The sequence below is a fragment of the Oncorhynchus gorbuscha genome, linkage group LG09 (assembly GCF_021184085.1).
Source record: "Oncorhynchus gorbuscha isolate QuinsamMale2020 ecotype Even-year linkage group LG09, OgorEven_v1.0, whole genome shotgun sequence".
Taxonomy (NCBI): domain Eukaryota; kingdom Metazoa; phylum Chordata; class Actinopteri; order Salmoniformes; family Salmonidae; genus Oncorhynchus; species Oncorhynchus gorbuscha.
This window is the reverse complement of record NC_060181.1, coordinates 10,384,477-10,456,565: the sequence shown is the minus strand read 5'-3', so window position 1 is coordinate 10,456,565 and position 72,089 is coordinate 10,384,477. Positions and strand designations below refer to the sequence as shown.

Below are 72,089 nucleotides of genomic sequence, written 5' to 3'. Positions count from 1 at the left end.
CTTTATTGATACCAGTTATCATACTGAAATGAGAGGGGCCAGGATTGTGAGCAATCAAACATTTGTTTCAAACTATGAACAATACCTAACACATTTAATCAAACCCAGCAATCTGATTTACCGGATAAGTAAAACACAATAACATAATTCTTCCTCTGCTGTCTAAGTTTTAATTCCTGCTCTCAGAACCATATTTACAGTCATGAAACAAAACAAAATTGTGGAATTCAGGTCAACTTAGTTTGTATAGGAGGAAGGAGGTTGCTTTGACTCCTCCACAAAATCCAGAAGGTAGTTGTGATTGAACAGCACCTGGAAAGTAGAGAGGAGGAGCAGTAGTGTTCAACAGGACACTGGCAGCCATAGACAGAGATGTCAGGGTAGTGGGTTCGATTCCCGGGACCACCCATACGTAGAATGTATGCACACATGACTGTAAGTCGCTTTGGATAAAAGCGTCCGCTAAATGGCATATATTATTATTATATTATGTCTGGCTCTGTTTCATTCTCCACACTCCATTGAAAAGGCCTTTCAGTCCAGGATTGGGCTTAATCTGTGACCGAAACCAAGGCAATAAACCTACCCCAGTGGTGTAGCACAGTTTCACGGGGCCCTGCAAGGTCCAAGCAAGGCACCCCCCCCCCACTTTAAAACATGTTCTTCTTCCATGGGCCCCCCTCACTTTAAAACATGTTCTTCTTCCATGCCCCCCACTTTAAAACATGTTCTTCTTCCATGGCCCCCTCTCAACTTTAAAACATTTTCTTCTTCCATGGGGCCCCCCACTTTAAAACATGTTCTTCTTCCATGGGCCCCCCCCACTTTAAAACATGTTCTTCTTCCATGCCCCCCGCCCCCTCCACTTTAAAACATGTTCTTCTTCCATGTGCCCCCCACCGCCCCCTCCACTTTAAAACATGTTCTTCTTCCATGGGCCCCCCACTTTAAAACATGTTCTTCTTCCATGGCCCCCCACTTTAAAACATGTTCTTCTTCCATGCCCCCCCACTTTAAACATGTTCTTCTTCCATGGGGCAGAGAGAAAAATGTGCCATATTATAGCTAATATTATCATAGCCACGGGAAGTACCACCTGACAGGTGTAGCATATCAAGAAGCTGATTAAAAAGCATGATCATTACACAGGTGAACCTTGTGCTGGGGACAATAAAAGGCGACTCTTAAAATGTACAGTTCTGTCACACAACCCAATGCTACAGATGTCTCTAGTTTTAAGGGAGCGTGAGCAACTGGCATTCTGACTGCAGGAATGTCCACCAGAACTGTTGTCTGAGACCAGCCACTCGGACAGCTGTTGAAACTGTGGGTTTTCACAACCGGAGATTTTCGGCACAAACTTTCAGAAATGTCTCAGGGAAGCTCATCTGCATGTCCTTGTCGTCCTCAACAGGGTCTTGACCTGATTGCAGTTGGGCATCATAACCAACTTCAGTGGGCAAATGCTCATCTTTGATGGCTGCTAGCTAGCAGGCTGTAGAAGTGTGCTCTTCACAGATTAATACCAGTTTCATGTGTACCGGGCAGATGGTAGACAGCGTGTATGGCGTCGTGTGGGCGAGCGGTTTGCTGATGTCAACGTTGTGAACAGAGTGCCCCATGGTGGTGGTGGGATTATGGTATGGGCAGACATAACACAACGAACACAATTGCATTTAAATATGGCAATTTGAATGCACAGAGATACCGTGACGAGATCCCGAGGCCTATTGTCGTACCATTCATCCACCACCATCACCTCATGTTTCAGCATGATAATGCACTGCCCCATGTCCCAAAGATCTGTACACAAATTCCTGGAATCTGAAAATGTCCCAGGTCTTCCATAGCCTGCATACTAACCAGACATGTCACCCATTGAGCATGTTTGGGATGCTCTGGATCGACGTGTACGACAGCGTGTCCCAGTTCTCACCAATATCAAGCAAATTCGCACACCCATTGAAGAGGAGTGGGAGAACATTCCACATCAGACCACAATCAACAGCCTGATCAACTCTATGTGAAGAAGATGTGTCACGCTGCATGAGGAAAATGGTGGTCACACCAGATACTGAATGGTTTTCTGATCCACGCCCCTACATTTTTAAGGTATCTGTGACCAACAGATGCACATCTGTATCCGTACTCCCAGTCAGGGCCTAATGAATGTATTTAAAAAATGACTGATTTCCTTTATATGAACTGTAACTCAGTAAAATCTTTGAAATTGTTGCATGTTGCTTTTATATTTTTGAGATCAGTGTATAATAATGTTAAGTGTACATTAAAAAATAAGTCTGGGAGAGAAAGCAACCGAAATAAAAGTTGCGTGTGCTTACAATTTCAGCATCTTAGCTGTATGACATTGGATCTCTCCCAGTCTTTTTTTCACATATAGGCCATTTAAAAGTCTTCCCACCGACACTCAGGCCTTCATAGCCCATCGTCTGGGGCGCAGTCCAAAATAAATGTCTAAATCAAAGCAATATCCATGTTGTTCTTGTTCAGTTGTCAGTTTGTTACTAAAACAAATAGATCATGGCTACCCAATGAATGTGTCATGTTTTGTCATATATTGTCATGTCTTGTCCTTGTGCTTCCCCTTCTGTTCGTTTCCCCCTGCTGGTCTTATTAGGTTCTTTCCCTCTTTCTATCCCTCTCTCTCCCCCTCCCTCTCTCCCTCTCTCGCTCTCTCTCTCTATCGTTCCGTTCCTGCTCCCAGCTGTTCCTCATTCTCCTAACTACCTCATTTACTCTTTCACACCTGTCCCCTATTTTGCCCTCTGATTAGAGTCCCTATTTCTCCCTCTGTTTTCCGCTTCTGTCCTTGTCGGATCATTGTTTGATGTTTGCTGTTCTGTGTGCTTGTTCCTGTCGTGTTTCTGCCTTCTTCAGATGCTGCGTGTGAGCAGGTGTCTATGTCAGCTACGGCCTGTGCCTTCCCGAAGCGACCTGCAGTCTGTGGTCGCGTCTCCAGTCGTTCCTCTGACGAGAGGATTTCAGTTTTCCTGTTTTGTATTTACCGGAGATAATATCCAGGATTATCGTTTTTGTTAACAACTGGAATAAAGACTCTGTTTCTGTTAAGTCGCTTTTGGGTCCTCATTCACCAGCATAACAGAATGGGTTGTCACTTAGGCTACATAGCCATTAGTTATTAACTATTGGTGGAAGATAATGGTTAGAACATTGAGTCAGTAACTTAATGGTTGCTGGATCAAATCCCTGAGCTGACAAGGTAAAAATCTGTTGTTCTGCCCCTGAACAAGGCAGTTAACCCACTGTTCCCCTGAAAAAGGTAGTTAACCCACTGTTCCCCTGAACAAGGCAGTTAACCCACTGTCCCCCTGAACAAGGCAGTTAACCCACTGTTCCCCTGAACAAGGCAGTTAACCCACTGTTCCCCTGAACAAGGCAGTTAACCCACTGTTCCCCTGAACAAGGCAGTTAACCCACTGTTCCCCTGAACAAGGCAGTTAACCCCCTGTTCCCCAGTAGGCTGAATTTGTAAATAAGAATTTGTTCTTAAATGACTTGCCTAGATAAATAAAGTTTTTTTTTTTAAATTTAAACATTTTTTACATTTTACTACAGTGGACTATCTAAGGGTCACACAGAGTGTTTATTTTTTAAATTGTTATTTTATTGAATATCCGAAACATACAATATACTTGCAGTGAAGCCGCTCAACAACTACATCACACCAGTCATCTAACAACTACATCACACCAGTCATCCAACAACTACACCACACCAGTCATTCAACAACTACATCACACCAGTCATCCAACAACTACACCACACCAGTCATCTAACAACTACACCACACCAGTCATCCAACAACTACACCACACCAGTCATCTAACAACTACACCACACCAGTCATCTAACAACTACACCACACCAGTCATCTAACAACTACACCATACCAGTCATCCAACAACTACACCACACCAGTCATCTAACAACTACATCACACCAGTCATCTAACAACTACATCACACCAGTCATCTAACAACTACACCACACCAGTCATTCAACAACTACACCATACCAGTCATCCAACAACTACACCACACCAGTCATCTAACAACTACACCACACCAGTCATCCAACAACTACACCATACCAGTCATCCAACAACTACATCACACCAGTCATCCACCAACTACACCATACCAGTCATCTAACAACTACACCACACCAGTCATCCAACAACTACACCATACCAGTCATCCAACAACTACACCACACCAGTCATCCGACAGACTCCCATCCAACAACTACATCACATCAGTCATCCGACAGACTCCCGTTCAACAACTACACCACACCAGTCATCCGACAGACTCATATTCAGAGCGACACACAGAAGCATCCAGGGTCAATGCCCTGCTCAAGGGCACGTTGACAGATCTCCCACCTGGCCAAAAAGTGAACTCGAACCCTCCAAGATCCCCCAACAGTTCCCCAATAACTGTCCCTCAACCATTTGAGACACCTCCAACAGCCCCCCCCAAGAAGAAAAAAATAAATGAAAAAGTCAGAAGTTTATATACACCTTAGCCAAATACATTCAAACTCAGTTTTTCACAATTCCTGACATTTAATCCTAGTAAATATTCCCTGTTTTAGGTGAGTTAGGATCACCACTATATTTTAAGAATGTGAAATGTCAGAATAATAGTAGAGAGAATGATTTATTTCAGCTTTTATTTCTTTCATCACATTCCCAGTGGGACAGAAGTTGTGTGTGATTGTGATTGACCTTTAGCCATGTCTTCAAGCATTTTGTGAAAGTGTGATATGTGGTGCAGTTATGTGTGTCTGATGGCAGTGTATTCCAGACATGGGAAGCTCTCACAGAGAAAACGGATTTACTAAAGATGCTTTTCCTTAAGGAAACTATACAGTCACCTCTCATGGCAGACCTTGTTGATCTGCTGCCATATGTTTGGGTTTTCTGTTTAACAAATATACTGATTGGAGGGGGAGCCAGGCCATTTAGGATCTTGAATACAAGACATGCGTCGGTGTATTGCACAAGATTTTCCCAGCTCAGGAGCTCATGCTTTCTGAGGATGTAACAGTGATGATGGCTATTGGGCTTCCTATCAAGCACTTTGAGAGCCTGTTATGTAGACAGACTGAATAGGTCTTAATGTTGTACAGCAAGCTTGGGCCCAACTAGTCAAACAGTATGTTAAGTGGGGGAGAATCATTTGAAGTACAGTTTTGCTACCTTTGTAGTCAAACAATCTCGTATAAATCAGAAATTAGCTAGGTTGAATTTGGTTATTTGAATGACCTTTTTCACATGCTTTTAAAAGAGAGGTTGGAATCAAGTATGATGCCAAGGTACTTAAAATCAGATACCACCTGGAGCTTCTCCCTGACACATAGACATCTGGCTCAGTAGCATCTGTTGCTCTCTTTGTGAAGAACATGCAAATGGACCAGTGTTTTTCCAGCACGAGTGTTACAGTTGATTTGCTGATAGAATTTAGATAGCCGTGTTCTCAAATTTGCTTTGTTAAAATCCCCAGCTAAAATAAATGCAGCATCAGGATACATGGTTTCCAGTTTGCATAAAGTCCAGTGAAGTTCCTTGAGGGCCGTCGTGGTATCAGCTTGAGGGGGATATACACGGCTGTGACAACTTCCACAGCATATTCAGAGAGAGCCATGATTCCATTGAACAGAGTATGTTACAATCCCTGATGTCTCTCTGGAAAGCAACCCTTGCCCTGATTTCACCAACCTTGTTATCTTGGGACTGGATATTAGTGAGTAATATACTCAGAAGAGGTGGGTGGTGTGCGTGCCTCCAAAGTCTGACCAGAAGACTGCTCTGTCTCCCTCCAGTGGCATGAATTTTGGGTCGGCCTCTTGAATCAGTTCAAATGCCCCGGGTGGTGCGGACAAAGGATCCCCTTTGGGAAAGTCATATTCCTGGTTAATTAACATCACTCTGATATTCTGACATTAAGAAGTTGTCTCTTATGGGTTTTGAACCCCAGACCTCTTGCACCCTAAGCAAGAATAATACCCCTAGACCAACAAGCCTGATACTTGTACTTTTTACTTGTGAATATAGTGCTGCTAGTGTGAGACAACATACTCTGAACGTCACCAGGGGATATGGTGCTGCTAGTAGGAGACAATATACTCTGAACAGCACCAGGGGATATGGTGCTGCTAGTAGGAGACAACATACTCTGAACGTCACCAGGGGATATGGTGCTGCTAGTAGAAGACAACATACTCTGAGTGTTACTTGGGGATATGGTGCTGCTAGTAGAAGACAACATACTCTGAACGTCACCAGGGGATATGGTGCTGCTAGTAGAAGACAACATACTCTGAACGTCACCAGGGGATATGGTGCTGCTAGTAGGAGACAACATACTCTGAACGTTACCAGGGGATATGGTGCTGCTAGTAGAAGACAACATACTCTGAACGTTACCAGGGGATATGGTGCTGCTAGTAGAAGACAACATACTCTGAACGTTACCAGGGGATATGGTGCTGCTAGTGTGAGACAACATACTCTGAACGTTACCAGGGGATATGGTGCTGCTAGTAGAAGACAACATACTCTGAGTGTTACTTGGGGATATGGTGCTGCTAGTAGGAGACAACATACTCTGAACGTTACCAGGGGATATGGTGCTGCTAGTAGAAGACAACATACTCTGAGTGTTACTTGGGGATATGGTGCTGCTAGTAGAAGACAACATACTCTGAACGTCACCAGGGGATATGGTGCTGCTAGTGTGAGACAACATACTCTGAGTGTTACTTGGGGATATGGTGCTGCTAGTAGGAGACAACATACTCTGAACGTCACCAGGGGATATGGTGCTGCTAGTAGAAGACAACATACTCTGAGTGTTACTTGGGGATATGGTGCTGCTAGTAGGAGACAACATACTCTGAACGTCACCAGGGGATATGGTGCTGCTAGTAGGAGACTAGTAGGAGCCAGTAGGAGTAGGAGCCAGACATCATTTAAATTAAATTAAATACATTTTTTGACAGAGTTTAAACAAAGTTAACATACATTATATACAACTGGATAGAGTAATAGAATTAGAAGATATACAAATGTACAGTGGGTATACGCTTGATACAGTGAGCGTACGGTGTATACACAGTGGGTATACAGTTGAGTTATAGTGAGTATATGGTTGAGTTATAGTGGGTATACAGTTGATATACAGTGGGTATACAGTTGATATACAGTGGGTATACAGTTGATATACAGTGGGTATACAGTTGAGTTATAGTGGGTATATGGTTGATACAGTGAGCGTACGGTGTATACACAGTGAGTATACAGTTGAGTTACAGTGGGTATACAGTTGATATACAGTGGATATACAGTTGAGTTATAGTGGGTATACGGTTGAGTTATAGTGGGTATACAGTTGATATACAGTGGATATACAGTTGAGTTATAGTGGGTATACAGTTGAGTTATAGTGGGTATACAGTGGATATACAGTTGAGTTATAGTGGGTATACAGTTGAGTTATAGTGGGTATACAGTTGATATACAGTGGATATACAGTTGAGTTATAGTGGGTATACAGTTGAGTTATAGTGAGTATATGGTTGAGTTATAGTGGGTATACAGTTGATATACAGTGGGTATACAGTTGAGTTATAGTGGGTATACAGTTGAGTTATAGTGGGTATACAGTTGATATACAGTGGGTATACAGTTGAGTTATAGTGGGTATACAGTTGAGTTATAGTGGGTATACAGTTGATATACAGTGGGTATACAGTTGAGTTATAGTGGGTATATGGTTGATACAGTGAGCGTACGGTGTATACACAGTGAGTATACAGTTGAGTTATAGTGGGTATACAGTTGAGTTATAGTGGGTGTATGGTTGAGTTATAGTGGGTATACAGTTGAGTTATAGCGGGTATACGGTTGATATACAGTGGGTATACAGTTGATATACAGGGGGTATATGGTTGAGTTATAGTGGGTATATGGTTGTGTTATAGTGGGTATACAGTTGAGTTATAGCGGGTATACGGTTGATATACAGTGGGTATACAGTTGATATACAGGGGATGTTCATATTTACGGTATCAGTATGAATATATCTAAATACAGAGAGATGGACAGAGTGCAATAAAGTATAGTGAAGTTATTTTGTGTGCAGTTCAGAGATGGCGTGATGTGGTGTGCAGCACAGAGTGCATAGTCCTTCAGTCTGAATGGGTCAGATTTCCTGTTGGTGAGGGGCCACAGGCCAGGGGAAGAAACTTTTCAGGTGGTGGGAGGCTTTGGTCAAATGATTGCTGATCAGAATTTCTACGTGGTTTTCCATTGTGACAGTGACACATTAAAAGACGGGGTCGTCCGGGATTAGAACCCGGGTCCTCTCGCAACCTAAGCGAGAATCATACCCCTAGACCAACGAGACACATTCTGTTATAACACATCGTATCATCCATTTTAACTCCAGTGTTACGGATGTTGGGGTAGAATACCTATAGTTGGCAGAACTAATGCTCTCATGGTTGTCATTAGTTACCACAGCCCAAAAGTCGAAATGGTCCATGACGTAAAATGTTTTGGTCGTCATTTAAGGTTAGGGTTCGCCACAAGGTGAGCAGTGTAGTTAAGGTTAGGGTTCAAATCAGATTTGCAGAAGAACATTTTTAGAAATAGGCGGGGTTTAGACATAATGATGACTTTGTGGCGCTTCCTCTCACATGCTGATCGAGCGCTCTTCCCTTTGTGTTAATTAATTCCCCAGTTGATTGCAAATTAACGACCAGGTCTCGTCTCCCTATAGTGCAATCCTGATCTACAGATTTGAGTGGCCATTGTCCAAACGCCCCAAAATCGACAGCAGTACCTCTCAGCACCACCAGAAGACAGTGCAGTACCAGTAAAGAATCAAAGTTTTCATTACATGCGTGGCATTTAAGTGATTTTCAAAATCTCAGTGTCGTTTTACAGACAGGCTCGCTGGTCTAGGGGTATGATTCTCGCTTAGGGTGCGAGAGGTCCCGGGTTCAAATCCCGGACGAGCCCTTCTTTTCGACTAGGCCAACCTTAATTGAAAAAATGAAAAGCTTACTCTGTGCCTGTCTGTTCTGTGGGCCTTTCTAGACAATTGGTACAAGGAGTTGTAATATTACTGGTGGTAAAACTCTTGCATTTATTTATCCTTTATTGATACCAGTTATCATACTGAAATGAGAGGGGCCAGGATTGTGAGCAATCAAACATTTGTTTCAAACTATGAACAATACCTAACACATTTAATCAAACCCAGCAATCTGATTTACCGGATAAGTAAAACACAATAACAGAATTCTTCCTCTGCTGTCTAAGTTTTAATTCCTGCTCTCAGAACCATATTTACAGTCATGAAACAAAACAAATTGTGGAATTCAGGTGAACTTTGTTTGTATAGGAGGAAGGAGGTTGCTTTGACTCTGTCATGTTTGTCATTTATTATCATGTCTTGTCCCTGTGCTCCCCATTCTATTCGTTTCCCTCTGCTGGTCTTATTAGGTTCTTTCCCTCTTTCTATCCCTCTCTCTCCCCCTCCCTCTCTCACTCTCTCGCTCTCTCTTCTCTCTATCGTTCCGTTCCTGCTCCCAGCTGTTCCTATTCCCCTAATCATCATTTAGTCTTAGGTTCTTTCCCTCTTTCTATCCCTCTCTCTCCCCCTCCCTCTCTCCCTCTCTCGCTCTCTCTCTCTATCGTTCCGTTCCTGCTCCCAGCTGTTCCTCATTCTCCTAACTACCTCATTTACTCTTTCACACCTGTCCCCTATTTTGCCCTCTGATTAGAGTCCCTATTTCTCCCTCTGTTTTCCGCTTCTGTCCTTGTCGGATCATTGTTTGATGTTTGCTGTTCTGTGTCCTTGTTCCTGTCGTGTTTCTGCCTTCTTCAGATGCTGCGTGTGAGCAGGTGTCTATGTCAGCTACGGCCTGTGCCTTCCCGAAGCGACCTGCAGTCTGTGGTCGCGTCTCCAGTCGTTCCTCTCTACTGACGAGAGGATTTCAGTTTTCCTGTTTTGTATTTACCGGAGATAATATCCAGGATTATCGTTTTTGTTAACAACTGGAATAAAGACTCTGTTTCTGTTAAGTCGCTTTTGGGTCCTCATTCACCAGCATAACAGAATGGGTTGTCACTTAGGCTACATAGCCATTAGTTATTAACTATTGGTGGAAGATAATGGTTAGAACATTGAGTCAGTAACTTAATGGTTGCTGGATCAAATCCCTGAGCTGACAAGGTAAAAATCTGTTGTTCTGCCCCTGAACAAGGCAGTTAACCCACTGTTCCCCTGAAAAAGGTAGTTAACCCACTGTTCCCCTGAACAAGGCAGTTAACCCACTGTTCCCCTGAACAAGGCAGTTAACCCACTGTTCCCCTGAACAAGGCAGTTAACCCCCTGTTCCCCAGTAGACTGAATTTGTAAATAAGAATTTGTTCTTAAATGACTTGCCTAGATAAATAAAGTTTTTTTTTTTTTTTAAACATTTTTTACATTTTACTACAGTGGACTATCTAAGGGTCACACAGAGTGTTTATTTTTTAAATTGTTATTTTATTGAATATCCGAAACATACAATATACTTGCAGTGAAGCCGCTCAACAACTACATCACACCAGTCATCCAACAACTACATCACACCAGTCATCTAACAACTACATCACACCAGTCATCTAACAACTACACCACACCAGTCATCTAACAACTACACCACACCAGTCATTCAACAACTACACCACACCAGTCATCTAACAACTACACCACACCAGTCATTCAACAACTACATCACACCAGTCATCCAACAACTACATCACACCAGTCATTCAACAACTACACCACACCAGTCATCTAACAACTACACCACACCAGTCATCCAACAACTACACCATACCAGTCATCCAACAACTACACCACACCAGTCATCTAACAACTACACCACACCAGTCATCCAACAACTACACCATACCAGTCATCCAACAACTACATCACACCAGTCATCCACCAACTACACCATACCAGTCATCTAACAACTACACCACACCAGTCATCCAACAACTACACCATACCAGTCATCCAACAACTACATCACACCAGTCATCCACCAACTACACCATACCAGTCATCCAACAACTACACCATACCAGTCATCCAACAACTACACCACACCAGTCATCCAACAACTACACCATACCAGTCATCCAACAACTACACCACACCAGTCATCCGACAGACTCCCATCCAACAACTACATCACATCAGTCATCCGACAGACTCCCGTTCAACAACTACACCACACCAGTCATCCGACAGACTCATATTCAGAGCGACACACAGAAGCATCCAGGGTCAATGCCCTGCTCAAGGGCACGTTGACAGATCTCCCACCTGGCCAAAAAAGTGAACTCGAACCCTCCAAGATCCCCCAACAGTTCCCCAATAACTGTCCCTCAACCATTTGAGACACCTCCAACAGCCCCCCAAGAAGAAAAAAATAAATGAAAAAGTCAGAAGTTTATATACACCTTAGCCAAATACATTCAAACTCAGTTTTTCACAATTCCTGACATTTAATCCTAGTAAATATTCCCTGTTTTAGGTGAGTTAGGATCACCACTATATTTTAAGAATGTGAAATGTCAGAATAATAGTAGAGAGAATGATTTATTTCAGCTTTTATTTCTTTCATCACATTCCCAGTGGGACAGAAGTTGTGTGTGATTGTGATTGACCTTTAGCCATGTCTTCAAGCATTTTGTGAAAGTGTGATATGTGGTGCAGTTATGTGTGTCTGATGGCAGTGTATTCCAGACATGGGAAGCTCTCACAGAGAAAACGGATTTACTAAAGATGCTTTTCCTTAAGGAAACTATACAGTCACCTCTCATGGCAGACCTTGTTGATCTGCTGCCATATGTTTGGGTTTTCTGTTTAACAAATATACTGATTGGAGGGGGAGCCAGGCCATTTAGGATCTTGAATACAAGACATGCGTCGGTGTATTGCACAAGATTTTCCCAGCTCAGGAGCTCATGCTTTCTGAGGATGTAACAGTGATGATGGCTATTGGGCTTCCTATCAAGCACTTTGAGAGCCTGTTTGTAGACAGACTGAATAGGTCTTAATGTTGTACAGCAAGCTTGGGCCCAACTAGTCAAACAGTATGTTAAGTGGGGGAGAATCATTTGAAGTACAGTTTTGCTACCTTTGTAGTCAAACAATCTCGTATAAATCAGAAATTAGCTAGGTTGAATTTGGTTATTTGAATGACCTTTTTCACATGCTTTTTAAAAGAGAGGTTGGAATCAAGTATGATGCCAAGGTACTTAAAATCAGATACCACCTGGAGCTTCTCCCCTGACACATAGACATCTGGCTCAGTAGCATCTGTTGCTCTCTTTGTGAAGAACATGCAAATGGACCAGTGTTTTTCCAGCACGAGTGTTACAGTTGATTTGCTGATAGAATTTAGATAGCCGTGTTCTCAAATTTGCTTTGTTAAAATCCCCAGCTAAAATAAATGCAGCATCAGGATACATGGTTTCCAGTTTGCATAAAGTCCAGTGAAGTTCCTTGAGGGCCGTCGTGGTATCAGCTTGAGGGGGGATATACACGGCTGTGACAACTTCCACAGCATATTCAGAGAGAGCCATGATTCCATTGAACAGAGTATGTTACAATCCCTGATGTCTCTCTGGAAAGCAACCCTTGCCCTGATTTCACCAACCTTGTTATCTCGGGACTGGATATTAGTGAGTAATATACTCAGAAGAGGTGGGTGGTGTGCGTGCCTCCAAAGTCTGACCAGAAGACTGCTCTGTCTCCCTCCAGTGGCATGAATTTTGGGTCGGCCTCTTGAATCAGTTCAAATGCCCCGGGTGGTGCGGACAAAGGATCCCCTTTGGGAAAGTCATATTCCTGGTTAATTAACATCACTCTGATATTCTGACATTAAGAAGTTGTCTCTTATGGGTTTTGAACCCCAGACCTCTTGCACCCTAAGCAAGAATAATACCCCTAGACCAACAAGCCTGATACTTGTACTTTTTACTTGTGAATATAGTGCTGCTAGTGTGAGACAACATACTCTGAACGTCACCAGGGGATATGGTGCTGCTAGTAGGAGACAATATACTCTGAACAGCACCAGGGGATATGGTGCTGCTAGTAGGAGACAACATACTCTGAACGTCACCAGGGGATATGGTGCTGCTAGTGTGAGACAACATACTCTGAGTGTTACTTGGGGATATGGTGCTGCTAGTGTGAGACAACATACTCTGAACGTTACCAGGGGATATGGTGCTGCTAGTAGGAGACAACATACTCTGAACGTCACCAGGGGATATGGTGCTGCTAGTAGAAGACAACATACTCTGAGTGTTACTTGGGGATATGGTGCTGCTAGTAGAAGACAACATACTCTGAACGTCACCAGGGGATATGGTGCTGCTAGTAGAAGACAACATACTCTGAGTGTTACTTGGGGATATGGTGCTGCTAGTAGAAGACAACATACTCTGAACGTCACCAGGGGATATGGTGCTGCTAGTGTGAGACAACATACTCTGAGTGTTACTTGGGGATATGGTGCTGCTAGTGTGAGACAACATACTCTGAACGTTACCAGGGGATATGGTGCTGCTAGTAGAAGACAACATACTCTGAGTGTTACTTGGGGATATGGTGCTGCTAGTAGGAGACAACATACTCTGAACGTCACCAGGGGATATGGTGCTGCTAGTAGGAGACAACATACTCTGAACGTTACCAGGGGATATGGTGCTGCTAGTGTGAGACAACATACTCTGAGTGTTACTTGGGGATATGGTGCTGCTAGTAGAAGACAACATACTCTGAACGTCACCAGGGGATATGGTGCTGCTAGTGTGAGACAACATACTCTGAGTGTTACTTGGGGATATGGTGCTGCTAGTAGGAGACAACATACTCTGAACGTCACCAGGGGATATGGTGCTGCTAGTAGGAGACTAGTAGGAGCCAGTAGGAGTAGGAGCCAGACATCATTTAAATTAAATTAAATACATTTTTTGACAGAGTTTAAACAAAGTTAACATACATTATATACAACTGGATAGAGTAATAGAATTAGAAGATATACAAATGTACAGTGGGTATACGCTTGATACAGTGAGCGTACGGTGTATACACAGTGGGTATACAGTTGAGTTATAGTGAGTATATGGTTGAGTTATAGTGGGTATACAGTTGATATACAGTGGCTATACAGTTGATATACAGTGGGTATACAGTTGATATACAGTGGGTATACAGTTGAGTTATAGTGGGTATATGGTTGATACAGTGAGCGTACGGTGTATACACAGTGAGTATACAGTTGAGTTATAGTGGATATACAGTTGATATACAGTGGATATACAGTTGAGTTATAGTGGATATACAGTTGAGTTATAGTGGATATACAGTTGAGTTATAGTGGGTATACAGTTGAGTTATAGTGGGTATACGGTTGAGTTATAGTGGGTATACGGTTGATATACAGTGGGTATACAGTTGATATACAGGGGGTATATGGTTGAGTTATAGTGGGTATATGGTTGTGTTATAGTGGGTATACAGTTGAGTTATAGCGGGTATACGGTTGATATACAGTGGGTATACAGTTGATATACAGGGGATGTACATATTTACGGTATCAGTATGAATATATCTAAATACAGAGAGATGGACAGAGTGCAATAAAGTATAGTGAAGTTATTTTGTGTGCAGTTCAGAGATGGCGTGATGTGGTGTGCAGCACAGAGTGCATAGTCCTTCAGTCTGAATGGGTCAGATTTCCTGTTGGTGAGGGGCCACAGGCCAGGGGAAGAAACTTTTCAGGTGGTGGGAGGCTTTGGTCAAATGATTGCTGATCAGAATTTCTACGTGGTTTTCCATTGTGACAGTGACACATTAAAAGACGGGGTCGTCCGGAATTAGAACCCGGGTCCTCTCGCAACCTAAGCGAGAATCATACCCCTAGACCAACGAGACACATTCTGTTATAACACATCGTATCATCCATTTTAACTCCAGTGTTACGGATGTTGGGGTAGAATACCTATAGTTGGCAGAACTAATGCTCTCATGGTTGTCATTAGTTACCACAGCCCAAAAGTCGAAATGGTCCATGACGTAAAATGTTTTGGTCGTCATTTAAGGTTAGGGTTCGCCACAAGGTGAGCAGTGTAGTTAAGGTTAGGGTTCAAATCAGATTTGCAGAAGAACATTTTTAGAAATAGGCGGGGTTTAGACATAATGATGACTTTGTGGCGCTTCCTCTCACATGCTGATCGAGCGCTCTTCCCTTTGTGTTAATTAATTCCCCAGTTGATTGCAAATTAACGACCAGGTCTCGTCTCCCTATAGTGCAATCCTGATCTACAGATTTGAGTGGCCATTGTCCAAACGCCCCAAAATCGACAGCAGTACCTCTCAGCACCACCAGAAGACAGTGCAGTACCAGTAAAGAATCAAAGTTTTCATTACATGCGTGGCATTTAAGTGATTTTCAAAATCTCAGTGTCGTTTTACAGACAGGCTCGTTGGTCTAGGGGTATGATTCTCGCTTAGGGTGCGAGAGGTCCCGGGTTCAAATCCCGGACGAGCCCTTCTTTTCGACTAGGCCAACCTTAATTGAAAAAATGAAAAGCTTACTCTGTGCCTGTCTGTTCTGTGGGCCTTTCTAGACAATTGGTACAAGGAGTTGTAATATTACTGGTGGTTAAACTCTTGCATTTATTTATCCTTTATTGATACCAGTTATCATACTGAAATGAGAGGGGCCAGGATTGTGAGCAATCAAACATTTGTTTCAAACTATGAACAATACCTAACACATTTAATCAAACCCAGCAATCTGATTTACCGGATAAGTAAAACACAATAACAGAATTCTTCCTCTGCTGTCTAAGTTTTAATTCCTGCTCTCAGAACCATATTTACAGTCATGAAACAAAACAAATTGTGGAATTCAGGTGAACTTTGTTTGTATAGGAGGAAGGAGGTTGCTTTGACTCCTCCACAAAATCCAGAAGGTAGTTGTGATTGAACAGCACCTGGAAAGTAGAGAGGAGGAGCAGTAGTGTTCAACAGGACACTGGCAGCCATAGACAGAGATGTCTGGCTCTGTTTCATTCTCCACACTCCATTGAAAAGGCCTTTCAGTCCAGGATTGGGCTTAATCTGTGACCGAAACCAAGGCAATAAACCTACCCCAGTGGTGTAGCACAGTTTCACGGGGCCCTGCAAGGTCCAAGCAAGGCACCCCCCACTTTAAAACATGTTCTTCTTCCATGGGCCCCCTCACTTTAAAACATGTTCTTCTTCCATGCCCCCCCCCACTTTAAAACATGTTCTTCTTCCATGGCCCCCTCCCAACTTTAAAACATTTTCTTCTTCCATGGGGCCCCCCACTTTAAAACATGTTCTTCTTCCATGGGCCCCCCCACTTTAAAACATGTTCTTCTTCCATGCCCCCCCCGCCCCCCCACTTTAAAACATGTTCTTCTTCCATGTGCCCCCCCACCGCCCCCCTCCACTTTAAAACATGTTCTTCTTCCATGGCCCCCCCACTTTAAAACATGTTCTTCTTCCATGGCCCCCTACTTTAAACATGTTCTTCTTCCATGGGGCAGAGAGAAAAATGTGCCATATTATAGCTAATATTATCATAGCCACGGGAAGTACCACCTGACAGGTGTAGCATATCAAGAAGCTGATTAAAAAGCATGATCATTACACAGGTGAACCTTGTGCTGGGGACAATAAAAGGCGACTCTTAAAATGTACAGTTCTGTCACACAACCCAATGCTACAGATGTCTCTAGTTTTAAGGGAGCGTGAGCAACTGGCATTCTGACTGCAGGAATGTCCACCAGAGCTGTTGTCTGAGACCAGCCACTCGGACAGCTGTTGAAACTGTGGGTTTTCACAACCGGAGATTTTCGGCACAAACTTTCAGAAATGTCTCAGGGAAGCTCATCTGCATGTCCTTGTCGTCCTCACCAGGGTCTTGACCTGATTGCAGTTGGGCATCATAACCAACTTCAGTGGGCAAATGCTCATCTTTGATGGCTGCTAGCTAGCAGGCTGTAGAAGTGTGCTCTTCACAGATTAATACCAGTTTCAAGTGTACCGGGCAGATGGTAGACAGCGTGTATGGCGTCGTGTGGGCGAGCGGTTTGCTGATGTCAACGTTGTGAACAGAGTGCCCCATGGTGGTGGTGGGATTATGGTATGGGCAGACATAACACAACGAACACAATTGCATTTAAATATGGCAATTTGAATGCACAGAGATACCGTGACGAGATCCCGAGGCCCATTGTCGTACCATTCATCCACCACCATCACCTCATGTTTCAGCATGATAATGCACTGCCCCATGTCCCAAAGATCTGTACACAAATTCCTGGAATCTGAAAATGTCCCAGGTCTTCCATAGCCTGCATACTAACCAGACATGTCACCCATTGAGCATGTTTGGGATGCTCTGGATCGATGTGTACGACAGCGTGTCCCAGTTCTCACCAATATCAAGCAAATTCGCACACCCATTGAAGAGGAGTGGGAGAACATTCCACATCAGACCACAATCAACAGCCTGATCAACTCTATGTGAAGAAGATGTGTCACGCTGCATGAGGAAAATGGTGGTCACACCAGATACTGAATGGTTTTCTGATCCACGCCCCTACATTTTTAAGGTATCTGTGACCAACAGATGCACATCTGTATCCGTACTCCCAGTCAGGGCCTAATGAATGTATTTAAAAATGACTGATTTCCTTTATATGAACTGTAACTCAGTAAAATCTTTGAAATTGTTGCATGTTGCTTTTATATTTTTGAGATCAGTGTATAATAATGTTAAGTGTACATTAAAAAATAAGTCTGGGAGAGAAAGCAACCGAAATAAAAGTTGCGTGTGCTTACAATTTCAGCATCTTAGCTGTATGACATTGGATCTCTCCCAGTCTTTTTTTCACATATAGGCCATTTAAAAGTCTTCCCACCGACACTCAGGCCTTCATAGCCCATCGTCTGGGGCGCAGTCCAAAATAAATGTCTAAATCAAAGCAATATCCATGTTGTTCTTGTTCAGTTGTCAGTTTGTTACTAAAACAAATAGATCATGGCTACCCAATGAATGTGTCATGTTTTGTCATATATTGTCATGTCTTGTCCTTGTGCTTCCCCTTCTGTTCGTTTCCCCTGCTGGTCTTATTAGGTTCTTTCCCTCTTTCTATCCCTCTCTCTCCCCTCCCTCTCTCCCTCTCTCGCTCTCTCTCTCTCTATCGTTCCGTTCCTGCTCCCAGCTGTTCCTCATTCTCCTAACTACCTCATTTACTCTTTCACACCTGTCCCCTATTTTGCCCTCTGATTAGAGTCCCTATTTCTCCCTCTGTTTTCCGCTTCTGTCCTTGTCGGATCATTGTTTGATGTTTGCTGTTCTGTGTGCTTGTTCCTGTCGTGTTTCTGCCTTCTTCAGATGCTGCGTGTGAGCAGGTGTCTATGTCAGCTACGGCCTGTGCCTTCCCGAAGCGACCTGCAGTCTGTGGTCGCGTCTCCAGTCGTTCCTCTGACGAGAGGATTTCAGTTTTCCTGTTTTGTATTTACCGGAGATAATATCCAGGATTATCGTTTTTTTGTTAACAACTGGAATAAAGACTCTGTTTCTGTTAAGTCGCTTTTGGGTCCTCATTCACCAGCATAACAGAATGGGTTGTCACTTAGGCTACATAGCCATTAGTTATTAACTATTGGTGGAAGATAATGGTTAGAACATTGAGTCAGTAACTTAATGGTTGCTGGATCAAATCCCTGAGCTGACAAGGTAAAAATCTGTTGTTCTGCCCCTGAACAAGGCAGTTAACCCACTGTTCCCCTGAAAAAGGTAGTTAACCCACTGTTCCCTGAACAAGGCAGTTAACCCACTGTTCCCCTGAACAAGGCAGTTAACCCACTGTTCCCCTGAACAAGGCAGTTAACCCCCTGTTCCCCAGTAGGCTGAATTTGTAAATAAGAATTTGTTCTTAAATGACTTGCCTAGATAAATAAAGTTTTTTTTTTTTTTTTTAAACATTTTTTACATTTTACTACAGTGGACTATCTAAGGGTCACACAGAGTGTTTATTTTTTAAATTGTTATTTTATTGAATATCCGAAACATACAATATACTTGCAGTGAAGCCGCTCAACAACTACATCACACCAGTCATCCAACAACTACATCACACCAGTCATCTAACAACTACATCACACCAGTCATCTAACAACTACACCACACCAGTCATCTAACAACTACACCACACCAGTCATTCAACAACTACACCACACCAGTCATCTAACAACTACACCACACCAGTCATTCAACAACTACATCACACCAGTCATCCAACAACTACATCACACCAGTCATTCAACAACTACACCACACCAGTCATCTAACAACTACACCACACCAGTCATCCAACAACTACACCATACCAGTCATCCAACAACTACACCACACCAGTCATCTAACAACTACACCACACCAGTCATCCAACAACTACACCATACCAGTCATCCAACAACTACATCACACCAGTCATCCACCAACTACACCATACCAGTCATCTAACAACTACACCACACCAGTCATCCAACAACTACACCATACCAGTCATCCAACAACTACATCACACCAGTCATCCACCAACTACACCATACCAGTCATCCAACAACTACACCATACCAGTCATCCAACAACTACACCACACCAGTCATCCAACAACTACACCATACCAGTCATCCAACAACTACACCACACCAGTCATCCGACAGACTCCCATCCAACAACTACATCACATCAGTCATCCGACAGACTCCCGTTCAACAACTACACCACACCAGTCATCCGACAGACTCATATTCAGAGCGACACACAGAAGCATCCAGGGTCAATGCCCTGCTCAAGGGCACGTTGACAGATCTCCCACCTGGCCAAAAAAGTGAACTCGAACCCTCCAAGATCCCCCCAACAGTTCCCCAATAACTGTCCCTCAACCATTTGAGACACCTCCAACAGCCCCCCCCAAGAAGAAAAAAATAAATGAAAAAGTCAGAAGTTTATATACACCTTAGCCAAATACATTCAAACTCAGTTTTTCACAATTCCTGACATTTAATCCTAGTAAATATTCCCTGTTTTAGGTGAGTTAGGATCACCACTATATTTTAAGAATGTGAAATGTCAGAATAATAGTAGAGAGAATGATTTATTTCAGCTTTTATTTCTTTCATCACATTCCCAGTGGGACAGAAGTTGTGTGTGATTGTGATTGACCTTTAGCCATGTCTTCAAGCATTTTGTGAAAGTGTGATATGTGGTGCAGTTATGTGTGTCTGATGGCAGTGTATTCCAGACATGGGAAGCTCTCACAGAGAAAACGGATTTACTAAAGATGCTTTTCCTTAAGGAAACTATACAGTCACCTCTCATGGCAGACCTTGTTGATCTGCTGCCATATGTTTGGGTTTTCTGTTTAACAAATATACTGATTGGAGGGGGAGCCAGGCCATTTAGGATCTTGAATACAAGACATGCGTCGGTGTATTGCACAAGATTTTCCCAGCTCAGGAGCTCATGCTTTCTGAGGATGTAACAGTGATGATGGCTATTGGGCTTCCTATCAAGCACTTTGAGAGCCTGTTTGTAGACAGACTGAATAGGTCTTAATGTTGTACAGCAAGCTTGGGCCCAACTAGTCAAACAGTATGTTAAGTGGGGAGAATCATTTGAAGTACAGTTTTGCTACCTTTGTAGTCAAACAATCTCGTATAAATCAGAAATTAGCTAGGTTGAATTTGGTTATTTGAATGACCTTTTTCACATGCTTTTTAAAAGAGAGGTTGGAATCAAGTATGATGCCAAGGTACTTAAAATCAGATACCACCTGGAGCTTCTCCCCTGACACATAGACATCTGGCTCAGTAGCATCTGTTGCTCTCTTTGTGAAGAACATGCAAATGGACCAGTGTTTTTCCAGCACGAGTGTTACAGTTGATTTGCTGATAGAATTTAGATAGCCATGTTCTCAAATTTGCTTTGTTAAAATCTCCAGCTAAAATAAATGCAGCATCAGGATACATGGTTTCCAGTTTGCATAAAGTCCAGTGAAGTTCCTTGAGGGCCGTCGTGGTATCAGCTTGAGGGGGGATATACACGGCTGTGACAACTTCCACAGCATATTCAGAGAGAGCCATGATTCCATTGAACAGAGTATGTTACAATCCCTGATGTCTCTCTGAAAGCAACCCTTGCCCTGATTTCACCAACCTTGTTATCTCGGGACTGGATATTAGTGAGTAATATACTCAGAAGAGGTGGGTGGTGTGCGTGCCTCCAAAGTCTGACCAGAAGACTGCTCTGTCTCCCTCCAGTGGCATGAATTTTGGGTCGGCCTCTTGAATCAGTTCAAATGCCCGGGTGGTGCGGACAAAGGATCCCCTTTGGGAAAGTCATATTCCTGGTTAATTAACATCACTCTGATATTCTGACATTAAGAAGTTGTCTCTTATGGGTTTTGAACCCCAGACCTCTTGCACCCTAAGCAAGAATAATACCCCTAGACCAACAAGCCTGATACTTGTACTTTTTACTTGTGAATATAGTGCTGCTAGTGTGAGACAACATACTCTGAACGTCACCAGGGATATGGTGCTGCTAGTAGGAGACAATATACTCTGAACAGCACCAGGGGATATGGTGCTGCTAGTAGGAGACAACATACTCTGAACGTCACCAGGGGATATGGTGCTGCTAGTGTGAGACAACATACTCTGAGTGTTACTTGGGGATATGGTGCTGCTAGTGTGAGACAACATACTCTGAACGTTACCAGGGGATATGGTGCTGCTAGTAGAAGACAACATACTCTGAGTGTTACTTGGGGATATGGTGCTGCTAGTAGAAGACAACATACTCTGAACGTCACCAGGGGATATGGTGCTGCTAGTGTGAGACAACATACTCTGAACGTCACCAGGGGATATGGTGCTGCTAGTAGAAGACAACATACTCTGAACGTCACCAGGGGATATGGTGCTGCTAGTAGGAGACAACATACTCTGAGTGTTACTTGGGGATATGGTGCTGCTAGTAGAAGACAACATACTCTGAACGTTACCAGGGGATATGGTGCTGCTAGTAGAAGACAACACACTCTGAGTGTTACTTGGGGATATGGTGCTGCTAGTAGAAGACAACATACTCTGAACGTCACCAGGGGATATGGTGCTGCTAGTGTGAGACAACATACTCTGAGTGTTACTTGGGGATATGGTGCTGCTAGTGTGAGACAACATACTCTGAACGTTACCAGGGGATATGGTGCTGCTAGTGTGAGACAACATACTCTGAGTGTTACTTGGGGATATGGTGCTGCTAGTAGAAGACAACATACTCTGAACGTCACCAGGGGATATGGTGCTGCTAGTGTGAGACAACATACTCTGAGTGTTACTTGGGGATATGGTGCTGCTAGTAGGAGACAACATACTCTGAACGTCACCAGGGGATATGGTGCTGCTAGTAGGAGACTAGTAGGAGCCAGTAGGAGTAGGAGCCAGACATCATTTAAATTAAATTAAATACATTTTTTGACAGAGTTTAAACAAAGTTAACATACATTATATACAACTGGATAGAGTAATAGAATTAGAAGATATACAAATGTACAGTGGGTATACGCTTGATACAGTGAGCGTACGGTGTATACTCAGTGGGTATACAGTTGAGTTATAGTGGGTATACAGTTGAGTTATAGTGGGTATACAGTTGATATACAGTGGGTATACAGTTGAGTTATAGTGGGTATACAGTTGAGTTATAGTGGGTATACAGTTGAGTTATAGTGGGTATACAGTTGAGTTATAGTGGGTATACAGTTGAGTTATAGTGGGTATACAGTTGAGTTATAGTGGGTATACAGTTGATATACAGTGGGTATACAGTTGAGTTATAGTGGGTGTATGGTTGAGTTATAGTGGGTATACGGTTGATATACAGTGGGTATACAGTTGATATACAGGGGGTATATGGTTGAGTTATAGTGGGTATATGGTTGTGTTATAGTGGGTATACAGTTGAGTTATAGCGGGTATACGGTTGATATAAAGTGGGTATACAGTTGATATACAGGGGATGTTCATATTTACGGTATCAGTATGAATATATCTAAATACAGAGAGATGGACAGAGTGCAATAAAGTATAGTGAAGTTATTTTGTGTGCAGTTCAGAGATGGCGTGATGTGGTGTGCAGCACAGAGTGCATAGTCCTTCAGTCTGAATGGGTCAGATTTCCTGTTGGTGAGGGGCCACAGGCCAGGGGAAGAAACTTTTCAGGTGGTGGGAGGCTTTGGTCAAATGATTGCTGATCAGAATTTCTACGTGGTTTTCCATTGTGACAGTGACACATTAAAAGACGGGGTCGTCCGGGATTAGAACCCGGGTCCTCTCGCAACCTAAGCGAGAATCATACCCCTAGACCAACGAGACACATTCTGTTATAACACATCGTATCATCCATTTTAACTCCAGTGTTACGGATGTTGGGGTAGAATACCTATAGTTGGCAGAACTAATGCTCTCATGGTTGTCATTAGTTACCACAGCCCAAAAGTCGAAATGGTCCATGACGTAAAATGTTTTGGTCGTCATTTAAGGTTAGGGTTCGCCACAAGGTGAGCAGTGTAGTTAAGGTTAGGGTTCAAATCAGATTTGCAGAAGAACATTTTTAGAAATAGGCGGGGTTTAGACATAATGATGACTTTGTGGCGCTTCCTCTCACATGCTGATCGAGCGCTCTTCCCTTTGTGTTAATTAATTCCCCAGTTGATTGCAAATTAACGACCAGGTCTCGTCTCCCTATAGTGCAATCCTGATCTACAGATTTGAGTGGCCATTGTCCAAACGCCCCAAAATCGACAGCAGTACCTCTCAGCACCACCAGAAGACAGTGCAGTACCAGTAAAGAATCAAAGTTTTCATTACATGCGTGGCATTTAAGTGATTTTCAAAATCTCAGTGTCGTTTTACAGACAGGCTCGTTGGTCTAGGGGTATGATTCTCGCTTAGGGTGCGAGAGGTCCCGGGTTCAAATCCCGGACGAGCCCTTCTTTTTAACTAGGACAACCTTCATTGAAAAAATGAAAAGCTTACTCTGTGCCTGTCTGTTCTGTGGGCCTTTCTAGACAATTGGTACAAGGAGTTGTAATATTACTGGTGGTAAAACTCTTGCATTTATTTATCCTTTATTGATACCAGTTATCATACTGAAATGAGAGGGGCCAGGATTGTGAGCAATCAAACATTTGTTTCAAACTATGAACAATACAGAACACATTTAATCAAACCCAGCAATCTGATTTACCGGATAAGTAAAACACAATAACAGAATTCTTCCTCTGCTGTCTAAGTTTTAATTCCTGCTCTCAGAACCATATTTACAGTCATGAAACAAAACAAATTGTGGAATTCAGGTGAACTTTGTTTGTATAGGAGGAAGGAGGTTGCTTTGACTCCTCCACAAAATCCAGAAGGTAGTTGTGATTGAACAGCACCTGGAAAGTAGAGAGGAGGAGCAGTAGTGTTCAACAGGACACTGGCAGCCATAGACAGAGATGTCTGGCTCTGTTTCATTCTCCACACTCCATTGAAAAGGCCTTTCAGTCCAGGATTGGGCTTAATCTGTGACCGAAACCAAGGCAATAAACCTACCCCAGTGGTGTAGCACAGTTTCACGGGGCCCTGCAAGGTCCAAGCAAGGCACCCCCCCCCACTTTAAAACATGTTCTTCTTCCATGGGCCCCCTCACTTTAAAACATGTTCTTCTTCCATGCCCCCCCCACTTTAAAACATGTTCTTCTTCCATGGGCCCCCCTCACTTTAAAACATGTTCTTCTTCCATGGCCCCCCGCCACTTTAAAACATGTTCTTCTTCCATGGCCCCCCCACTTTAAAACATGTTCTTCTTCCATGCCCCCACCACTTTAAACATATTCTTCTTCCATGGGGCAGAGAGAAAAATGTGCCATATTATAGCTAATCTTATCATAGCCACGGGAAGTACCACCTGACAGGTGTGGCATATCAAGAAGCTGATTAAAAAGCATGATTATTACACAGATAAACCTTGTGTCGGGGACAATAAAAGGCCACTCTAAAATGTTCAGTTCTGTCACACAACCCAATGCTAAAGATGTCTCTAGTTTTAAGGGAGCGTGAGCAACTGGCATGCTGACTACAAGAATGTCCACCAGAGCTGTTGTCAGAGAATTTGAATGTTAATTTCTCTACCAAAAGCTGCGTCCAACATCATTTTAGAGAATTTGGCAGTACATTCAACTGGCCTCACAACCGTAGACCACTTTTAACCACGCTAGCCGAGGACCTCCACATCCGGCTTCTTCACCAGCGGAGTCGTCTGAGACCAGCCACTCGGACAGCTGTTGAAACTGTGGGTTTTCACAACCAAAGTATTTCGGCACAAACTGTCACAAATGTCTCATGGAAGCTCATCTGCATGCTTGAGTTTGAGTTTATTTTATTTTTACAGGGACAGTGCACATTAATCAACGTTTCAGTAAAAGTCCTGGTTTTAGCCAGCCGGCTAATTTTCAACCGCAGTCCCTGGGCAGGTTATTAAAAACTATTACAATATAGACAATAGCACCATAGACAATAGCAATATAGGACAAGTGAGACATAGCATACAGACAGAGCAACATAGAAAAAAGCAGCGAGACAAAATTCATAAAAGCATCAAGGTGTTTCCACACCTCACAAGCTACAGACAACAGACAACATGGAAAGCGGCAACACACAACTAGGGACCATATTCACAAATGTGATTGACCTTTAGCCATGTCTTCAAGCATTTTGTGAAAGTGTGATATGTGGTGCAGTTATGTGTGTCTGATGGCAGTGTATTCCAGACATGGGAAGCTCTCACAGAGAAAACGGATTTACTAAAGGTGTTTTTCCTTAAGGGAACTATACAGTCACCTCTCATGGCAGACCTTGTGGATCTGCTGCCATATGTTTGGGTTTTCTGTTTAACAAAACTACTGATTGGAGGGGGAGCCAGGCCATTTAGGATCTTGAATACAAGACATGCGTCGGTGTATTGCACAAGATTTTCCCAGCTCAGGAACTCATGCTTTCTGAGGATGTAACAGTGATGATGGCTATTGGGCTTCCTATCAAGCACTTTGAGAGCCTGTTTGTAGACAGACTGAATAGGTCTTAATGTTGTACAGCAAGCTTGGGCCCAACTAGTCAAACAGTATGTTAAGTGGGGGAGTATCATTTGAAGTACAGTTTTGCTACCTCTGTAGTCAAACAATCTCGTATAAATCAGAAATTAGCTAGGTTGAATTTGGTTATTTGAATGACCTTTTTCACATGCTTTTTAAAAGAGAGGTTGGAATCAAGTATGATGCCAAGGTACTTAAAATCAGATACCACCTGGAGCTTCTCCCCTGACACATAGACATCTGGCTCAGTAGCATCTGTTGCTCTCTTTGTGAAGAACATGCAAATGGACCAGTGTTTTTCCAGCACGAGTGTTACAGTTGATTTGCTGATAGAATTTAGATAGCCGTGTTCTCAAATTTGCTTTGTTAAAATCCCCAGCTAAAATAAATGCAGCATCAGGATACATGGTTTCCAGTTTGCATAAAGTCCAGTGAAGTTCCTTGAGGGCCGTCATGGTATCAGCTTGAGGGGGGATATACACGGCTGTGACAACTTCCACAGCATATTCAGAGAGAGCCATGATTCCATTGAACAGAGTATGTTACAATCCCTGATGTCTCTCTGGAAAGCAACCCTTGCCCTGATTTCATCAACCTTGTTATCTAGGGACTGGATATTAGTGAGTAATATACTCAGAAGAGGTGGGTGGTGTGCGTGCCTCCAAAGTCTGACCAGAAGACTGCTCTGTCTCCCTCCAGTGGCATGAATTTTGGGTCGGCCTCTTGAATCAGTTCAAATGCCCCGGGTGGTGCGGACAAAGGATCCCCTTTGGGAAAGTCGTATTCCTGGTTAATTAACATCACTCTGATATTCTGACATTAAGAAGTTGTCTCTTATGGGTTTTGAACCCCAGACCTCTTGCACCCTAAGCAAGAATAATACCCCTAGACCAACAAGCCTGATACTTGTACTTTTTACTTGTGAATATAGTGCTGCTAGTGTGAGACAACGTACTCTGAACGTCACCAGGGGATATGGTGCTGCGAGTGTGAGACAACATACTCTGAGTGTTACTTGGGGATATGGTGCTGCTAGTAGAAGACAACATACTCTGAACGTCACCAGGGGATATGGTGCTGCTAGTAGAAGACAACATACTCTGAGTGTTACTTGGGGATATGGTGCTGCTAGTAGAAGACAACATACTCTGAACGTCACCAGGGATATGGTGCTGCTAGTAGAAGACAACATACTCTGAGTGTTACCAGGGGATATGGTGCTGCTAGTAGAAGACAACATACTCTGAGTGTTACTTGGGGATATGGTGCTGCTAGTAGAAGACAACATACTCTGAACGTCACCAGGGGATATGGTGCTGCTAGTAGAAGACAACATACTCTGAACGTCACCAGGGGATATGGTGCTGCTAGTAGAAGACAACATACTCTGAACGTCACCAGGGGATATGGTGCTGCTAGTAGAAGACAACATACTCTGAGTGTTACTTGGGGATATGGTGCTGCTAGTAGAAGACAACATACTCTGAACGTCACCAGGGGATATGGTGCTGCTAGTAGAAGACAACATACTCTGAACGTCACCAGGGGATATGGTGCTGCTAGTAGAAGACAACATACTCTGAACGTCACCAGGGGATATGATGCTGCTAGTAGAAGACAACATACTCTGAACGTTACCAGGGGATATGGTGCTGCTAGTAGAAGACAACATACTCTGAACGTCACCAGGGGATATGGTGCTGCTAGTAGAAGACAACATACTCTGAACGTCACCAGGGGATATGGTGCTGCTAGTAGAAGACAACATACTCTGAACGTCACCAGGGGATATGGTGCTGCTAGTAGAAGACAACATACTCTGAGTGTTACCAGGGGATATGGTGCTGCTAGTAGAAGACAACATACTCTGAGTGTTACTTGGGGATATGGTGCTGCTAGTAGAAGACAACATACTCTGAACGTCACCAGGGGATATGGTGCTGCTAGTAGAAGACAACATACTCTGAACGTCACCAGGGGATATGGTGCTGCTAGTAGAAGACAACATACTCTGAACGTCACCAGGGGATATGGTGCTGCTAGTAGAAGACAACATACTCTGAACGTCACCAGGGGATATGGTGCTGCTAGTAGAAGACAACATACTCTGAGTGTTACCAGGGGATATGGTGCTGCTAGTAGAAGACAACATACTCTGAGTGTTACTTGGGGATATGGTGCTGCTAGTAGAAGACAACATACTCTGAACGTCACCAGGGGATATGGTGCTGCTAGTAGAAGACAACATACTCTGAACGTCACCAGGGGATATGGTGCTGCTAGTAGAAGACAACATACTCTGAACGTCACCAGGGGATATGGTGCTGCTAGTAGAAGACAACATACTCTGAGTGTTACTTGGGGATATGGTGCTGCTAGTGTGAGACAACATACTCTGAACGTCACCAGGGGATATGGTGCTGCTAGTAGAAGACAACATACTCTGAACGTTACTTGGGGATATGGTGCTGCTAGTGTGAGACAACATACTCTGAGTGTTACCAGGGGATATGGTGCTGCTAGTGTGAGACAACATACTCTGAGTGTTACCAGGGGATATGGTGCTGCTAGTGTGAGACAACATACTCTGAACGTTACTTGGGGATATGGTGCTGCTAGTGTGAGACAACATACTCTGAGTGTTACCAGGGGATATGGTGCTGCTAGTAGAAGACAACATACTCTGAACATTACCAGAGGATATGGTGCTGCTAGTAGAAGACAACATACTCTGAACGTCACCAGGGGATATGGTGCTGCTAGTAGGAGACTAGTAGGAGACTAGTAGGAGTAGGAGCCAGACATCATTTAAATCGAATTAAATCAAATTTATAGTCAGAGTTTAAACAAAGTTGATATACATTATATACAACTAGGTAGAGTAATAGAATTAGAAGATATACAAATGTACAGTGGGTATAGGCTTGATACAGTGAGCGTACGGTGTATACTCAGTGGGTATACAGTTGAGTTATAGTGGGTATACAGTTGAGTTATAGTGGGTATATGGTTGAGTTATAGTGGGTATACAGTTGAGTTATAGTGGGTGTAAAGTTGAGTTATAGTGGGTGTAAAGTTGAGTTATAGTGGGTATATGGTTGATACACAGTGGGTGTACAGTTGAGTTATAGTGGGTATACGGTTGAGTTATAGTGGGCATACAGTTGAGTTATAGTGGGTGTAAAGTTTAGTTATAGTGGGTGTAAAGTTGAGTTATAGTGGGTATATGGTTGATACACAGTGGGTGTACAGTTGAGTTATAGTGGGTATACGGTTGAGTTATAGTGGGTATACAGTTGAGTTATAGTGGGTGTAAAGTTGAGTTATAGTGGGTGTACAGTTGAGTTATAGTGGGTATATGGTTGTGTTATAGTGGGTATACAGTTGAGTTATAGTGGGTATACGGTTGATATACAGTGGGTATACAGTTGATATACAGGGGATGTTCATATTTACGGTATCAGTATGAATATATCTAAATACAGAGAGATGGACAGAGTGCAATACAGTATAGTGAAGTTATTTTGTGTGCAGTTCAGAGATGGCGTGATGTGGTGTGCAGCACAGAGTGCATAGCCCTTCAGTCTGAATGGGTCAGATTTCCTGTTGGTGAGGGGCCACAGGCCAGGGGAAGAAACTTTTCAGGTGGTGGGAGGCTTTGGTCAAATGATTGCTGATCAGAATTTCTACGTGGTTTTCCATTGTGACAGTGACACATTAAAAGACGGGCTCATCCGGGATTTGAACCCGGATCCTCTCGCAACCTAAGCGAGAATCATTACCCCTAGACCAACGAGACACATTCTGTTATAACACATCGTATCATCCATTTTAACTCCAGTGTTACGGATGTTGGGGTAGAATACCTATAGTTGGCAGAACTAATGCTCTCATGGTTGTCATTAGTTACCACAGCCCAAAAGTCGAAATTGTCCATGACGTAAAAATGTATGTTTTGGACTTCATTTAAGGTTAGGGTTCGCCACAAGGTGAGCAGTGTAGTTAAGGTTAGGGTTCAAATCAGATTTGCAGAAGAACATTTTTAGAAATAGGCGGGGTTTAGACATAATGATGACTTTGTGGCGCTTCCTCTCACATGCTGATCGAGCGCTCTTCCCTTTGTGTTAATTAATTCCCCAGTTGATTGCAAATTAACGACCAGGTCTCGTCTCCCTATAGTGCAATCCTGATCTACAGATTTGAGTGGCCATTGTCCAAACGCCCCAAAATCGACAGCAGTACCTCTCAGCACCACCAGAAGACAGTGCAGTACCAGTAAAGAATCAAAGTTTTCATTACATGCGTGGCATTTAAGTGATTTTCAAAATCTCAGTGTCGTTTTACAGACAGGCTCGTTGGTCTAGGGGTATGATTCTCGCTTAGGGTGCGAGAGGTCCCGGGTTCAAATCCCGGACGAGCCCTTCTTTTTAACTAGGACAACCTTCATTGAAAAAATGAAAAGCTTACTCTGTGCCTGTCTGTTCTGTGGGCCTTTCTAGACAATTGGTACAAGGAGTTGTAATATTACTGGTGGTAAAACTCTTGCATTTATTTATCCTTTATTGATACCAGTTATCATACTGAAATGAGAGGGGCCAGGATTGTGAGCAATCAAACATTTGTTTCAAACTATGAACAATACAGAACACATTTAATCAAACCCAGCAATCTGATTTACCGGATAAGTAAAACACAATAACAGAATTCTTCCTCTGCTGTCTAAGTTTTAATTCCTGCTCTCAGAACCATATTTACAGTCATGAAACAAAACAAATTGTGGAATTCAGGTGAACTTTGTTTGTATAGGAGGAAGGAGGTTGCTTTGACTCCTCCACAAAATCCAGAAGGTAGTTGTGATTGAACAGCACCTGGAAAGTAGAGAGGAGGAGCAGTAGTGTTCAACAGGACACTGGCAGCCATAGACAGAGATGTCTGGCTCTGTTTCATTCTCCACACTCCATTGAAAAGGCCTTTCAGTCCAGGATTGGGCTTAATCTGTGACCGAAACCAAGGCAATAAACCTACCCCAGTGGTGTAGCACAGTTTCACGGGGCCCTGCAAGGTCCAAGCAGAAGGCACCCCCCCCCCCACTTTAAAACATGTTCTTCTTCCATGGGCCCCCTCACTTTAAAACATGTTCTTCTTCCATGCCCCCCCCACTTTAAAACATGTTCTTCTTCCATGGGCCCCCTCACTTTAAAACATGTTCTTCTTCCATGGCCCCCCGCCACTTTAAAACATGTTCTTCTTCCATGGCCCCCCCACTTTAAAACATGTTCTTCTTCCATGCCCCCACCACTTTAAACATATTCTTCTTCCATGGGGCAGAGAGAAAAATGTGCCATATTATAGCTAATCTTATCATAGCCACGGGAAGTACCACCTGACAGGTGTGGCATATCAAGAAGCTGATTAAAAAGCATGATTATTACACAGATAAACCTTGTGTCGGGGACAATAAAAGGCCACTCTAAAATGTTCAGTTCTGTCACACAACCCAATGCTAAAGATGTCTCTAGTTTTAAGGGAGCGTGAGCAACTGGCATGCTGACTACAAGAATGTCCACCAGAGCTGTTGTCAGAGAATTTGAATGTTAATTTCTCTACCAAAAGCTGCGTCCAACATCATTTTAGAGAATTTGGCAGTACATTCAACTGGCCTCACAACCGTAGACCACTTTTAACCACGCTAGCCGAGGACCTCCACATCCGGCTTCTTCACCAGCGGAGTCGTCTGAGACCAGCCACTCGGACAGCTGTTGAAACTGTGGGTTTTCACAACCAAAGTATTTCGGCACAAACTGTCACAAATGTCTCATGGAAGCTCATCTGCATGCTTGAGTTTGAGTTTATTTTATTTTTACAGGGACAGTGCACATTAATCAACGTTTCAGTAAAAGTCCTGGTTTTAGCCAGCCGGCTAATTTTCAACCGCAGTCCCTGGGCAGGTTATTAAAAACTATTACAATATAGACAATAGCACCATAGACAATAGCAATATAGGACAAGTGAGACATAGCATACAGACAGAGCAACATAGAAAAAAAAAAGCAGCGAGACAAAATTCATAAAAGCATCAAGGTGTTTCCACACCTCACAAGCTACAGACAACAGACAACATGGAAAGCGGCAACACACAACTAGGGACCATATTCACAAATGTGATTGACCTTTAGCCATGTCTTCAAGCATTTTGTGAAAGTGTGATATGTGGTGCAGTTATGTGTGTCTGATGGCAGTGTATTCCAGACATGGGAAGCTCTCACAGAGAAAACGGATTTACTAAAGGTGTTTTTCCTTAAGGGAACTATACAGTCACCTCTCATGGCAGACCTTGTGGATCTGCTGCCATATGTTTGGGTTTTCTGTTTAACAAAACTACTGATTGGAGGGAGCCAGGCCATTTAGGATCTTGAATACAAGACATGCGTCGGTGTATTGCACAAGATTTTCCCAGCTCAGGAACTCATGCTTTCTGAGGATGTAACAGTGATGATGGCTATTGGGCTTCCTATCAAGCACTTTGAGAGCCTGTTTGTAGACAGACTGAATAGGTCTTAATGTTGTACAGCAAGCTTGGGCCCAACTAGTCAAACAGTATGTTAAGTGGGGAGTATCATTTGAAGTACAGTTTTGCTACCTCTGTAGTCAAACAATCTCGTATAAATCAGAAATTAGCTAGGTTGAATTTGGTTATTTGAATGACCTTTTTCACATGCTTTTTAAAAGAGAGGTTGGAATCAAGTATGATGCCAAGGTACTTAAAATCAGATACCACCTGGAGCTTCTCCCCTGACACATAGACATCTGGCTCAGTAGCATCTGTTGCTCTCTTTGTGAAGAACATGCAAATGGACCAGTGTTTTTCCAGCACGAGTGTTACAGTTGATTTGCTGATAGAATTTAGATAGCCGTGTTCTCAAATTTGCTTTGTTAAAATCCCCAGCTAAAATAAATGCAGCATCAGGATACATGGTTTCCAGTTTGCATAAAGTCCAGTGAAGTTCCTTGAGGGCCGTCATGGTATCAGCTTGAGGGGGGATATACACGGCTGTGACAACTTCCACAGCATATTCAGAGAGAGCCATGATTCCATTGAACAGAGTATGTTACAATCCCTGATGTCTCTCTGGAAAGCAACCCTTGCCCTGATTTCATCAACCTTGTTATCTAGGGACTGGATATTAGTGAGTAATATACTCAGAAGAGGTGGGTGGTGTGCGTGCCTCCAAAGTCTGACCAGAAGACTGCTCTGTCTCCCTCCAGTGGCATGAATTTTGGGTCGGCCTCTTGAATCAGTTCAAATGCCCCGGGTGGTGCGGACAAAGGATCCCCTTTGGGAAAGTCGTATTCCTGGTTAATTAACATCACTCTGATATTCTGACATTAAGAAGTTGTCTCTTATGGGTTTTGAACCCCAGACCTCTTGCACCCTAAGCAAGAATAATACCCCTAGACCAACAAGCCTGATACTTGTACTTTTTACTTGTGAATATAGTGCTGCTAGTGTGAGACAACGTACTCTGAACGTCACCAGGGGATATGGTGCTGCGAGTGTGAGACAACATACTCTGAGTGTTACTTGGGGATATGGTGCTGCTAGTAGAAGACAACATACTCTGAACGTCACCAGGGGATATGGTGCTGCTAGTAGAAGACAACATACTCTGAGTGTTACTTGGGGATATGGTGCTGCTAGTAGAAGACAACATACTCTGAACGTCACCAGGGGATATGGTGCTGCTAGTAGAAGACAACATACTCTGAGTGTTACCAGGGGATATGGTGCTGCTAGTAGAAGACAACATACTCTGAGTGTTACTTGGGGATATGGTGCTGCTAGTAGAAGACAACATACTCTGAACGTCACCAGGGGATATGGTGCTGCTAGTAGAAGACAACATACTCTGAACGTCACCAGGGGATATGGTGCTGCTAGTAGAAGACAACATACTCTGAACGTCACCAGGGGATATGGTGCTGCTAGTAGAAGACAACATACTCTGAGTGTTACTTGGGGATATGGTGCTGCTAGTAGAAGACAACATACTCTGAACGTCACCAGGGGATATGGTGCTGCTAGTAGAAGACAACATACTCTGAACGTCACCAGGGGATATGGTGCTGCTAGTAGAAGACAACATACTCTGAACGTCACCAGGGGATATGATGCTGCTAGTAGAAGACAACATACTCTGAACGTTACCAGGGATATGGTGCTGCTAGTAGAAGACAACATACTCTGAACGTCACCAGGGGATATGGTGCTGCTAGTAGAAGACAACATACTCTGAACGTCACCAGGGGATATGGTGCTGCTAGTAGAAGACAACATACTCTGAACGTCACCAGGGGATATGGTGCTGCTAGTAGAAGACAACATACTCTGAGTGTTACCAGGGATATGGTGCTGCTAGTAGAAGACAACATACTCTGAGTGTTACTTGGGGATATGGTGCTGCTAGTAGAAGACAACATACTCTGAACGTCACCAGGGGATATGGTGCTGCTAGTAGAAGACAACATACTCTGAACGTCACCAGGGATATGGTGCTGCTAGTAGAAGACAACATACTCTGAACGTCACCAGGGGATATGGTGCTGCTAGTAGAAGACAACATACTCTGAACGTCACCAGGGATATGGTGCTGCTAGTAGAAGACAACATACTCTGAGTGTTACCAGGGGATATGGTGCTGCTAGTAGAAGACAACATACTCTGAGTGTTACTTGGGGATATGGTGCTGCTAGTAGAAGACAACATACTCTGAACGTCACCAGGGGATATGGTGCTGCTAGTAGAAGACAACATACTCTGAACGTCACCAGGGGATATGGTGCTGCTAGTAGAAGACAACATACTCTGAACGTCACCAGGGGATATGGTGCTGCTAGTAGAAGACAACATACTCTGAGTGTTACTTGGGGATATGGTGCTGCTAGTGTGAGACAACATACTCTGAACGTCACCAGGGGATATGGTGCTGCTAGTAGAAGACAACATACTCTGAACGTTACTTGGGGATATGGTGCTGCTAGTGTGAGACAACATACTCTGAGTGTTACCAGGGGATATGGTGCTGCTAGTGTGAGACAACATACTCTGAGTGTTACCAGGGGATATGGTGCTGCTAGTGTGAGACAACATACTCTGAACGTTACTTGGGGATATGGTGCTGCTAGTGTGAGACAACATACTCTGAGTGTTACCAGGGGATATGGTGCTGCTAGTAGAAGACAACATACTCTGAACATTACCAGAGGATATGGTGCTGCTAGTAGAAGACAACATACTCTGAACGTCACCAGGGGATATGGTGCTGCTAGTAGGAGACTAGTAGGAGACTAGTAGGAGTAGGAGCCAGACATCATTTAAATCGAATTAAATCAAATTTATAGTCAGAGTTTAAACAAAGTTGATATACATTATATACAACTAGGTAGAGTAATAGAATTAGAAGATATACAAATGTACAGTGGGTATAGGCTTGATACAGTGAGCGTACGGTGTATACTCAGTGGGTATACAGTTGAGTTATAGTGGGTATACAGTTGAGTTATAGTGGGTATATGGTTGAGTTATAGTGGGTATACAGTTGAGTTATAGTGGGTGTAAAGTTGAGTTATAGTGGGTGTAAAGTTGAGTTATAGTGGGTATATGGTTGATACACAGTGGGTGTACAGTTGAGTTATAGTGGGTATACGGTTGAGTTATAGTGGGCATACAGTTGAGTTATAGTGGGTGTAAAGTTTAGTTATAGTGGGTGTAAAGTTGAGTTATAGTGGGTATATGGTTGATACACAGTGGGTGTACAGTTGAGTTATAGTGGGTATACGGTTGAGTTATAGTGGGTATACAGTTGAGTTATAGTGGGTGTAAAGTTGAGTTATAGTGGGTGTACAGTTGAGTTATAGTGGGTATATGGTTGTGTTATAGTGGGTATACAGTTGAGTTATAGTGGGTATACGGTTGATATACAGTGGGTATACAGTTGATATACAGGGGATGTTCATATTTACGGTATCAGTATGAATATATCTAAATACAGAGAGATGGACAGAGTGCAATACAGTATAGTGAAGTTATTTTGTGTGCAGTTCAGAGATGGCGTGATGTGGTGTGCAGCACAGAGTGCATAGCCCTTCAGTCTGAATGGGTCAGATTTCCTGTTGGTGAGGGGCCACAGGCCAGGGAAGAAACTTTTCAGGTGGTGGGAGGCTTTGGTCAAATGATTGCTGATCAGAATTTCTACGTGGTTTTCCATTGTGACAGTGACACATTAAAAGACGGGCTCATCCGGGATTTGAACCCGGATCCTCTCGCAACCTAAGCGAGAATCATTACCCCTAGACCAACGAGACACATTCTGTTATAACACATCGTATCATCCATTTTAACTCCAGTGTTACGGATGTTGGGGTAGAATACCTATAGTTGGCAGAACTAATGCTCTCATGGTTGTCATTAGTTACCACAGCCCAAAAGTCGAAATTGTCCATGACGTAAAAATGTATGTTTTGGACTTCATTTAAGGTTAGGGTTCGCCACAAGGTGAGCAGTGTAGTTAAGGTTAGGGTTCAAATCAGATTTGCAGAAGAACATTTTTAGAAATAGGCGGGGTTTAGACATAATGATGACTTTGTGGCGCTTCCTCTCACATGCTGATCGAGCGCTCTTCCCTTTGTGTTAATTAATTCCCCAGTTGATTGCAAATTAACGACCAGGTCTCGTCTCCCTATAGTGCAATCCTGATCTACAGATTTGAGTGGCCATTGTCCAAACGCCCCAAAATCGACAGCAGTACCTCTCAGCACCACCAGAAGACAGTGCAGTACCAGTAAAGAATCAAAGTTTTCATTACATGCGTGGCATTTAAGTGATTTTCAAAATCTCAGTGTCGTTTTACAGACAGGCTCGTTGGTCTAGGGGTATGATTCTCGCTTAGGGTGCGAGAGGTCCCGGGTTCAAATCCCGGACGAGCCCTTCTTTTCGACTAGGCCAACCTTAATTGAAAAAATGAAAAGCTTACTCTGTGCCTGTCTGTTCTGTGGGCCTTTCTAGACAATTGGTACAAGGAGTTGTAATATTACTGGTGGTAAAACTCTTGCATTTATTTATCCTTTATTGATACCAGTTATCATACTGAAATGAGAGGGGCCAGGATTGTGAGCAATCAAACATTTGTTTCAAACTATGAACAATACCTAACACATTTAATCAAACCCAGCAATCTGATTTACCGGATAAGTAAAACACAATAACAGAATTCTTCCTCTGCTGTCTAAGTTTTAATTCCTGCTCTCAGAACCATATTTACAGTCATGAAACAAAACAAATTGTGGAATTCAGGTGAACTTTGTTTGTATAGGAGGAAGGAGGTTGCTTTGACTCCTCCACAAAATCCAGAAGGTAGTTGTGATTGAACAGCACCTGGAAAGTAGAGAGGAGGAGCAGTAGTGTTCAACAGGACACTGGCAGCCATAGACAGAGATGTCTGGCTCTGTTTCATTCTCCACACTCCATTGAAAAGGCCTTTCAGTCCAGGATTGGGCTTAATCTGTGACCGAAACCAAGGCAATAAACCTACCCCAGTGGTGTAGCACAGTTTCACGGGGCCCTGCAAGGTCCAAGCAAGGCACCCCCCCCCACTTTAAAACATGTTCTTCTTCCATGGGCCCCCCTCACTTTAAAACATGTTCTTCTTCCATGCCCCCCCCCACTTTAAAACATGTTCTTCTTCCATGGCCCCCTCTCAACTTTAAAACATTTTCTTCTTCCATGGGGCCCCCCACTTTAAAACATGTTCTTCTTCCATGGGCCCCCCCACTTTAAAACATGTTCTTCTTCCATGCCCCCCCCCCCCCCCACTTTAAAACATGTTCTTCTTCCATGTGCCCCCCACCGCCCCCTCCACTTTAAAACATGTTCTTCTTCCATGGGCCCCCCCCACTTTAAAACATGTTCTTCTTCCATGCCCCCCCACTTTAAAACAGGTTCTTCTTCCATGGCCCCCTCCCAACTTTAAAACATTTTCTTCTTCCATGGGGCCCCCACTTTAAAACATGTTCTTCTTCCATGGGCCCCCCCACTTTAAAACATGTTCTTCTTCCATGCCCCCCCCCCCCCCCACTTTAAAACATGTTCTTCTTCCATGTGCCCCCCACCGCCCCCTCCACTTTAAAACATGTTCTTCTTCCATGGGCCCCCCACTTTAAAACATGTTCTTCTTCCATGGCCCCCCCACTTTAAAACATGTTCTTCTTCCATGCCCCCCCACTTTAAACATGTTCTTCTTCCATGGGGCAGAGAGAAAAATGTGCCATATTATAGCTAATATTATCATAGCCACGGGAAGTACCACCTGACAGGTGTAGCATATCAAGAAGCTGATTAAAAAGCATGATCATTACACAGGTGAACCTTGTGCTGGGGACAATAAAAGGCGACTCTTAAAATGTACAGTTCTGTCACACAACCCAATGCTACAGATGTCTCTAGTTTTAAGGGAGCGTGAGCAACTGGCATTCTGACTGCAGGAATGTCCACCAGAGCTGTTGTCTGAGACCAGCCACTCGGACAGCTGTTGAAACTGTGGGTTTTCACAACCGGAGATTTTCGGCACAAACTTTGAGAAATGTCTCAGGGAAGCTCATCTGCATGTCCTTGTCGTCCTCACCAGGGTCTTGACCTGATTGCAGTTGGGCATCATAACCAACTTCAGTGGGCAAATGCTCATCTTTGATGGCTGCTAGCTAGCAGGCTGTAGAAGTGTGCTCTTCACAGATTAATACCAGTTTCAAGTGTACCGGGCAGATGGTAGACAGCGTGTATGGCGTCGTGTGGGCGAGCGGTTTGCTGATGTCAACGTTGTGAACAGAGTGCCCCATGGTGGTGGTGGGATTATGGTATGGGCAGACATAACACAACGAACACAATTGCATTTAAATATGGCAATTTGAATGCACAGAGATACCGTGACGAGATCCCGAGGCCTATTGTCGTACCATTCATCCACCACCATCACCTCATGTTTCAGCATGATAATGCACTGCCCCATGTCCCAAAGATCTGTACACAAATTCCTGGAATCTGAAAATGTCCCAGGTCTTCCATAGCCTGCATACTAACCAGACATGTCACCCATTGAGCATGTTTGGGATGCTCTGGATCGACGTGTACGACAGCGTGTCCCAGTTCTCACCAATATCAAGCAAATTCGCACACCCATTGAAGAGGAGTGGGAGAACATTCCACATCAGACCACAATCAACAGCCTGATCAACTCTATGTGAAGAAGATGTGTCACGCTGCATGAGGAAAATGGTGGTCACACCAGATACTGAATGGTTTTCTGATCCACGCCCCTACATTTTTAAGGTATCTGTGACCAACAGATGCACATCTGTATCCGTACTCCCAGTCAGGGCCTAATGAATGTATTTAAAAAATGACTGATTTCCTTTATATGAACTGTAACTCAGTAAAATCTTTGAAATTGTTGCATGTTGCTTTTATATTTTTGAGATCAGTGTATAATAATGTTAAGTGTACATTAAAAAATAAGTCTGGGAGAGAAAGCAACCGAAATAAAAGTTGCGTGTGCTTACAATTTCAGCATCTTAGCTGTATGACATTGGATCTCTCCCAGTCTTTTTTTCACATATAGGCCATTTAAAAGTCTTCCCACCGACACTCAGGCCTTCATAGCCCATCGTCTGGGGCGCAGTCCAAAATAAATGTCTAAATCAAAGCAATATCCATGTTGTTCTTGTTCAGTTGTCAGTTTGTTACTAAAACAAATAGATCATGGCTACCCAATGAATGGGTTGTCACTTAGGCTACATAGCCATTAGTTATTAACTATTGGTGGAAGATAATGGTTAGAACATTGAGTCAGTAACTTAATGGTTGCTGGATCAAATCCCTGAGCTGACAAGGTAAAAATCTGTTGTTCTGCCCTGAACAAGGCAGTTAACCCACTGTTCCCCTGAACAAGGCAGTTAACCCACTGTTCCCCTGAACAAGGCAGTTAACCCACTGTTCCCCTGAACAAGGCAGTTAACCCACTGTTCCCCTGAACAAGGCAGTTAACCCACTGTTCCCCTGAAAAAGGTAGTTAACCCACTGTTCCCCTGAAAAGGTAGTTAACCCACTGTTCCCCTGAACAAGGCAGTTAACCCACTGTTCCCCTGAAAAAGGTAGTTAACCCACTGTTCCCCTGAAAAAGGTAGTTAACCCACTGTTCCCCTGAACAAGGCAGTTAACCCACTGTTCCCCTGAAAAAGGTAGTTAACCCACTGTTCCCCTGAACAAGGCAGTTAACCCACTGTTCCCCTGAAAAAGGTAGTTAACCCACTGTTCCCCTGAACAAGGCAGTTAACCCACTGTTCCCCTGAAAAAGGTAGTTAACCCACTGTTCCCCTGAAAAAGGTAGTTAACCCACTGTTCCCCTGAACAACGCAGTTAACCCACTGTTCCCCTGAACAAGGCAGTTAACCCACTGTTCCCCTGAACAAGGCAGTTAACCCACTGTTCCCCTGAACAAGGCAGTTAACCCACTGTTCCCCTGAACAAGGCAGTTAACCCCCTGTTCCCCAGTAGGCTGAATTTGTAAATAAGAATTTGTTCTTAAATGACTTGCCTAGATAAATAAAGTTTTTTTTTTTTTTTTAACATTTTTTACATTTTACTACAGTGGACTATCTAAGGGTCACACAGAGTGTTTATTTTTTAAATTGTTATTTTATTGAATATCCGAAACATACAATATACTTGCAGTGAAGCCGCTCAACAACTACATCACACCAGTCATCTAACAACTACATCACACCAGTCATCCAACAACTACACCACACCAGTCATTCAACAACTACATCACACCAGTCATCCAACAACTACATCACACCTGTCATTCAACAACTACACCACACCAGTCATTCAACAACTACATCACACCAGTCATCTAACAACTACATCACACCAGTCATCCAACAACTACATCACACCAGTCATCTAACAACTACACCACACCAGTCATCAAACAACTACATCACACCAGTCATCCAACAACTACATCACACCAGTCATCCAACAACTACATCACACCAGTCATCTAACAACTACATCACACCAGTCATCCAACAACTACACCACACCAGTCATCTAACAACTACACCACACCAGTCATCCAACAACTACACCACACCAGTCATTCAACAACTACACCATACCAGTCATCCAACAACTACATCACACCAGTCATCTAACAACTACATCACACCAGTCATCCAACAACTACATCACACCAGTCATCTAACAACTACATCACACCAGTCATCCAACAGACTCCCATCCAACAACTACATCATACCAGTCATCTAACAGACTCCCATCCAACAACTACACCACACCAGTCATCCAACAGACTCCCATCCAACAACTACACCACACCAGTCATCCAATAACTACACCACACCAGTCATCCAATAACTACACCACACCAGTCATCCAACAACTACACCACACCAGTCATCCAACAACTACACCACACCAGTCATCCGACAGACTCCCATTCAACAACTACATCATACCAGTCATCCAACAGACTCCCATTCAACAACTACATCACACCAGTCATCCAACAGACTCCCATCCAACAACTACACCACACCAGTCATTCAACAGACTCCCATCCAACAACTACATCACACCAGTCATCCAACAGACTCCCATCCAACAACTACACCACACCAGTCATTCAACAACTACACCACACCAGTCATCCAACAACTACACCATACCAGTCATCCAACAACTACACCACACCAGTCATTCAACAACTACACCATACCAGTCATCCGACAGACTCATATTCAGAGCGACACACAGAAGCATCCAGGTTCAATGCCCTGCTCAAGGGCACGTTGACAGATCTCCCACCTGGCCAAAAAAGTGAACTCGAACCCTCCAAGATCCCCCCCCCAACAGTTCCCCAATAACTGTCCCTCAACCATTCGAGACCCCTCCAACAGCACCCCCCCCCAAGAAGAAAAAAATAAATGAAAAAGTCTGAAGTTTATATACACCTTAGCCAAATACATTCAAACTCAGTTTTTCACAATTCCTGACATTTAATCCTAGTAAATATTCCCTGTCTTAGGTGAGTTAGGATCACCACTATATTTTAAGAATGTGAAATGTCAGAATAATAGTAGAGAGAATGATTTATTTCAGCTTTTATTTCTTTCATCACATTCCCAGTGGGACAGAAGTTGGGTCAGAAGGCCTTTCTCTCCGCTCTTGTGACCATTTGATCTGAATGAACTGTGCCTTGAGTCTGTCAACAGAATCAAGCCTTTAGATGTTCATGTTAATTATCCTACATTATAATTGTCAAACGTGACTGGTATTTAGCCTATATTTATGTAATTAAAAAGTCAAATGAAAGTTTGGCTACATTTTCTGCAGCCTCCCTCATGTCAGCAATGGTATGGACATGAGAGGCTGAAGTTAATACTGTAATCTAGGCTACACCTTTACATGTAGGAGGCAGGGCATGAAAGGGATAACTAATCCAGTTGTTTGTGTCGTCTGTTTCCGGAAAGTACCTGCGTACTATATCACATTTGACATTGTCTGTAAGCTTGAGTTCATGTGCATGTAACAGTATTGCTTCTGTCCCTCTCCTCGCCCCGAACCCGGGACCCTCTGCACACATCAACAACAGCCACCATTGATGCATCTTTACTCATTGCTCCATAAAAGCCACAGCCCTTGTAGAGCAAGGGGAACAACTTCTTCAAGGTCTCAGAGCAAGTGATGTCACCGATTGAAACGCTATTAGTAGCGCGCACCACTGCTAACTAGCTAGCCATTTCACATCGGTTACATGCACACAAAAAATCATACAATGATGGAAAGACCTGTGTGTTGTCCTTGTTAATGCAGACAGAAAAGAGCTCCAACTTCTTAATCATAGTCTGAGTTTTGTCCAGGACATTGAATATAGTTGCGGAGAGTCCCTGTAATTTCAGATTCAGATCATTCATTTTCACTGGGTCCAAAACGTCTTTCAAGCTGTCAGGCATTCCCTTTGCAGCAAGAGCCTCTCAGTGGATGCTGAAGTGTACCCAAGTGGCTTCGGGAGGAACAGCGCCATTCCACTATGTCTCCCTGTCATGGCTTTTTCACCATCAGTACAGATACCAACACATCTTGACCACCAAAGTCCATTTGATGTCACAAAACTGTCCAGTACTTTAAAAAATATCCTTTCACGTTGTCCTGGTTTCCAGTGATTTGCAGAAGAGGATGTCCTCCTTAATTGATCCCCAATAAACGCAATGGACATATATCAGGAGCTGTGCAAGGCCCGCCACATCTGTTGACTCATCCAGCTATAACGCATATAATTCACTGGCTTGTATGCGAAGCAGTAATCTGTTGCTTTTATACATGTATTACTACTCAAAGGTCGTCTTTATTCTCGCTCAAAAAAAATATGTGGCTTATTTTTCAAATTTCATGTTTAGTTTCTAAATGTCTGCGCAAGAGGCAAGGTGTCCTGCGAGAGAGTAACGGTTAATGTAATTGGATGATCATTATTTGACTACATCAGGCTTCCTGTATTTGACATTGTGTTGTTATTTCGCTGAACACTAAATGGTTAAATTGTATTTTTGGCAGTGAAACGAGGCTACTTAGGCAAGAAAAAAACTCACCCAAATGTTGGAAAATATAAATGTACTTTTTATTTATTTTTTATTTATTTATTTATTTATTTATTTATGTGAATCACATTTTTATTTGGCGTACCCCCAACGGCATTGCTCGTACTCCTGGGAGAATACCTGCTCTAGAGTGATGGATGACTGGGACATCAGGACGTGAATGAATTAAAAACATGAATTAAAAACATTTAATTCAAGCATGAATTAAAAACATTTACTGAAATAAAATTGACCAACAATCACTGTTGGGACTTTAAAAAATGGGGGGAAAAAATGCAATGTGACTTCACATTGTGTTAACACCATTTCAAAAATAATGTTTTCTGGAGAGAGAGAGAGAGAGAGAGAGAGAGAGAGAGAGAGAGAGAGAGAGAGAGAGAGAGAGAGAGAGAGAGAGAGAGAGAGAGAGAGAGAGAGAGAGAGAGAGAGAGAGAGAGAGAGAGAGAGAGAGAGAGAGAGAGAGAGAGAGAGAGAGAGAGAGAGAGAGAGAGAGAGAGAGAGAGAGAGAGAGAGAGAGAGAGAGAGAGAGAGAGAGAGAGAGAGAGAGAGAGAGAGAGAGAGAGAGAGAGAGAGAGAGAGAGAGAGAGAGAGAGCGAAAAAAAAAACATACGTTTTAACCGTTAACTATCAATCACTTCAGATTAAATAATAATTTGGTATGATGAAGCAATAACAAAGGGAGAAACGCAGAGAACGTTTAGATTGTCATTATGGAGACCCCTATTGGATGAATGTGGTAACTCCTCTCCCGTGACGGAGAAGGAAGGGGCTGGTTTTCAGGCCTGGTGGGCGGGGTTTCAGTGGTCATTGACATTGGCTGAACATTTCCTTACTACGCGCCACTGTGTTCCCGAGATTGTGAAGGGACGCAAAGATCAGCACGGGGACATGTCGAGAGTTTACATTGGAAGATTGAGCTATCGAGCGAGAGAAAAGGACGTGGAGAAGTTCTTCAAAGGCTATGGGAAGATACTTGAAGTTGACCTGAAAAACGGGTAAACAAAATGAACGCCTCGTCTCGCTCTGTGGTATTTAGCCGCGTTGTGTTTGTGGCCTAGTCCTCGTTGCCAGGCCCGGGCCTCTTGAATCAATGTTTTAACTGGCGTTTATTGGAAAATTCACGTCAATTACTTTAGTTTGAAGACCTATTTATTATATACTTAGCTAGTTAAGAATTTGAGAAGCGTTTTTGTTTCTAGAAGCAAAGTTGACTAGCGTGGGTTAAGGAGTTAACATACTGTAGCTAGCGTCAATCGTGTTTTGCTAGCTAGCTAAACTGCTAGGAGCACCTCATTGTCGTGTTTGTTTAGACCGAGGACACCATGTTAGTTAGTTAGTTAGCCAGCTAAAACACTCTAGGTGCTATTTTCTTTGAATGAAATCGCAGCCACGTGTCAGAAGAGGTAAACCTTAGTTTCACGTGTATGACTTCCTCATAACTAAGTTAGCTAACTAGCTAGCATCTTCAAACAACAATCGGAATGCTATGTTGTCTCGCATAACGTTACGAAAATTAATTTATTTACTCCCTAACTGGCGTCGTTTAGATACTGTTTATGTAACATGGTTACAGTGGATAGCTTGCGTTACAAATCAAATTGTATTGGGTCACAACATACACATGGTTAGCAGATGTTATTGCGAGTGTAGCGGAATGATTGTACAGCCAACGATGATGGTGTCTACTGGCATATTATGGTATCTGGTGGACGGGTCAAACATTTACAAGCACTCTAACCACCAGCATGAATGGCAGTCAATATCATGTGTTAGCTGCTGTAGGTACATGGGTCAAAACACAATGTTGACTAAACTCAATATTCTCTTAGCTAGCTAACAGTACTCTGAACTAGACCATACGTACACGTGGAATTAATGTGGCCCCTCTTAACACCCTGCAGTAATAGGGGCACATATGAGAAGATTATAAAATGTTGCATTATGATATATGAAATGGTCATTTGGGTCTGGCGTTAGTAGTTTTTAACTACTCACATCATTTGATCCCAAATCTATGTGCCACCTCATCTCTGGCCTAACATACTGTCTCCTATGTGTAAAGGTATGGCTTTGTTGAATTTGATGACCCCCGCGATGCAGATGATGCTGTGTATGACCTGAATGGGAAGGACCTGTGTGGGGAGAGGGTTATTGTGGAACACACAAAGGGGCCGCGGCGGGACGGCAGCTACGGCTCAGGAGGAGGAGGAGGAGGAGGTGGTGGTGAGGAGGAGGAGGAGGAGGAGGAAGAAGTAAGTATAGAATACAGTGGTGTTTTAACATTAGTGGGGATTTGAGACTGAGGGGGCCAACATGGCAGTGCATAGTATGTGGGATAGGCCACTACTGCATAACATCTCAAGTTTGTCCTTGGTGGTTGTAGTTCATGTAATTGGGTTCTTTTACATAAAAATTTTGGTTGTTTAGCAGACGTTCTTATCCAGGCCGACTGCATTCAACTTAAGGTAGCTAGCTAAGACAACCACAAAGCACGATTTTATGTTTCAAATATAGTTCATGCTGCCACATCAATGCAACTGGGGAGCATCAGTTGTCGTCCATTATTTACCTAAGTGGTTTTACGTCTTGGAGATGTCTTAAGTGCCATCTGTTCAAAGGCTTGTTGCTTCCTTGGGGATAGTAGTGATGGAAACTTAGTAAAAATATACACAAGCAGTACCCTACTGGTATACATGGTCACAGCTGGCACTATCATCCGTCATTTGGGTTGTAGTCGGCTCACTCTACATTCCCACCACACTGTAAAAGCATGATTCCACCACAAAGTTGTTTTTCTGTTTTTTTTTTTAGAGGGCATTTCTACATAAAGATCTCTCCCATTTGCTGTAATTTCAGCTAGTTTCAGGGAGAAGTGGTTGCCATTGTTCTGACTACACTCAGGCGTGTAGGGCAGGTTGCCGGGTTAGAGAAACCACCCTTTTGTCGAGCCTTCACGGAGCTCGTACTATAGACTAAGCCCTTCATGGTACTCCATTGTAATTGTTTGACTAATGGGTGTAGAGAAGACATTTTACACTTGAGTAGTTGAGGGAATTCGAATTACATGCACCACTGCCACCAATGACATGTCGTTATCTTGGGAGAGGGTATGCTTGATTTAACTTGTTACACGGAAACAAATGCACTCGTGTTCATTCGAATTGTCAGGGGGAAATGAGAGGGAAACTAGCTTGAGATTTACTACAGTAGAATATTTGCTAGATAAATGAATTGTGATTTGAATAGAATAAATTAACTAGTGAATTTGTTTTTGAGTAATTTGAGTCTTGTGTAATCTGTTTAATTCAGGATTCTTTTATTTTTGTTGAATTAAAATGAATGTTGAATAATAAAGGTAAAGATTTAACAAAGAACCTCCAATGTTTTAATTAAAAGAGTCCTTTGCTGACTGCCTGCCCCTATTGCTGGCCTGGCCATGGTGTCCCCTTTCCAACCAAGAGTGTGGTTTGACCATTCTGGGCCCCTGGGCAGACCAAAAAAGGGAGCCAATGTGAATGAAGACCGCTTGTCCCATTAGTCCCAGGCCGGGTGGTGAGGATGCCATTGGGTTAGGAACAGATGTGGGTTGAGCTCTTATAGGTGCCTGAAACAAATGTGAATATATATTTAGATGTGCTAGTTAGAAACTTTAACTTTAGTGTCACCGTAAGTACTGTCTTCAGCCAATTTCTTTAAATTTTGAATCTAGCTTTTCATTTTGATTTTTAGTTTGTATGTACAGTTTTTGTATTCAGTTCTACCAAAACTTGAATCAGGTAGTTATTTATTTGTTTAGATCTCGTTGAAGGGAAGGGATATGTCAGTGTTCTTGAGTTTTCTAGACCAGAGTAATGTGTACAGGTTTGATTTCCTTTCATCTTTTTTTTTTTGTTGATAGTTTGTCTTTTCCCGCCCCTCCCCATTTTATAAGTGGCCATTTTGTTTACAGAATGTAGCTTTTTGAGGTTTAGTATTGAGGCTGTCATCAGTGTGTCCCCTGCCGTAATTACTGCTGCTCTGTCCTTGTTACATTTGAAGGCGGGGGTGGTTATGGGCGTGGTGGCAGAGACCGATATGGCCCACCGGCAAGGACAGACTATCGGCTGATCGTCGAGAACCTGTCCAGTCGCTGCAGCTGGCAGGACCTGAAGGTACGGTGACTCGTTATTCAGCCACGCTAATGATAATACTCTTCTCTTCCTTGTAATTTCGACATCCTACGTTAACGTTTTGGAGAACGTTTGAGCCCTTTTCACACACAACCATTACGTGTACGTTTGTGTTGGGGTAATACTTTAGAGTACTCTGATTACTCTTTTGTGGTTAAGAGTAACCTAATGCGTTAGTTTGTCGATTTTAAGTAAAGCTACTTTTTATAGAAGGTAAAGTAGTCATCATTATTACATGTTGGTACGCCAGAGTTATAGATTATGGATGAGGTTATGCAAGTGATTCAGAGGTACTGTGCGCCATCTACTGGGCATAAGCAGGACCAACGCACGCAAGGCATCTTCAGAGGGTTTTTAGTTTTGGTAACGCAAAAAGTAATGTAACCTGTTACTTTCCACAGTAAGTAACACTGTAATGTAACCAGTTACCTCTAATGGGCCCCCGAGTGGTGCAGAGGTCTAAGTCACTGCATCTCCGTGCTAGAGGCATCACTACAGACACTTTGGTTCGTATCCGGGGTGTATCACACCTGGCCGTGATTGGGAGTCCCATAGGGTGGCGCACAATTGGCCCAGCGTCATCCGGGGTTGGCCGGTCTAGGCTGTCATTGTAAATAAGAATTTGTTCTTAACTCACGCCCTGCAAAATGACCTCCAGCAGGCCACAAATGTGCACGTGTCTGCTCAAACGGTCAGAAACAGACTCCATGAGGGTGGTATGAGGGCCCGACATCTACAGGTGGGGGTTGTGCTTACAGCCCAACAGAGAACACCAAGATTGGCAAATTCGCCACTGGCGCCCTGTGCTCTTCACAGATGAAAGCAGGTTCACACTGAGCACATGTGACAGACGTGACAGTCTGGAGACGCTGTGGAGAACGTTCTGCTGCCTGCAACATCCTCCAGCATGACTGGTTTGGCGGTGGGTCAGTCATGGTGTGGGGTGGCATTTCTTTGGGGGACCGCACAGCCCTCCATGTGCTCGCCAGAGGTAGCCTGACTGCCATTAGGTACTGAGATGAGATCCTCAGACCCCTTGTGAGACCATAGGCTGGTGCGGTTGGCCCTGGGTTCCTCCTAATGCAAGACAATGCTAGACCTCATGTGGCTGGAGTGTGTCAACAGAGTCCAATTGAGCACATCTGGGACATCATGTCTCGCTCCATCCACCAACGCCACGTTGCACCACAGACTGTCCAGGAGTTGGCGGATGCTTTAGTCCAGGTCTGGGAGGAAATCCCCCAGGAGACCATCCGCCACCTCATCAGGAGCATGCCCAGGCGTTGTAGGAAGGTCATACAGGCACGTGGAGGCCACTCGCATACTGAGCCTCATTTGGACTTGTTTTAAGGACATTACATCAAAGTTGGATTAGCCTGTAGTGTGGTTTTCCACTTCTAATTTTGAGTGTGACTCCAAATCCAGACATCCATGGGTTGATAAATTTGATTTCCATTGATAATTTGTGTGATTTTGTTGTCAGCACATTCAACTATGTAAAGAAAAAAGTATTTAATAAGAATACTTCATTCATTCAGATCTAGGATGTGTTATTTTATTGTTCCCTTTATTTTTTTGATCAGTGTATATATCATGACACATGTCTAACATATACCACATTTAAATGATGTTTATTAATTCAATAGGATCTTTGGTTTTCTCACCTAATCCCAACCTTTCCTGTCCTTCACCAGGACTACATGAGGCAGGCGGGTGAGGTGACGTATGCTGACACCAATAAGGGGCGCAGGAACGAGGGAGTGATAGAGTTCAGGCTGTACTCTGACATGAAGAGAGCCCTGGAGAAGCTGGACGGCACAGAGGTGAACGGCAGGAAGATCCGGCTGATTGAGGACCGCCCCGGGGCCAAGCGCAGCAAACGCTCTTACTCTCGCAGTCGTAGCCGCTCCCGGTAAATAAGAACGTGGGGTTGTGTCCCAAAAATCTCACTCTAGTCCACTGCTTTTGACAAAGGGTCCGGCCCGTATGGCTCTGTGGGGAATAGACTACCATTTGGAATGCACACTGAGACTGGCTTATCTACAAACCATAATGAGTAAAGTTGTATGGAATTATGCAAGATGATTTGTTGATCAGTCAATCTATAATCAGCGACTGAGTAGAATTTCTGCTTTTAAACATTGTCTCTGTATTAGAGGGGATGTGGCGATTTCAGTTGCCACACACACACACACACACACACACACACACACACACACACAAACAAATGTATTGCTTTCCCACCAGTTCACAACTACATATGAACTCGCATCACCCTAACCCCTCAGGGTACATGGCTTACCGTGAATCTGCGTTCTCCTCCCTCTGTCTCCAGGTCTCGCTCCAGGAGCCGTAGGTCCCGTAAGAGCCGCAGTGACAGCAGCAGTCGCTCCCGCTCCAGGTGAGGCTCAGAGTGCAGGCCCATACCCAAGGGTGACCCCTGACATGTGTCCCAAATGGCACCCTATTCCTTATGTAGTGCACTACTTGCAACCAGGGCCTGTAGGGCTTCAGTCAAAAGTAGAGCACTATATAGGGTGCTGTTTGGAACTATAGGGAAGAGGGTTGAAAATGTATAGGGAAGAGGGTGCCGTTTGGAACTATATGGGGAAGAGGGTGCCGTTTTCTGAGGGATCTCTTTGTAGACTTTTCTTTTGCAGACTTGTTGCACTCAAGTGATATCAACAGTAACAAGTTACAATTTGTGGTTTTCTTTAAATCTGTTTACCAAGAGCTCTTGCCTCAATATGGACCTTGTGTAGCTCCCCAGATGTCCTGACAGATGTCTTAACCAGCTAGTGCTAGGGGAGTGGTGGCTATTTCTACATCGCCTCATTTCAAGTGCATTTGAGGTAACTGTCTGCTCCTTTCTATTTCCCAGGGGTGCTGGCTCCCGCTCCCGTAGCCGCTCCCACAGCAAGAAGGACAAGACCAAGGGCAGCAGAGATGAGGAGCGCACCAACGGTGCCCACAAGGCCAAGGAGGGGCGCGGGGCCCGCAGCAAGAGCCGCAGCAGGAGCCGCAGCAAGAGCAAAAAGAGCAGCAAGAAAGAAGTGAAGAAGAGCAGGAAGGATGAGTCTAGATCCAGGTCCCGCTCCAGATCAGCAGCTAAGGATCGCTCCCGGAAGTCGGGTTCAAAGAGCCGCGAGCCGGCCAAGAGCGACGACGAGGGAGCTACAGCTGAGAAGGGGGGCCGCCCGTTCCCGCTCTCGCTCCCACACCCCTGCCGAATCCAAACCCAAGTCAAAGTCCAAATCTCCATCTCCCTCCCCGGCCAAAGCCCACTCCCGTTCCCCCTCCGTCTCCCGCTCAGAGTCCCGCTCCAAATCTCGCTCCGCGTCTCGTTCTCGCTCCCGCTCTCTATCAGAGTCCTGAGCTGGGATGGCAGCATAACTCAGCAGTCGTGCCCCCCCCCCCCTGTTTGTTCTCGTCCCCTATCCCCCACCCCTGCGTCTGTCCCTTTTCGTTTTTTTGATAAAATAGTTGTAGAAAAAAACAAAACAGGCTCATGCTCAGTGTCACTAATCCCCATTTCTTTTAAATATACAGTGTTTTGTTGGTCATTCTGCTTCTTTTTCCGGTAGTCTCTTAATCAAGGTGTTTTGTAAGATATTAAATACGTGAAGGAAGTTCGAGAGTATTTGCTTGGATAGATTTTTCTAAGTTGAAATGGGAATGTGCTGTAGTAAAGTGTCTTAAACTTTGTATCAATACTAGCATACTGTGCTGTCGATGTTGTGCGAGGGTGGTAGCTGTTTCATTCCGTTGTTGCATCTTTTCACTTCGTGGGAAATCCTTTTACCCAGTTACTTAAATAAAAAACGCCTGATCTGGAATGCTTAGAGTTGTTTTTGTCTCGTCGCTTAAATAAGATTGAAATAATACACATTTTACTCTATTTATACTGGGGATATTACTTTTCAACAGTAACATTTCAGAACTGGCTAGAAGGACATCTTCGAGTTGAAAGAAAATGGCTGAATTGTTGGAAGTTGTAGGTTTTGTTTTTCCACAGAAGACATTTAGTTCTGGGTGCTGAGATTAGTGCAGTTGGAACTTACTACCACTAGCTTGGTCCCAGGTGTGCTATCATGTCAACCTCTTAACTTTTGAGTACCACATGAGTCGTCATATCCATAAAACCTAGCAGTCAAAACGGAAATGGTTTTTCCACCATTCATTTGAACCATAGGGGATTTTACCCTGGGGTGATATTTTGATAACAGTGTAAATCTCTGTAGGACAAGGACTTTTATCAATACATTTGCATTCATTTTACGCACACACATTCACACAATGTCCTGCTACCCAGCCGTGAAAACACGGTGAGAATCACTCCCTGTCCTCTCCCTCAAGACACTATAATAGACACATTGTTTGACTACACACATTAATTATAACTTTATGATTCTGTTACATCCTTAGAAAGCATGAGCTCTTAAGTTGGGAAAATATTGTGCAAAACACAAGACGCATGTCCCTAGTTGTGTGTTGCCGCTTTCCATGTCTGTTGTCTGTAGCTTGTGAGGTGTGGAAACACCTTGATGCTTTTATGAATTTTGTCTTGCTGCTTTTTGTTCTATGTTGCTCTGTCTGTATGCTATGTCTTGCTTGTCCTATATTGTCTGTCTGTATGCTATGTCTTGCTTGTCCTATATTGCTCTGTCTGTATGCTATGTCTTGCTTGTCCTATATTGCTCTGTCTGTATGCTATGTCTTGCTTGTCCAATGTTGCTATTGTCTATATTGTAATAGTTTTTAATAACCTGCCCAGGGACTGCGGTTGAAAATTAGCCGGCTGGCTAAAACCGTCACTTTTACTGAAACGTTGATTAATGTGCACTGTCCCTGTAAATAAAAATAAACTCAACTCAACTTTATGATTCTTGTCAATTTCTACAATTATATGGTTTCTGAGTGGACTATTCTAATCATTCCTTTAAAGCTATAAATTCCATCAACAATTTACCAGCAAATGAAATGCTAATAAGCTATTTCAAACCAGAGTAAATTGAGTTTAATATATTAATCAGTCACCTTGTCCAAGAGAGATTTACATGGTTATCAAAACGTAACGCCAGGGTACGCCGACACGAAACAGCCCTTATTTTGAAAGTCCAAACTTCCCTACGAGAAAAATGAAGGGTGGACCGCCAGGTTTTATGGGTATTATGACACACCTCCACTTTGGGGCTCCATAGTCGTGCCAAATGCAATGCAATAACATGTTTGGCGTGATAATGAGCGATAAGGATTTGGTAAGCGCAGAATCAGACTGGCAACCGGGTTACTACACAATTATCGTGGCAACAAGAACGGATGGTGACCCATTGCGGGCCATAGGTTTGGTGTTTATGTGCCCTTGTTTAGCCACAAGATGGCGTAGTAATAATTGGACAGTATTCCATCCGTGTTGAAATAAATGCCCTCGCTGTCAATGAAATAACTATTCCTTAGCAATGAGAATAATGAATAACTATGGGAATATAATTAATGTCCAAGTTCAACCAATGTTTTAGTTATCACAATTATTAATTGCTGCCATTAAAGCTCATTTGAATGAGTAGGGACGTATATAATTGGTATATGAATCACAGTTTCCCAGGCACATTTAAATACCTATATGATTGTATGGGTGTAGGCTTCTTCTGTTTGTCACTCAAAGCATGTAGAAATCCGAATTATTTTAAGATAAGCTTAGCCTACCATATTCGTCCATGGATGGATGTATTATGTAGACTATTTTAAATGATGTCTGAGACCACTAACAGGCTAGCGTACTATTAAAATGGTCGGTTGGTCAGTCAGTCAACAGTACGCATCTCACCTACTAATAAGTCTAAACTATCCATAACAGCTGCAATCGGCTTTCTCAATACGCTATACTATAGTACTGGTAGTTGTGCATATATTGCTGTATTTATATTATTTTTGTGTCTATTGTCATGTGTTCTTATTACGCGCTGCAAAATGAATTGCCCCCGCGGATAATAAAGACTACTCTACTCTAAAGCATAAAGAATGATCCAAAATGCACGCGTATGCATTAAGCAACAGCAGCCTACTCAAATGCTCAATTTCTACGGAGGAGCAGTGCGCATCGCACCAGGGTTCGTGAAGGAAAGGAGGCGCCAAGGAAAAGTAGCAGTGGGAATTCGGTCCGTTTTGTGAGGGGGCGGTCGCATGTAGCGTAAATTTTGGTCTAAGGCTTTTGAAAATGCCTATATCCCTGCAGTAACAAACGACAACGATATAGGCTATAGAAACTTACTGGATAAGAGACGGAGCACATATTAGACTGCGAGCAACAGAACCACGCACATCCTTGATCCTTCCGTTTTGGATTTAAACTACAGGCAAATTAAATTGCTATATGAGGGAACAAACCAAACGATACTGTATCGACATGTGTCGGGGGACAATGAATACAACCGAAGAATACGGCATCAAAGGCAAGTAGGCTATAACTTTCCCCGGTAACCTTCAAAAGTAGCCTAGGCTATCACCCAGCCGGTAGTTGAAGTATGATTATTACAATGAGAGCGGCAACTTCAGACAATTGACGTTGAAACGTTGTAGCAGCTTTTTCTGAGAGGTCTGAAGAGAGAAAGATGGTATTTGCTGAAGTTCAAGACACATCAATCACGGTCTGGTTTCCCCTCTCCTATGCCTATTTCAACTGTGGGTTATTTTGGAGATTGTATATTTAGAGGAAATCAAGATTATATTTTCCCGCGGAAACCTTAATCAGTTAATTGATACAGGCAATGTATCAACAGTCAGCACCGAAGGAATTGCAACACCGCTCCATAGTTTCCCCCCCTTCTGCAGCCTGCTATGCCGCGACCGACATAGAACCGTTATTTGCCGGGGGGGGGAACGTTTGTAACGTTTTCCCAATATGTGACTTCGAAAGGTATGATATTATACAGGGTAATTGGTCGAATACCATGCAGTTAATTTGGAGTGCGTGTAATACCATTTTGCACGAAATATGTGTAGGCTAAGTTATTGATAGGATAAGCAATGCAGGTAAAATATAATAACGGAAAAATATTGCAAGCATGACGCATGCATTTACTCCTACATAGTATGTGGACCTCTCTTGCATAGCCAAGGATCTTGGCAATCATCAAAATAATTGTTTACCCAGCGTCGTGCACGTCTAGGAACAGGATTGAGAAAAATGAAATTGCCTCAAGGGTATGTCGATTTCCATGGGGAAATAAAACATTGAAGTAAAACCATTAAAACGCAGAAAATGTCACGTGACTTGAATTTTGAGAGTAGACTGTCAAATTCAGATTGCCCATGCAAAGGTTCCTTCTCTCCCTGTTGTAAGTGGCTGTCTTGGGACCGAAGGCACTTAGCTAATTGTATAGCCTAATATATCTCATATAGAATTCAAACCCATAGATTGATCTTATTCCAATGTTATGTAGAACTGCTTGTGACTTGATGCCAGTGTTTGGCCATACTCCACATTCCTGCCTGGCTAATGGAAGGTGAGGTCTGGTTTGCCTCATTTATAAAGACCATATCAGTGGCCATATGAGCGAGGGAATGATCTTGCCCCAGGAAGCCAGGCAACTAGAGAGAATGATCTTGCCCCAGGAAGCCAGGCAACTAGAGAGAATGTTCTTGCCACAGGAAGCCAGGCAACTAGAGAGAATGTTCTTGCTCCGGGCAACTAGAGAGAATGTTCTTGCTCCGGGCAACTAGAGAGAATGTTCCTGCCCCAGGAAGCCAGGCAACTAGAGAGAATGTTCTTGCCCCAGGAAGCCAGGCAACTAGAGAGAATGTTCTTGCCCCAGGAAGCCAGACAACTAGAGAGAATGTTCTTGCCCCAGGAAGCCAGGCAACTAGAGAGAATGTTCTTGCTCCGGGCAACTAGAGAGAATGTTCTTGCTCTGGGCAACTAGAGAGAATGTTCTTGCCCCAGGAAGCCAGGCAACTAGAGAGAATGTTCTTGCCCCAGGAAGCCAGGCAACTAGAGAGAATGTTCTTGCCCCAGGAAGCCAGACAACTAGAGAGAATGTTCTTGCCCCAGGAAGCCAGGCAACTAGAGAGAATGTTCTTGCCCCAGGAAGCCAGGCAACTAGAGAGAATGTTCTTGCTCCGGGCAACTAGAGAGAATGTTCTTGCTCTGGGCAACTAGAGAGAATGTTCTTGCCCCAGGAAGTCCAGGCAACTATAGAGAAAATGTTCTTGCCCCAGGAAGCCAGGCAACTAGAGAGAATGTTCTTGCCCCAGGAAGCCAGACAACTAGAGAGAATGTTCTTGCCCCAGGAAGCCAGGCAACTAGAGAGAATGTTCTTGCTCCGGGCAACTAGAGAGAATGTTCTTGCTCCGGGCAACTAGAGAGAATGTTCTTGCTCCGGGCAACTAGAGAGAATGTTCTTGCCCCAGGAAGCCAGGCAACTAGAGAGAATGTTCTTGCTCCGGGCAACTAGAGAGAATGTTCTTGCCCCAGGAAGCCAGACAACTATTCTTAGAACTATTTAGGATCAGTACCTGCTGTAATGCTCTCATTTGGACTATAGCTAATGTAATTCAGTATCGGCAGCTTTTAACTATCCAGATGTGATTCAAACCTACAACCCTCTGGTTAGGACACAGTCTGGTATCCAACCCCTGACACTGGTCATAGTAGACTCCTTGGTCCTGTACACGGTCAGGTTGTCCAACTGATGTACAACACATTTGACACAATCATTTTTCTGCACATATATGATTGGGCCCTACACAAGCATTGTGGAAACAATGGTTGTGTAGACATTTTTGTGCCCACAAAGGGTGTTTCTCAATATGCATACTACTGTGCGCCACACTCTTATGCTCCTAGTGCATTCTCTGAAGACGTTCTCTTGAGTATGTTTTTGTGAGGACGAGAGTGTGGAGAATGCATTAAACATTACATTTGAGAAGCACTCGCATTTCCCTCTACTGCATTACCTTCCACTCCCTTACTGTATTACCTCACGCTGCTCCTCCCCTACTGTATTACCCCCCACTCCCCCTACTGTATTACCTCGCGCTGCTCCTCCCCCTACTGTATTACCTCACGCTGCACCTCCCCTACTGTATTACCTCACGCTAGCACCTCCCCTACTGTATTACCAACGCTGCACCTCCCCTACTGTATTACTCACGCTGCACCTCCCCTACTGTATTACCTCACGCTGCTCCTCCCCTACTGTATTACCTCACACTCTCCCTACTGTATTACCTCATGCTGCACCTCCCCCTACTGTAATAACTCACGCTGTCCTCCCCCTACTGTATTACCCCCCACTCCCCCTACTGTATTACCTCATGCTGCACCTCCCCTACTGTAATACCTCACGCTGCACCTCCCCATACTGTAATAACTCACGCTGCACCTCCCCATACTGTAATAACTCACGCTGCATTCCTCCCCCTACTGTATTACCCCCACTCCCCTACTGTATTACCTCACGCTGCTCCTCCCCTACTGTAATACCTCACGCTGCACCTCCCCATACTGTAATAACTCACGCTGCTCCTCCCCTACTGTATTACCCCCACTCCCCCTACTGTATTACCTCATGCTGCACCTCCCCTACTGTAATACCTCACGCTGCACCTCCCCATACTGTAATAACTCACGCTGCTCCTCCCCCTACTGTATTACCTCACGCTGCACCTCCCCCTACTGTATTACCTCATGCTGCACCTCCCCTACTGTAATACCTCACGCTGCTCCTCCCCTACTGTATTACCTCACACTCTCCCTACTGTATTACCTCATGCTGCACCTCCCCTACTGTATTATCTCACGCTGCTCCTCCCCTACTGTATTACCCCCACTCCCCCTACTGTATTATCTCACGCTGCTCCTCCCCCTACTGTATTACCCCCACTCCCCTACTGTATTACCTCACGCTGCTCCTCCCCCTACTGTAATACCTCACGCTGCTCCTCCCCCTACTGTATTACCTCACACTCTCCCTACTGTATTACCTCATGCTGCACCTCCCCTACTGTAATACCTCACGCTGCTCCTCCCCTACTGTATTACCTCACACTCTCCCTACTGTATTACCTCACGCTGCACCTCCCCCTACTGTATTACCTCACGCTGCACCTCCCCCTACTGTATTACCTCACGCTGCTCCTCCCCCTACTGTATTACCTCACACTCTCCCTACTGTATTACCTCATGCTGCACCTCCCCATTCACTGAACCTTCTTCCACAATAGAGACAAAACAAGATATACACCAAACAAATGTTTTAATTAATGATAACCAGCTAGCTATATGTGAATCAAAATAATCTAGGTAGCCAGCTAGTTAAACAGTCAAAAATGTTTAGTAACACTAATGTTTCGTGGGTAGCTAGCTACCAATTATTCATGGTTAGCTAGCTAGCCAGTTAGCCCTATTGAATTACTATGGACTTACACATTCACTGAACCTTCTTCCAGACAGGACAATGGCAATAGAGATAAAACAAGATACACAAAAAGAAAACATTTTACTTCATATCTATCAGCCAGCTATATGTGAATCATAATAATGTAGCTAACCAGGAAACCTAAAACTAACGGATAGGCAATTCTTCGTGTCTATCTGGCTAGCTAACAGTAGTAATTAGCCCTATTGACTTACTATGGCCTTGTGCACACTACAGTGGGTCTATAGTGAAGGCAGGTTAACATGCCAAAATTAACACAGCATGTATTTATTAACGTATCGAGATAAAAAAAATATTGTAGTCCGGCAACATATGAAATGTGAATAGGCAACATTTACTTCTGAAGTCGGAGGGTATTTTCTCTCGCTGCAGCTTAAATAATGGCCGTCATTGATTTCAAGAAATTTAGCTGCAATTTTTTTTTTTTTTACGAGGTTTCGTCATATTTCTGTGCAAACTTTCTGTTGAAGCGGTCATAGATGCATGTTTCAAAATATGTACGAACACAGAGTTCGCATTCGAGAAGACCACAGGTAGGATGCATTTTGATAAACACCCAATGTTTGTGTTTTATCACAAAAACAAAACAGTTGTATCACAACCATTGTGTCAAATGTGTTGTACATCGGTGTGTTGTACAGCCTGAGTGTATATGGGCCTTAGTGGATCATTAAAACTTGAATCTGATCATCATCATCTTTCTAACTGATCTGAATCACTCTCCTTGCGTCCCAACCGGCTCCCTATTCTCTTTACAGTGCACTACTTTTGACCAGAGCGTAGGGATTAGGGTGCCATTCAGGACGCTGTTGCTGTCTAAACCAGCCCTGCATCTCCATTGAGGTCAAATAAGCCAAAACAAAATCAGAACGCGATCCAAAGCAGTGTTATAAATGACACAGAGTAGAGAGAACCGTCATACTCCTAACCGTCGTACTCCTAACCGTCATACTCCTGCCAGAGTGCAGTTTGTTATTTCAGACCGGTTGAATTGGCCACATCTAGTCGTTCCTCTTCTGGGGGACGTTTTGTTCGTTTTTCTCTTCTCAATGTTGTTCAAACCCAGTGAATACATCAGAGGGCATGGTGGACAGGGGCATGGTGTGTGGCCAGGGGCATGGTGGCCAGGGGCATGGTGTGTGGCCAGGCGCATGGTGGCCAGGGGCATGGTGTGTGGCCAGGGGCATGGTGTGTGGCCAGGGGCATGGTGTGTGGCCAGGGGCATGGTGTGTGGCCAGGGGCATGGTGTGTGGCCAGGGGCATGGTGTGTGGCCAGGGGCATGGTGGACAGGGGCATGGTGGCCAGGGGCATGGTGTGTGGCCAGGGGAATGGTGGCCAGGGGCATGGTGGCCAGGGGCATGGTGTGTGGCCAGGGGCATGGTGTGTGGCCAGGGGCATGGTGTGTGGCCAGGGGCATGGTGTGTGGCCAGGGGCATGGTGTGTGGCCAGGGGCATGGTGTGTGGCCAGGGGCATGGTGTGTGGCCAGGGGCATGGTGTGTGGCCAGGGGCATGGTGTGTGGCCAGGGGCATGGTGTGTGGCTAGGGGCATGGTGTGTGGCCAGGGGCATGGTGTGTGGCCAGGGGCATGGTGGCCAGGGGCATGGTGTGTGGAGAGGGGCATGGTGTGTGGCCAGGGGCATGGTGTGTGGCCAGGGGCATGGTGGCCAGGGGCATGGTGTGTGGCCAGGGGCATGGTGTGTGGCCAGGGGCATGTTGTGTGGCCAGGGGCATGGTGGCCAGGGGCATGGTGTGTGGTCAGGGGCATGGTGTGTGGTCAGGGGCATGGTGTGTGGTCAGGGGCATGGTGTGTGGAGAGGGGCATGGTGTGTGGTCAGGGGCATGGTGTGTGGAGAGGGGCATGGTGTGTGGCAATTTCCAAACGTCCGAAGGTACCACGTTAATCTGTACAAACAATAGTACGCAAGTATAAACACCATGGGACCACGCAGCCGTCATACCTCTCAGGAAGGAGGTGCGTTCTGTCTCCTAGAGATGAATGTACTTTGGTGTGAAAAGTGCAAAACAATCCCAAAACAACAGCAAAGGACCTTGTGAAGATTCTGGAGGAAACAGGTACAAAAGTATCTATATCCACTGTAAAAGTCCTATAGTGACATAACCTGAAAGGTCACTCAGCAAGGAAGAAGCCACTGCTCCAAAACCGCCATAAAAAAGCAAGACTATGGTTTGCAACTGCACATGGGGACAAAGATCGTACTTTTTGGAGAAATGTCCTCTGGTCAGATGAAACAAAAATAGAACTGTTTGGCCATAATGACCATCGTTATGTTTGGAGGAAAAAGGGGGAGTCTTGCAAGCCTAAGAACACCATCCCAACCGTGAAGCACGGGGGTGGCAGCATCATGTTGTGGGGGTGCTTTGCTGCAGGAGGGACCGGTGCACTTCACAAAATAGATGCTTCATGAGGAAGGTCAATTCTGGATTTATTGAAACAACATCTCAAGACATCAGTCAGGAAGTTAAAGCTTGGTCTCAAATGGGTCTTCCAAATGGACATTGACCCCAAGCATACTTCCAATTTAAAGGCAATGCTACCAAATACTAATTGAGTGTATGTACACTTCTGACCCACCGGGAATGTGATGAAAGAAATAAAAGGTGAAATAAATAATTCTCTCTGCTATTATTCTGACATTTAACATTCTTAAAATAAAGTGGTGATCCTAACTGACCTAAAACAGGGCATTGTTACTGGGATTAAATGTCAGGAATTGTGAAAACTGAGTTTAAATGTATTTGGTTAAGGTGTATGTAAACTTCCGACTTCAACTGTACACATACAGTACCAGTCAAAAGTTTGGACACACCTACTCAAAGGTTTTTCTTTATTTTTTTTATTATTTTCTACATTGTAGAGTAATATTGAAGCCATCAACCATGAAATAACATATGGAATCATGTGGTAACAAAAATTGTTAAACAAATCAAAATGTATTTAATATTTTAAATTCTTCAAAGTAGCCACCCTTTACCTTGATAACGGCTTTGCACACTCTTGGCATTCTCTCAACCAACTTCACCTGGAATGCTTTTCCAACAGTCTTGAAGGAGTTCCCACATATGCTGAGCACTTGTTGGCTGCTTTACCTTTACTCTGCAGTCCAACTCATTCCAAACCATCTCAATTGGGTTGAGGTCGGGAGATTGTGAAGGCCAGGTCATCTGATGCAGCACTCCATCACTCACCTTCTTGGTCAAATAGCCCTTACACAGCCTGGAGGTGTGTTGGGTCATTTATCCTGTTGAAAAACAAATAATAGTCTCACTAAGCGCAAACCATATGGGATGGCGCATCATTGCAGAATGTTTCTTCTTATTGGTTTTCTTTAGTAGTGGTTTCTTTGCAGCAATTGGACCATGAAAGCCTGATTTATGCAGTCTCCTCTGAACAGTTGAGGTTGAGATGTGTCTGTTACTCGAACTCTGTGAAGCATTTATTTGGTCTGCAATCTGAGGAGCAGTTAACTCTAATGAACTTATCCTCTGCAGCAGAGGAAGCTCTTCCTTTCTTGTGGCGGTCCTCATGAGAGCCAGTTTCATCATAGCGATTGATGGTTTTTGCGAAGTTGTATACTACAGCCAATTCTGGGACATAGACATGTCTTATATGGGCAGAAAGCTTAAATTCTTGTTAATCTAACCGCAGTGTCACATTTACTGTAGCTATTACAACAAAAAAATACCATGCTATTGTTTGAGGATAGTGCATTACAACAAAACACATCACGGCAGCTGGTTTGATGCATTCACCTCTGAAGGTAAATAATGTACTTACATTCAGTAATCTTGCTCTGATTTCGTCATCCTGATTTGTCATCCAGCCATCTAGATGTGTGAAGGTTAGTGGCTTTTTTGTAGGGAAGCTAATGATCCATCATGTATGACATTCCTGGTAGTGTGTAAACTTACAAAAATGCTATGGTAATAAAAAATGTATGTTCTCTATAGTTATGTACTTAAAATGTTTAAATTGACCAATTCGGTACATTTGTGCAAACTCCTGTCAGACTTGATACAAAATGTTGTGTAGTGATGTAATTCTTCACTGGATCAGTCTGAAACTTTGCACACACACTGCTGCCATCTTGTGGACAACATCTAAATTACACCTAAAATACTATGTCAATGTATGGCCTTTCTCTTGCATTTCATAGATGATGAAAAAAGAGAACGTATGTTTTTTTTTCTGTGTATTATCTATTACCAGATTTAATGTTGTAACGCTCCGGGTGTCGTGGGTGTGGAGTCAACAACCAGGCGGGCCGGCTGTCTAATAAAGACAAACTAATTAACATAAACAGGTGCTACCACTAAACATACAAGGAGGGGGAGGAAAGACAATCAGTGGCAGCTAATAGGCCGGTGACGACGACCGCCGAGCTCCACCCGCCCGGGAAGGGGAAACACCCTCGGTCGGACTCGTGACAAATGTGTTATATTCTCCTACATTAATTTCACATTTCCACAAACTTCAGTGTTTCTTTTCAAATGTTATCAAGAATATCTATATTCTTGCTTCAGGTCCTGAGCTATTTTAGGCGAACATTTAAAAAAGGGTCCGATCCTTAAGAAGTTTTAATTAAATTAAAATGAATGATGGACTGTCGTTTCTCTTGCTTATTTGAGCTGTTCTTGCCATAGTAGGGACTTGGTCTTATCCCCGCCCCCCCCCCCCCCAGCTTGTCACAATACAACTGATTGGCTCATTAAGGAGGAAAGAAATTCCACAAATTAACTTTGAAGAATCTCAAATATAAATTATATTTGTATTTGTTTAATAGTTTTTTTTGGTTACCACATGGTTCCATGTGTTATTTCATAGTTTTGATGTCTTTGTTATTATTCTACAATGTAGAAAATATTACAAGTGAAGAAAAACCCTTGAATGAGTTGGTGTGTCCAAACTTTTGACTGGTACTGTACACTATATATATACGAAAGTATGTGAACACCCCTTCAAATGAGTGGATTTGGCTATTTCAGCCACACCCGTTGCTGACTGGTGTATTAAATCGAGCACACAGCCATGCAATCTTCATATAAAAACACTGGCAGTAAACTGGCCTTACTGAAGAGCTCAGTGACTTTCAACCAGGCACCGTCATAGGATGCCACCTTTCCAACAACTCAGTTTGTCAAATTTCTGCCCTTCTAGAGCTGCCCCGGTCAAAGTGCTGTTAATGTGAAGTGGAAACGTCTAAGAGCAACAACGGCTCAGCCGCAAAGTGGTAGGCCACACAAACTCACATAACAGGACCGCCGAGTGCTGAAGCGCGTCTGTCCTCGGTTGCAACACTCACTACCGAGTTCTAAACTTCCTCTGGAAGCAACGTCAGGCCAATTTGTCGGGAGCTTCATTACAGGGTTTTCCATGGCCGAGCAGCTGCACACAAGCCTAAGATCACCATGCTCAATGCCAAGTATTGGCTGGAGGGATGTAAAGCTTGCTGCCATTGGACTCTGGAGCAGTGGAAACGCGTTCTCTGGAGTGATGAATCACGCTTTACCGTCTGAGTTAGCAGATGCCAGGAGAACGCTACTTGCCCGAGTGCATAGTGTCTACGGTAAAGTTTGGTGGAGGAGGAATAATGTCTGGGGCTGCATTTCATGGTTCAGGCTTGGCCCCTTAGTTCCCGTGAAGGGAAATCTTAATGCTACAGCATACAATGACGTTCTTGTTCTGTGCTTCCAACTTTGTGGCAACAGTTTGGGGAAGGCCCTTTCCTATTTCAGCATGACAATGCCCCTATGCACAAAGTGAGGTCCATACAGAAATGAGTTGTCGAGATCGGTGTGGAAGAACTTGACTGGCCTACAGAGAGCCCTGAACTCAACCCCTTCAAACACCTTTGGGATGAATTGGAACGCCAACTGCAAGCAAGGCCTAATCGCTCAACATCAGTGCCTGAACTCACTAATGCTCTTGTGCCTGAATGGAAGCAAGTCAAGCGATGTTCCAACATCAAGTGGAAAGCCTTCCCAGAAGAGTGGAGGCTGTTATAGCAGAAAAGGAGGGGACCAACTCCATATTAATGCCCATGATATTGGAATGAGATGTTCGCCGAGCAGATGTCCATATACTTTTCGTCATGTAGTGTATACTGTATGAATAAAGAAGTCCTATGAGAGACCAGTATGGAGCCCATGAAGTCTGGCTGTGTTCCATAATTCATTCTAAACCTTATCTAAAGGGCTTTGATGAACTCAAGCCAAACGAGGAGTCCTGTGGCTGCCATCTGTCTGTCTGTGTATGCATATTTACCAAACAGCGAAGAAGAAGAAGACATGCCTTAGCCTTTAAAGAAAGAACGCTAAATTAAAACCTCACATTCATTTAATTGTCTAAATATGTGATGTTGTGTAGTGAAGAAGATACTACTTCCTGTTTTTCTCTTTCTCGTGTGTCATCTGGAGTGAGTCTCCCTGTTTTTCTCTTTCTCGTGTGTCATCTGGAGTGAGTCTCCCTGTTTTTCTCTTTCTCGTGTGTCATCTGGAGTGAGTCTCCCTGTTTTTCTCTTTCTCGTGTGTCATCTGGAGTGAGTCTCCCTGTTTTTCTCTTTCTCGTGTGTCATCTGGAGTGAGTCTCCCTGTTTTTTTCTTTCTCGTGTGTCATCTGGAGTGAGTCTCCTGTTTTTCTTTCTCGTGTGTCATCTGGAGTGAGTCTCCTGTTTTTCTCTTTGTCATTTGGAGCGAGACTTCAGGCTACGTTTGATAGTGGACGGGACATATTGATGGTGTGTGCCAAAATAATAAAACTTTTTTTTGACTTTTTATGTGTTAACGTGCTGTCGTCAGATCAGTTTGGTCTAGGGGTAGGGATTTAAGGGTATTGTTGCTTAGCAGCTTAATTGCAGTCATGTGTTTGTAACGGTTTTTCCATTTCACCTCACCCTGTTTATGGTCTTGTGGGAACTCACCCTGTTTATGGTCATGTGGGAACTCACCCTGTTTATGGTCATGTGGGAACTCACCCTGTTTATGGTCATGTGGGAACTCACCCTGTTTATGGTCATGTGGGAACTCACCCTGTTTATGGTCATGTGGGAACTCACCCTGTTTATGGTCATGTGGGAACTCACCCTGTTTATGATCATGTGGGAACTCACCCTGTTTATGGTCATGTGGGAACTCACCCTGTTTATGGTCATGTGGGAACTCACCCTGTGTATGGTCATGTGGGAACTCACCCTGTTTATGATCATGTGGGAACTCAAGTAGAACGCCATGTGTGTGTTTGTAGCATTTGAATTTAGAAGCTCGCCACCGACATGGTTTGGAACAGTTTGTTAGGGGAGTACGCTATAACTTGAATGGTCTTCTGTGAACATCAACATTTTAAAAAAAATGTAAGATTACGAAAAATGTGATGAACTGATTTTTTTAATACATTTCCAAAGCATGGACTAAAAACATTCACAAAATACCTTTTAGTATCTCTCTCTTGAATTGAAATGTTTTTAACAAAATATTTCAAAAGGGGAACATTCGGTTGTGTCACGTATCAAAACCCTGAGAACCAGAAGCAATTTATTTTTTTAACAGAGCAAAAAAAATATTGTCAGTATGAAAGCGAGAACATATTAAATTAATTATAAGAGGCTGAGAGTTCAATGTTTACAGGATAAGGATGTGTTGTCGCATCAGTCGAGTCAAGAAGTTGATTTAAAAAGTGGGCTCACAACCCACTTTAGAAGATTTAAAAAAGAGGAAGAAAACAAAGTAGGAAAAAAAAGGTAGTGGGGGAAAAAGGTGAACAATATCAACAACAGTAGAAATAAATGGATAGTCCATAATTAATGTGTCTTCCTAACCCTTGAACCCCCCCCCCCTTCCACAGTGTTCCGAGCTGCACCATGAAGACCCAGAAGGCTGGGGACCCCGGGGGCCAGACACCAAGCTCTCCTTCCCCACGCCAACGGATGGCTGGTTTCAGCCTGCGGGGTCGGAAGAAGGAGGGCCTGATCCGCGGCGAGCTGCGCATCCACTCCATGCCAGGAGCCTTCCTGGTGCTGGGGGTCATCGTGGTGGTGGTGGGCACAGCCCTGGCAGTGGCTGGGTACTGGCCCTACCGGACCCAGCGTTCCCAGCTGCTAGGAGTTGGACAACAAGGCTCTGGTTCTGTAGACGGGGCAGGAGGAGTTAGAGGTGGGGGTGTCTCTGAACCCCAGTCATCCGGTTGGAACCTGGGGGCTAAGAGCCTCCTGACCACGGCCAGTCTGATCCACAGTGAGCGGATGAAGCTCCTGGGACCAGTCATCATGGGCGTGGGGCTGTTCATCCTCATCTGTGCCAACACGGTGCTGTACGAGAACCGCGACAGGGAGACCCAGATGCTGCTGGCCCAGATGCGAAGCGTCATCTGTTCGGTGTCGGCGGCCGTGCCCTCGGCCGACCTCTCAGACATGTCAGCAGCCAACTCCATGGCCAGACACTACCAGTGGGTGAGCAGTCTGCCTGCCACCCACCTTAACATCCTCTATCTGCAGCAGCTGGCCAGCTCAGAGCCCCTGCTGCAGACGACCAGAGACAGCAGAGAGGAGGAGGAGAGGGCAACTGACTGTATGTACCAGCAGGCCACCGTACAGACGGAGGCTCTACACCACCAGGACTCAGCCTCGACCCCTTCCCTCCACTCCTCCCACTCCAACTCATGCAACTCCAGCAAGATGGGCTTCAACACGGGGAGGGACGGTGGTGGTGGTGGGCCAAGAGTAGGGGGCTTCAGCCCGGACCCCCAGCCCGCTCACCTCTTTAAGCTCAACAACTGTCTGGTGTCAGCCAGCTCCCTGTCCACTCTGGGAGGGGACGACTGGGAGAGGTCGGAGGTCACAGCCACGCTGCCCAGGCGCTCCCACAGTCTGAGCTACAGGACTAACCCAGGCCCTCATGGGCCCCAGACTGTAAAATGCCAACAGGAAGGGGCCATACGACCCTGGGGACCTGGGGCAGACCCAGAGGGAGTGCGGACTGAGCCCAGCTCAGACGTGTATGTGAACATGGTTGGGTGTGGAGGTGTGGAGCCCCCGGAGCTCACCCCCGTAGAGGAGCAGAGGCACCGCAGCTGGCCCCGGTTAGCCCTGGGCTGTGCCCGCAGGTACCTGAAGCTGGACAATAAGGAGGACTCGGTGGACAGACTACTAGACCAATTGGAGCAGCAGTGTTCTCAGTGGGATAACAGTTTCGGCTCAGGGCCTTTCCAGTGAGAGCCAGTAAAGGTCCCATATCTCAATAAGGCCCCATATCAGGGTCCTCGGTCTGTTTTTTTAAAAGCAGCTTATAAAGAAAGATCCTCATGAATGCTGATATATCCACAACTAGGAGAAGGAGCTTTTTCCATTGGATCATAACTGTGCACTGTTTTCACTGACTCCTGAAACCGGGAAAGGAGGCTATAACAGAAACCGTTCAAGTGATATCCAGTTGATGTATGAAGCTGATTTCCTCTCTCTTAGGATACACAGTACAGTGTTGAACGGTTTCCAAATCTGAAGAGACAGACCTTTAGAGACCTTGTTTCTCGGACTTCCCATGGCGTGGATATATAAACACAAGTGTCGGAGGACTCCAGATGAATTGGATCAGCTTGGCAGACATCATTATTTAAGAGGGGAACAATACACATACTGTCAAATATGAGTTTGAAAGATTTGCCAGTCTGTTTACTGGGTGGCAGTTCGGCTTGGCACTTGGTAGTAATGTGTTGGAATCAATTTGTCTTTCATTGACAAAGCGTTGCTAGTTTTCAGGACACAGCAAGCACATCCGAATGTGGGAGGTAGAACCACATTCTAATGAGGGACCGTCTACACTTTGCAATCAATTTAAAAACCAAACAACTGTAACCTGGTGAGCGCAAGATGTGCTAATGACAACAGCTAGTCAAATAAAAAATATGTCCGTAGGAGACTAAAACAGGTGCATGATGATAGAGATGTCATGTGTCATCTACATCTACATAGTTATGCAGAATAATGGTTGTGTATTGGCTGTGTATCAGAACAAGAGAGAGTCAATAATAGGTTGGTTAACACTATATTTAAATGGTACGTACATAAGGACTTCATAACACACGAATAAACAGTACATAAGCATTTATTAAGCATTATGTATGGCTTATGAATGTGTAATAAATCCCTTATGTAGGTACCCTTCAACTACTATGCTCTCCGTTTACTGTAGTTCTATTGGTTATTACCGAGGCTGTGTACCAAATAACACCCTATTCCCTATATAGTGCACTACTTAAGACCAGAGCCCTATTCCCTCTTTAGTACACTACTTTAGACCAGAGCCCTATTCCTTATATAGTGCACTACTTTAGACCAGAGCCCTATTCCCTATATAGTGCACTACTTAAGACCAGAGCCCTATTCCCTATATAGTGCACTACTTAAGACCAGAGCCCTATTCCCTATATAGTGCACTACTTTAGACCAGCACTCATAGGGCTCAAAAGTAGTGTTCTGTATAGGGCAGGGGTTTTTCATCCTTGTTCCTGGAGAGATATCCTCCTGTAGGGTTTAACTCCAACCCTGTTCCCAGAGAGAGATCCTCCTGTAGGGTTTAACTCCAACCCTGTTCCCAGAGAGAGATCCTCCTGTAGGGTTTAACTCCAACCCTGTTCCCAGAGAGAGATCCTCCTGTAGGGTTTAACTCCAACCCTGTTCCCGGAGAGAGATCCTCCTGTAGGTTTAAACTCCAACCCTGTTCCCGGAGAGCTAATGCCCTGTAGGTTTAAACTCCAACCCTGTTCCCAGAGAGCTATCCTCCTGTAGGTTCAGGGAATAGGGTGCTATTTGAGACTCAACCCCAGGTAACCGACGGTGAGGAAACCCTTCCCTTCCTCATGTCTACCATCCTGTTGATTTTCTCTCTGCCTCATCTCAGAGTGCATCTTGTGTTTGTCCCAAAATGGCACCAAACTCCCTACAGAAGTAGTGTACTGCTTTTGACCAGGGCTCATAGTGCTCTGGTTAAAAGTAGTGTTCAATATAGGGAATAGGGTGCCATTTGGGATGCAGGCTTAGTGTTTACGAAGAGGGGGTCAAACCTTCATCCGTCCAATACAGGTGAGGGAATGGAGGACAGACCAGTCAGTGTCGACGCTGTCCGTCTCTGATTTAATGGAATGGTCAGTGTTTTTGCATGCAGTTGGGGTGTGTGGGGCTACGTGATTAAGACATGTTTGGTTCACTAGAGAACAAGACCCCCCCCACACACACACACACTGGCTGATGTGGAGAGAAGACTCCACTGTGTTTGCAATGCCACAGTCTCTCTCTATTTCTCTCTCTTGTCAGTGTTGCCTGTTTTGTATGGCATGTCAGTGTGACAATATGTGTTCTAAATGTACAGTATTAACAAGCAATATCAGTAGGTCTGCCAGAACAATTATTGTCTGTGTCTGGCCCTGTCGACCCACATACCAAGGCAAAGCTTTAAAAAAGAAATTGGGGAAAAAAATCCTTGTGTTTCGTTTGTTCAACTTGGGGTATTTATGTGGCATCACTATTTCTGTGCTCAACACTGATGACCCTATTCCTCACCAGACAGGGGCTATGCGTCTCATTGTTCCTCCCAGGTCGAGGATGTAAACCTGGGATGTGACGCAACGGGCCTCCTAGCTGTCCCCAGGCTGGTCCACACAACACCGCAGCCAATCAGCAGGCTTTACCACTACACAACGGATTCAAACGAGACAAATAAATGGAAGTCCGAACAACATTTTGGGATCTCTCGTATCAAAATCGACTTTCTCCACTACTATTACTTTAATCTGTGCTAAAGACTTTGACTGAGGACATCCTCGGAGTTAGATAACAGTCACCTACATTTACAAAACCACAAGTTCCTCCTCTGTGTAGATCGGCTCTCACATCATGGCTTCCTGTTGGAGCAGTCCTCCTGGGGGGGGGAGGAAGGAGAAATTCCCAAGCCGTAATTATTCTAAGCAGCGCCCCCCCCCCCCATTTATTAGATTTTATGGTTCCTTCCGGGCAGGTATGCAGTCTCTCGTGATCTTTTCTCATTTAATTGGTTGTTTACAAGATGGCTTCTGAGATTCTATCAGCTCGTAAAGCTAGCAAGCAAGACCCAGGGCCCTCTCCTGCCAAAATCACAAGGAGGTGGAGGATTACATTTGTGGGAGGGGGTAGGGGGGCATGGGGCTGAGAGTTACATCACCAAAAAGCCAGTGGCAATTGTGTTGGCCCACTTTCCACGTTCTGTTTATCTGCTAAGCTATCTGTCACTCCAGTTGGAAGGATTTATGTTCGGTGCGATGCCAGCGAGAATATTGTGAACCGTCCATAAGATGATTTGTCCGGTGAAGATGCATATAAATTGTCTTCCATTGGCAGAAGGTGCTGCCCCATTACTACCTCTGATGCATTAGCATCTGGCAAGCAGAGATTAACCAGCATATGTCCAAAATGGCACCCTATTCCCTATATAGCACACTACTTTAGACCAGAGCCCTGTTCCCTATATAGTCCACTACTATAGACCAGAGCCCTGTTCCCTATATAGTGCACTACTTTAGACCAGAGCCCTATTCCCTATATAGTGCACTACTTTAGACCAGAGCCCTATTCCCTATATAGTCCACTACTATAGACCAGAGCCCTATTCCCTATATAGTGCACTACTTTAGACCAGAGCCCTGTTCCCTATATAGTACACTACTTTAGACCAGAACCTGTTCCCTATATAGTGCACTACTTTAGACCAGAGCCCTATTCCCTATATAGTGTACTACTTTAGACCAGAGCCCTATATAGTACACTACTTTAGACCAGAGCCCTATATAGTACACTACTTTAGACCATAGCCCTATTCCCTATATAGTGCTCGAGTGCACTTGTTTTGACAAGGGCCCATATGGCTCTGGTCAAAAGTAGTGCACTATGTATGGATTAGGGTGCCATTTGGGATGCACCCCCAAGTCTCTGGCCATCTGCAGTCAACATGATGTCAGGGGTTAAAGGTCAAGAGCAATCTGAGGCATCGGTCTTATCACCTTTTCAGCTGATTAGACGATGCTACTTAAAATGCTCTCCAAAGTCCTCAGTCTTTCTCTCTTTAGTATTAACTAGTTATCATGTTAGACCAAACTACAGCAATTTATGTAACCCTGTGGGTGACCCTGTGGGTGATCAGGGTTTTGTGATTTAGAAAGAAAGCTGAAATGTGTGGAGGAGTACTTAGAAAGATGGCTGAAATGTTGTAGAGTTGTAGAGTACTATTCTGTTGGAATAATCAGTCACTCGAGTACAGACTTAGTCAACTCGGTATTAACTTAGTCAACTCGGTATTAACTTAGCTATAACTCGGTATTAACTTAGCTATAACTCGG

General features: G+C 44.0%; 3 protein-coding genes and 5 non-coding genes across 8 annotated transcripts; 7 read left to right on the top strand and 1 right to left on the bottom strand.

The window, feature by feature from the left end:
- The first annotated feature begins 8,998 nt into the window (after positions 1 to 8,998).
- On the top strand, positions 8,999 to 9,070 carry trnap-agg. The gene has a single exon. It is a non-coding gene; the product is annotated as a tRNA-Pro (tRNA).
- Positions 9,071 to 15,607: 6,537 nt separating this feature from the next.
- trnap-agg lies at positions 15,608 to 15,679 on the top strand. The gene has a single exon. It is a non-coding gene; the product is annotated as a tRNA-Pro (tRNA).
- Positions 15,680 to 24,160: 8,481 nt separating this feature from the next.
- On the top strand, positions 24,161 to 24,232 carry trnap-agg. Its single transcript has one exon. It is a non-coding gene; the product is annotated as a tRNA-Pro (tRNA).
- Positions 24,233 to 30,723: 6,491 nt separating this feature from the next.
- On the top strand, positions 30,724 to 30,795 carry trnap-agg. Its single transcript has one exon. It is a non-coding gene; the product is annotated as a tRNA-Pro (tRNA).
- Positions 30,796 to 37,286: 6,491 nt separating this feature from the next.
- On the top strand, positions 37,287 to 37,358 carry trnap-agg. The gene has a single exon. It is a non-coding gene; the product is annotated as a tRNA-Pro (tRNA).
- Positions 37,359 to 44,897: 7,539 nt separating this feature from the next.
- LOC124043155 (serine/arginine-rich splicing factor 4-like) lies at positions 44,898 to 52,109 on the top strand. Its single transcript, XM_046361405.1, is given in 7 exon segments — positions 44,898 to 45,099; positions 46,167 to 46,324; positions 48,173 to 48,255; positions 49,968 to 50,185; positions 50,609 to 50,674; positions 51,155 to 51,454; positions 51,456 to 52,109. Coding segments are annotated over 7 exon segments (1,125 nt in total). The 5' UTR covers positions 44,898 to 44,992; the 3' UTR covers positions 51,649 to 52,109.
- Positions 52,110 to 54,308: 2,199 nt separating this feature from the next.
- LOC124042673 (transmembrane protein 200A-like) lies at positions 54,309 to 70,351 on the top strand. The gene is made up of 2 exons (XM_046360756.1): positions 54,309 to 54,725; positions 66,573 to 70,351. The coding sequence occupies exon 2, from the start codon at positions 66,589 to 66,591 to the stop codon at positions 67,936 to 67,938; it is 1,350 nt and encodes a 449-aa protein (XP_046216712.1). The 5' UTR covers positions 54,309 to 54,725; positions 66,573 to 66,588; the 3' UTR covers positions 67,939 to 70,351.
- Positions 59,759 to 60,244, bottom strand: LOC124043078 (putative uncharacterized protein YHR217C). The gene has a single exon (XM_046361250.1). It carries the CDS (start codon positions 60,242 to 60,244, stop codon positions 59,759 to 59,761), a length of 486 nt encoding a protein of 161 aa, XP_046217206.1.
- Positions 70,352 to 72,089: the final 1,738 nt, after the last annotated feature.

What these genes read in the sequence shown, in the direction of transcription:
- LOC124043078 (XM_046361250.1), bottom strand. Translation starts at nt 60,244, where the DNA reads ATGCCCCTGGCCACACACCATGCCCCTGGCCACACACCATGCCCCTGG.
- LOC124042673 (XM_046360756.1), top strand. Translation starts at nt 66,589, where the DNA reads ATGAAGACCCAGAAGGCTGGGGACCCCGGGGGCCAGACACCAAGCTCT.